Raw genomic sequence first — 72,089 nt, forward strand, 5'->3', positions numbered from 1 at the left:
AATCGCCCCCCACGATTTTACAAAGTAGTTTATCTCTTTAGTACAAAATTTTAAGCCAAAAAAGTTGTGTTTGAAATGTAATTCAGTCCGGTACTTCTTATGCACGCACTTTTGGGCTATGTTTAAAGTAGTTTACAGGGCTTTAGAAAATAATCTACAGCTATTTTCTTATAAGCCCAGTAAAGTATATGAAAAAACTTAATTATTAAAAATCCTTTAGTAACTTGTAATCAATCCTTTTTAAATATGAATTGTTTCAAAAATTATAAAACTTTTAGGTTAGTGGTGGACAACTTTTGTAGTCAGCAATTCATATTTACTAAAAAGTCTTTTCTAGTTTCAACTCGTTAAAAAATAAGATTGCGGGCTGCATAATTTAAAAAAATAACGTATAAGAAAATAAAAAAACTGGAGGGAAATTGTAATAAAATGTTTAGTATTATTGTGATCTAAGAAATACTATTGTGAACTGATACCCAAGTTGAAAGCGTATTTCAAATATATTAAGTATCAAAAAACTTATTTTATTTATTTTTTTCAGAAAATAGTTTTCAAGTTATTTAGCGGGTCAAAATTTGACTGAATCTGAACCGTATGCTACCCATCTAAAATCTTAACTGAAACCTGGCATTGTAATAGTCTCTCATAATGAATTTTGGACATTTAGTAGTTAATACTAAGTAACTTATTTAAGCCACACAAAATACTTAATTTTTTTTTATAAATAGGCATATTCTAAAATTACTATGCCAGAGATTAAAAAACTATAAAAGAATGAACAGTTTATTTTACACATAATGAAATAAATATTAAAACATAATTTCTGATCTAGTTTGAGGAAGTTTGACCGACTGATTGATTATCTCACATGAAAAGTAGTTTCATCAACAGCTTCAGTTAATGCAGTAAAATTATAAATTTCAATGCGAAGATATGTTATAAGCAAGTTAGCTGTAAAGTTAAAAATTTAATTTTAAACATTTTAAAATATATGTTGCGTAGTAGAATACCATGAAATAGTATTTGACTTGGAATAACCTTAAGGAAACTAAACCTTAATTCTAACAAATTTTTTTATCTTAATTTAAATTCAAAAAAAAATCAAATGTTTTACAGTTAATTCTGTGAACAGATAGTAATCAATTTAAAAAAAAACTGTTAAATAGGTTAAAATTTTGTTTTGTAACTGTAGCAGTCTTTTTGATGGCTTATTTAATTGTGATTTTTTTCTAGCTATTAACCTATAATAATTTTACCAGAGAAAAATAGTTAAAAACTAAAAGCTAGTGTTGAAATATTAAAATAAACAACACATTCTAATTGCTAAGATACTTTGAATTAAGATAAAACAAAAAACAGTTGTATTAATAGTTTGAAAATCCTCAATATATGAATTTCTTAACAATAATAAATCAAGTTAGAAAAAAAAAATGAGTTTAAGAATCTTTTTGATGAAAAATTTTAAGTCATCTCAAATAAAGACCTTAAGTCTATACTCTTTTAAAACCAATAAAATCTTTTTGACATAAAAACTTTAATGGTTATCAAGATTTTTTTATTTATTGAATTAACAGATTAAACAAGACTAAATAAATATTTTTCAAACAAATATTTTGATCACTATGCTTTAAAAACTTTTAGTGTAATGTAAAACGACAAATATAAACTACAAAATTAACCAGGTCAAAAAAAACTATTAACATTTTTAAAACATAAACCATCTAATAGTTTCAGTAGACTTCCGCTTAAGTTCGCATTTTGAACAAAATCGAAAAAGGCGAACTCAAAAATGCATTATCATTTATTTTTACAAAGTGACAAATTTCAATATGTTATATGCAATAATGTTATGAATAAACATGAAATCCACTAAAACATAAAACAAACATTCATTTAAAAAATAGATCTATATGAGCTATAAAATATTATATTTTTTTGTTTTATTGATACTTAGTTAGTAATAGACTTTTTTTTATCTTAAACTTAAGAAAATATAAATTTGCACTTTTTTTAGGTAAAAAGTGCGAACTCAAGAGAAAGTCTACCGTAATTAATATTTATTAGGCATTATGCAAACCTGTTATAGAATAAATAACTTAATAAATTTTTAATATAAAAAGACTACTTAAATACAATACAAACCAGGTTAAACAAGAAGTATTTTAAAAGATCAAATAAATAAAAAAAACTTTCATAAAATAATGTCTGCTACTGAATTCTAATACAATGCGAAGGATGAGGTTCATGAATTCTTGCAAGTTTTTTTAATCTGATTCTAAATCAGTAAAATAAAGCTTTAAGTCACCTCCTTTACAAATATCTAGATTAGATCTTCTGCTCAAAATGTTAATAACTGAACTGAAAGTTTTTTTAATACCATAGCTAGAAGGAAAATCTATAAAGAACAATCTAAATTTCTCTTAAATGATTGGAAGCTTTTGTCCTAGTTTTTGTTGAGTCTAAAAGCTTTAAGATCGTTCTTTGGAAAAATTTACTTTAAGTTCAAGGTCAGCTTGTAAGTCTGAGAACGTTTTCTGTAAGTCGTTTACTTCAAAGAGATCTGCCTCAAAGGGATCTATATTTTTATCTATATGATAGCTTTATTGTGACAAATCGAATTTTTACTTTTTGATAATTCAAAATTGTTAAACATTCCAGATTTTTCCAGGTTTTTTTTTGCCTAAATTGTCAAACTCCAGGTTTCTAGGTAAATTGGCAACCCTGTATAATTTTATTTCTTAGTCTAACGTAGTAAATTTTCAAAAAACAATTGGAAATATCATGAGGTGATACTTAATAATAGACACCATAGATTTTTATAAACCATTTATGATCACAAATAACATATATGTCAGGTTATAAAATGTCGAGATGGATTCCGATCGTCTATTCTATGATTTATGTTATTTTTAAGTAAAAAAATATATGAATGAAAATATGTAATTTACTTGAAAGTAGGAATCATAAGCAATTGGTTATTTTCTATAGTTTACATAAACAAAATAAACTTTTTTGTTTAAGTTTTACCTCAGGGTCAAATATTTAATAGCAAGCTAAAACTAGTAAAAAAGCAAGATAAAAAGTAAAAATTTTATAACTGCCCAAAATTTTAAAATCGCCCCCTTTTCGCCCCCTTACTAGTTATCGCCCACCCTTTCGCCCCCTAACTAATTATCGCCCCCCGACTTACTAAAATCGCCCCCAGGGGGGCGATATCGCCCACTTTGGGAAACCCTGCTTTAGACCTTTAAGACTAGTACGTGCATTTTTTTGGTATATACTTAATTTTTATATGATAAATAATCTTTTGTAAAAAAACTTTTATTAATTGGCGAATACTACACAAAATGTTGCAAGATTGTTTATTAAACAAAAAAAAAAACGCTCAAAACATTTAGTCTAAGTGCCTGGTGTAAGAAGGAATCATTTGGTTATTTATACGTACACCATTATAATACAGTTTTTCCTCATTGTCAAGGACTTTTTTAACGTGGGAGTCAAAACTCAAAACCCACGACTGTTGGATTAAGATTTCGATGCTGTACTGACTGAGCAAGCAGGGCACATATATATATATATATATACAAATATTATCATTAAACCATGTTACAATAATACTAAAGCTAATCAACTCTCTTTTGAAAAAAAAATCAATACAATATAAACGTAAATTAGTTGCAGAATACTATAAGAAAATATTAAAATTTTAATTTTCTTGTGAAGTAAAAGTATTAAAAAAATTGGAAAACTTAAAATTATTTAGTTGCAAGTATTAAAATGTGTTTTCAAGTAGTTGTTAATATTTTAATTAACAACTAGTTTTTAGACTTTTTAGAATGAAGAAATATTTATTTTTATTTTTATTAGCTTATTTCTCATTGTAACAGTTTGAATTTTGCCGTTTTAATATAAACTTGATTTTATAAAAGTTTTTAATTGTTATCAAAATGTATAAATGACATCATGTTTTTTTCGTAGTAAAGACACTAACATTTACAATTAGTAATAAAGTCTATTTACTTGACCCTGGTATTAAACTATTAATGAAACACCGAATATCAATACAAAAAAAAATTTAAATGAAATGCATGTGGACTTTTAACTTTTTTGGCTCTTCATTCAAAATTATAAAATATTAAGTGTAAGTTACTTTTTCTCAAAATTGTTCTTCATGCACACTAAAATAGATTTTGTGCACACTCAAATAAGTTTGTGCACACTCTAATAAGTTTTGTGCACACAAGTGTCCATCAGTGCACACTTTGATGACTCTTGTTCAGATATAAAGTAGTCTTGTTTAAGTTTAGATGTAGTTAATTTTTATTTTTAATGTATTTGACATCTTAAGTATTCACTGATTATTACAAATTTTATTACTTAATTAAAGTAGCTCAGAGTACTTTAAAATTATAAGTTTAACTTAAGTTGACAACTAATTTAAAGAGTTATTTAAACTCAAGAAGTTTTATACTGCTTCACCTGCTAGATTTTATTTTGTAGATATTATTATGTTATTCTTAACTTATACACAATTTAATTACTACATTTTATTGATGTTTTGTCAAGTTATTATAAATTAGATTTGTCATCAAGCTATGTATTTAACATCTCAGGGTTGCTACAAAACCCAGGGTTGCCTAAAATCTGGAATCCTGGAAAAACCTGGATTTGAAAATTTATGCTGAGGAAATCCTAGAATTTAAGCAGGGTTGCCACACACTCAGGTAACTCAGGGAGTTCAGGAAAACTCAGGGAATTTAAGTTATAGAAACTCTCAAGGAAACTCAGGGATTTTTAATTCTTTTATTTTAACTCAGGGAAACTCAGGGCAGTTTTGGTTTTTTCTAAAAATTTCATGGAAGTTTTAAGGTTTTATAAAAATCTTAAGGAAATTTTTTTCTAGATCTAGAATGAGATTTAGTTAATCAAGTTTTAATATTTTGTTCAGAAAAGTCAATATATTTTAGTGCTTAATTAAGATTTTTTTAGCCTTGTGGCTAGTACTTCAAAATACTAAGAATTAACATTTTAGTTTTTTAATAAATAATAAAAGTTTTAAGGATTTGATAAAAATCAGGGAAACTCAGGAAAGTTTCTGGTCACTCAGGGAAGATTTTTTGACTCAAAAACAGGCAACCCTGTTTAAGAAATTTTGAAAAAATATCTGGAAATTTGAACAAAAATCACTAAAAAACCTGGATTTTTAAACAGTTTTTATATAATAAGTAATTAAATATTAGTTTAGCCTGAAAAATCTATCATACAGATAAAATACTATGTCATCATCTAAAATTTCTTAAAAAAAAACACATTTTAAGTATCTATGTCTTTATACTACTAATACAGTTTTTGATTTTAAACATAGCTTTAAACCTAAAAGTGTGTACTTTTATAAACCTGCAAGAAATTCTGAAAACCTTGAAGAAATTTTTCAAAATAATTAGCAACTTTAAAATCCTTGAATCCTAGAAAAATTAGAAATTTGACAGTTTATACTAAAAAATCTGGAAAAACCCTTGTTTTAACAAATTTTATAAGGGTTAAAAAATCAGTTTTATTTTATTATCAATATAACATAGTTCTATATATAAATGTTTTGTTAAAATTGTAAGGTTTAATACAATTTTAACAGAAGATAAAAACTCAAAAATTTAGTTGAACTTAAAATTTTATCTTCTATAATGCCAAAGAAAATGTCTTAAAGTTTTAAAATTTTAATACTGATTGTAAAACTGGTAAATTATTTCAACTTGCTACAAAACCCAGGGTTGCTAAAAATCTGGATTCCTGAAAAAAACCTGGAATTTGACAATTTAAGCTGAGAAAACCTAGAAAATCCTAGAATTTTAGAAATTTTGAAAACCTATCTGGAATTTTGAAAAAAAATCACTAAAAAACCTGGATTTTTAAACATTTTTTCATGTTAGTAATTGAATATTAATTTGACCTGAAAAATCTATCATACAGATAAAATACTTTGTTATCATCAAAAATTTCTATTAAAAAACACATTTAAAGTATCTTTACAGTTTCTTTTATACATTATGTTTTTTATACTACTAACACAGTATTTAATTTTAAACATAACTTTAAACCTGCAAATAGACCTAAAAATGTGTACTTTTATGAACCCAGAAGAAATTCAGATAACTTGGAAGAAATTTTTCAAAAAAAATAGTAACCCTATAAACCTTAAGTCCTAGAAAAACCTTGAATTTGACAATTTATACTAAAAAATCTGGAAAAACCCTGATTTTGAGAAATTTTACAAGGGTTAAAAAAAAATTTTGTGTTATTATAAATATGAAATATTTAAATGTGTAAATGTTTTGTTAAAATTGTAAGGTTTAATAAAATTTTAACAGAAGATAAAAACTCAAAATTTTTTGTTGAACTTTAAAGTTTTATCTTTTATAATGCCAAAGAAAATTTCTTAAAGTTTTAAAATTTCAATACTTATTGTAAAACTGCTAAGTTATTTCAACTTGATATTTCTACAAGAAAAAGTCTCTAGAGCAGAGGTCAGCAAACTGAGGCAGTATAAATTTTATTTTCAACTACAGGGTTGCCACTTTACTTGTAAACCTGAAAAAACCTTGAAAAACCTGGAGTTTGACAATATAGGATAAAAAATTTGGTAAAACCTGGAATTTGAAAAATTTTGACTGGCTATATCTCAAAAATTATTTTGAATTTTTAAAATCTGTAAAAAGTATCTTGTAGGTTGGTAAAAACTATATAAAATACTATCAAATTTTGAAAAAAGTCTTTTACTTCCCCCTATGCCCTTAAAAGAGATACAAAAAGAAAAAAAGTTACTGACCAAAGGTAAGGGTTAAGGGTAACAGTGATAGTAAAAATAATAAAAAAATACCTAATAAAATTGTCATTAATAAAACAATTCACATGAATAACTAAAAATAAATTAATTAAAAAGATTAGAAAAAGCTACCAACCAAAGGTAAGGGTTAGGAGTAACAGTGGTAGTTAAAAAGAATTTAAAAAAAAATAAAGTTCAAACTGTTCAAAAATGTCTCTGTCCAAAACTGTCTGCTTTTGCGAAAGTATCTTGGTGTAAAAGTGACTATTTGTTCAGAAGAGTCTTTGTTTTTATGTTGCAGTTTTGTCCTCTTGTACATTTTTGTCAATTTCGTGCTCTTGAAAAAATGAGTGGCAACCCTGGATATTGTGAAGTGGATATTATAAAGAGCAAAAACAAAAGGTCTTTGATGTTTTTAATGGCAGTTTTTTGAGTAATTTTTTGAAGGCCATACCTTTTTAACTTTTAATTGGGGCTTTTTGATAAAACGTTTAGGAAACCCTGCATTACATTGTTATGTATTGATACTTGTTGGTTAGACATCTCTAGTACTGCTCACAGGCAGAATACCCATAATATTTAAATTTGTCTATTGAAAATATTTGTTCAATCATAAAGAAGTTCATGACTTTAAGTGAGTGTAGTTTCTGATATCATCCAGTTCCATCAAAAACACATTATTTTATATTTTTAATTATACCTTTAAAGATTTAGGATTTTTAATAATATAAATTTAATAATTTGTTGTTGTTTTGAGTTTTATTAGTTGGCTACTTAAATGTTTGTTAAGTCTAAAAATTAAGAATTTCATACAAGTATTAAATAACAACAAACTTTGATTTTTAGATTTTACTTTATCAACATGTATAAAATGTGGGAATGGGTCACTTTTGCACAAGCGGCAAACTACTGTTTTAATTTTGCTGATTATTTCATAAGTTGGGTTATTAGTTATTGAAGTCTTTTCAATTCACCTTGATGAGTAATATCATAGTATTAATTGTTTTTACTGACCAAAACAAATTTTGTGTCTCATCTTTTGCATATTACTTATCTTTAAACCTAAGGGCATAGGGTTCCACCTTGATTTTTACAAGTTGGAACCCCTATGCTCTTAATTAGCTTAAGGGAATAGGGGTGATCCAACATTTTTTTTTAACTAAAAATAACATTGGATCTTATAAGAAAGCTTGAATTACAAACTACAAGCCAGTTATTAAAGAACTAAAAAAATCTTATTTAACTTTTGAGATATTGTATTTTTTATAAAAAATTCCGGATACAAACAAATGAATCACAAATTTCTCCGGGTTAATTTTCTTGCACATTTAAAATATTGCTAATAATCTATCTTCTCTTTCATTTTATGAGCTAGAGACCTCAAACTTTCTGGAACATTCTTAATATAGTTTATGAGACTTCGAATGTTAGAATTTTGAAAGTATCAAAAAAAACTTTTAGATTAAAAAACAATAAAATAGTTAGTTTTTTTTTCTATCTTAAATTAATTTTTCTAAAATAAATAAAAAATCCTGCATTCAATCTTTTGAAAATTTAATAATACACTTTCTGTGAAAATTTGAAGAAGATTGCTTATAAAATGAAGGAGGAGATAGATTATTAGCGATATTTTAAATGTGCAAGAAATGGTCTTTTTTCATGTTTTTAGTTTGCGCTTTCCATTAGAAACCTATTGAGGCCACCAACTTTGATGGCTCATATCTCAAAATTACTTTGAATTTTTTCCAGAGGTTAAAAACATCTGATAGCTAAGAAAAAACTCCAAATTAAGATTAACTTGTAAAAATAAAGGTTGACCCCCCTATGCCCTTAATAAATTGCAAATCAGTACAAGGTACTGTTTTTTATGAGCAAGTGGCAACTCAATACAAGAATCTTTAATTGTTAAATAACTTGATATTTCTGTAATATTCAAATATTTAGTTTCTTAAATAGAGTCTCTTTGATAGTTAACAGTTTATACAATTCATCAGATTTCTCAAAGTGGGCCCCTTGGGAGCCATGACAAGAAATTTAAGGGGCAAAAGGGGGGCCATGATATCATAATTTGAAACTTGACTAGATATTCAGGGTTGCCACTTTACCTGGAAACCTGGAAAAACCTGGAATTTGAGAAATTTTGAAATAAATCTGGAAAAACCTGGAATTTTGATCAAAAAACCTCGAAAAACCTGGAATATTTATTAATTTTAAAATTTTCAGCACTAAAATTTCAATTAGACACAAAAAATCTATCACATAAATAAAATTTAATGTCATCATCAAAAATTTTTTTTATTGATAAACACATTTAAAGTAACTTTACACATCTTTTAAATGTGTTTGTACTATTTAACACAGTTTCTTTTAGAGAAATCAACAAAAAACTAAAAATAGACCCTAACTAAAATGTTTACTTTTATAAACCTGGAAGAAATTTGGAAAACCTGGAAAAAATTTTGAAAAAATGTGTGGCAACCCTGGATATTGTGAAGTGGATATTATAAAGTGCAAAAACAAAAGGTCCTTGATGTTTTTAATGGCAGTTTTTTGAGTAATTTTTCGAAGGCCATACCTTTTTAACTTTTAATCGGGGCTTTTTGATAAAACGTTTAAGAAACCCTGCATTACATTGTTATGTATTGATACTTGTTGGTTAGACATCTCTAGTACTGCTCACAGGCAGAATACCCATAATATTTAAATTTGTCTATTGAAAATATTTGTTCAATCATAAAGAAGTTCATGACTTTAAGTGAGTGTAGTTTCTGATATCATCCAGTTCCATCAAAAACACATTATTTTATGTTTTTAATTATACCTTTAAAGATTTAGGATTTTTAATAATATAAATTTAATACTTTGTTGTTGTTTTGAGTTTTATTAGTTGGCTACTTAAATGTTTGTTAAGTCTAAAAATTAAGAATTTCATACAAGTATTAAATAACAACAAACTTTGATTTTTAGATTTTACTTTATCAACATGTATAAAATGTGGGAATGGGTCACTTTTGCACGAGCGTCACTTTTGCACAAGCGTCACTTTTGCACGAGGGGACACTTTTGCACGAGGGTCACTTTTGCACGAAGGGTCACTTTTGCACGAAGGGTCACTTTTGCACAAGAGTCACTTTTGCACAAAGGGTCACTTTTGCACAAGGGGACACTTTTTCATGGCGACTCTTTTGCACGGCGACTCTTTTGCAAGAGCGTCACTTTAGCACAAGTGGCCACTTTTGCACGGCGACACTTTTGCACAAGCGTCACTTTTGCACAAGGGGACACTTTTGCACGGCAACACTTATGCACGGAGGGTCACTTTTGCACAGCAAAATTTTTTTTTAAATATTTTTTTTTTTACTTAAATAATATTTGCTTTAAACTTAAGTTGTTTTGAATACATAAAATGTGGTAGTTTTATATGAAAATTTAATGCAAAGACTTTGTTTGAAGTTTTACTTAGAACAATATAATAACGTACCACAGTTCATTAATTTATGTTTTTTAGCTTATATAAAAATATACTAGATGAATACACATTTTTAATTTTAAATAAAAACAGTTTTGAATACATTAAATGAAAATAATCCAAATTTTGTTACTTTTCAAACAGGAAAATAAACTTAATTTAGTAAGGCTTTAGAACGTTTGAGTATTATTTTTTACTTGTTTTCTCTTAATGTTGTAATTAGCATTATATAATTGTTGAACAAATATTTTAAATTTATTTTTATTTCAAACAATAGTTAAATTAAAAACAAAGATTTAATTAGTTTTTGAAGTTTGAAGGTATTTCAGATTTTACTTGTTGTTTATTTTTATTTTTTAATTTAGCGTGAGAATAAAAAAAGCAATAAAATAGCACATTTTTTATGGTTTAAACTTAGATTATTTCATAACAATAATGTTGCATGATCATGATAAGCCAATGAGAGAGTAACATTTGGAAGTTTGAACTTATGTTCATCAAAAATATCAAGAGATGCTTACACCAGCATTCCATGATCATGAAATAAGCCAATCAGAGCCTAACGTTAATGTCCTTGGAGCGTTAGGTTTTTATTTTTGTTGTTAGTCAATGCATTTAAATACTTGATGTTGATCGTTCTACATCAAATCGTAAATCAATATAAGTTTGTGGTTTAAATTTTGCTTTTTATGTTAACCTATAAATTTTATATCAAATAATGATTTTATATTTGTTATAAAAAATAAACCATATGTGTTATTTTATCTTTTATTTATGTGTCTTCCAGTTTAATTGGTCTAGGTTTTGATGCCTAGGTTCATCATATGAACATTAAACTTTTAACCGTATAGTAAAATATATAAAAAGGCATAGTTGTTTATTAATATATTAAAATTCAAAATAAACTAGAACAACTTACTTACATTTAAAGTATTTTTTATCCTAGTTTCTATATAAATTAACTTTATTGTCCCTGGTATGAATCTTTTATAAATAATCTTATTTTATCTTTTCGTTAGTTTGTTTCTAACAGTATTTTTTACTGTTTAAGATTTTAGACCTTTCATTTTTTGTCTTTAGTATAGGTATATTATAACATTTTAGTTTTCAGTTTCTTTTTTATGTTACAGACTTGGTAGTAGCTAAAAAAACTTTTAATCGGCCTGCATGCAAAATTGATTTTCCATGCAAAAAAGTCATCAAGCCAAAATGTTGCTGAGCAAAAATTTCATTGTAAAAATGTAAAATGTGAGGTTGTGCAACAATGCTGTTGTTAAAATTGTTATTGTGAAAAAATTTTGCTGTGCAAAAGTGTCGCCTCCTTCATAAGTGACCTTCCGTGCATAAGTGTCGCCGTGCAAAAGTGACCCTGCGTGCAAAAGTGACGCCGTGCAAAAGTGTCCCCTTGTGCTAAAGTGAAGCTTGTGTAAAAGAGTCGCCGTGCAAAAGTGTCCCCTTGTGCAAAAGTGACGCTCGTGCAAAAGTGACACCCACCCATAAAATCTATACTGATATTTTATTCCATTAGCTGTAATACATCATTTATTTTGCACATTAGTTGAGAAATATTTATACATTTGAAGTTCTAGAAAATCTCAGTATAACTTGGAATATTTTTAATTTTTTAAAATTCAGCATGACTCAAGGCATTTTTTTAAATCTCATTATAGTTTTAACATTACTTGTAAATCTCAGGAAAGATTAGATCTTGAACACAGTTTCTCAAACGTTTTTTCAAATGTCCTCATTTAAAGAAATTAAAAAGCTATGGCCCCCTTCAACAAAATTACTCAAAAAAAAGACCATTGAAAGCACTTAAGACCTTTTCTCTTTGTCAATAACTCCAGAATATCTAGTGTATGCTAAAACTTCCATTAAAAACACTTTAGACTTTTTTTGCTCTTCATCAACAACTCTAGAATATTTGATGTAAGTTTAAAATTATGACCTCGTAGACCCCCTTTGGCCCCTTTGCTGCTCATAGCCCACTGAGTATCTGTCATGGCCCACTTTAGGAAATCCTGATCTAAAATAAGATATAGTTGATCCAGTTTTAATTTTTTGTTATATTATATACCCAATTATGTTCAACAACATGATTTTATTGGAATTTGTCCGAAATGCACAAAGACACTTTAAGACGAGGGTAAAACAACTGATAAAATAACTAAAAGAAAAATTAATAAAAAAAAGTAACTTACCAAGTGTAAGGGTTAGGGGTAACAGTGATGGTAAATATACAAATCAGAGTTGCCACACACTCAGGGAACTCAGGGAATTCAGGGAAACTCAGAGAACTTTCAAGTTATAGACAATCTCAGGGAGACTCGGGGAAAATCAGGGAATTTTGATTATATTTTCTATACTTGAGGAAACTCAAGACAGTTTTGATTATTTCTAAAAATTTATGAAAACTTAAAGATTTTTCAAAAATCTCAGATATTTTTTTTATAGATCTAGAATGAGATCTAGTTAATCCTTTTTCAAAATTTTGTTCAAAACAGTTAATTTTATTTGTTCTTAAGTGCTTATTTGGAAATTTTTAAGCCTAATTTAATTGTGGCTAGTTGTTCAATATTTTTAGAATTAACATTGTAGTTTTTTAAATAAAACTTTTAAGGATTTGAAAAAACTCAAAGAAACTCAGTGAAGTTTAAGCTTACTCAGAGAAGTTTCTAGACACTCAGGGAAGATTATTTGACTCAAAGAGTGGCAACCCTGACAAATAAAAAAATAACTAATAAGAATTATTATTAAAAAACACATAAAATATAATATGTAAAGATAGATCAATCACAACAAAAAAAAAAGCTACCATGTAACAGTTATAGTAAAAAAAAGAAAAACAATTAATAAAAAAACAAAATAAAAAATAACAAGTTACCAACCAAGGGTAAGAGTTAGAGGTAACAGTGATAGTAAAAAAAAAACTAAAACTAAATTAAGAAAAATAACAATAAATAAAAAATTTAACCTGTGCAGAAATGTCTCTGTGCAAAAGTGTCTTCATGGAAAAGTATCTTTGTGTAATGTTTTCCCCCTGAGCAAATTTGAAACCCCACTCAAAGGCAATGTACGTTATCAACATGCTGATTGTCCTGTAGAGGTTACAGAAGACTCCAACGGTGTCAATGCTGATGAAACACCTGAGATTGACAGATGAGTTGAGTAAGCACATTTCTGCTCCTTCAGTTCCCGTAGAGAATAAGGTGTCACTTAACTTGCGCAAGTTAAAAGACTTCAATGCGCCAGGAAAGCTTGGAGTACTTTTAAGGAGGAAAGCTTAGTAAAATAAAAAAAGACCGCTTTAAAAAAATTGGAGGAGATGTAGCATAATTGAGATCATTTTACTATTTATTAGTGTGCATTTTATATATAAGTTTATGTTTGTACTTTATTGTTTCAGAGTTTTCATTCTCAATAAAGTATTTTAGCTCAAGGAGTTTTTCTTCAATAGCAACAAACTTTGATTTTTAGATTTAACAAAATTAACATGTATAAAATGCATAAGTATTTTTAGTTCTATTGGATGTAAATATTCCTTTTATTTTGTATATAAGTTAAGAAGCAATTAAAACAATATGAATTAATTGTTACACAAGGTTAACAATTTCATCCACTTTTTATTGACTTATATAATAGGTATTTAAAAAGCTATTTTCTTAAATACTCAAAATAAATAAATGAACCTTAGAACAATTTTAAAAAGCTAATGACTACACTGACATAGTAATCTATGTCGTATTTGATTTATATTTTTGGTATAAACTTTTTTGTTCTGTTTTAAAATTAAGTATTAGTTATAGTACTTAAAGTTCTTATTAAGTGGTTTAAGTGTTAAATAAGTTTTGAAATACCATATTAAAGAATTTCACAAGAATTGTAAACTCTTTGGTTTACAACAGGGTTTCCCAAACTTTTTTTCATAAATAACTCTTTGAAAAATTTTTAGAAACTAATGGCCGGTCCCTGCTCCAATAATATTTTTTCTTAAATCAACTGTGCACAGCATATTTTTTTGTTATATCTAGTGTAAGTTTCAAAACCACCCTTAAATATTTTAAAACTTTTTTTTATTTACCTTAAACTTGTGAAAACAAAAAAACTTTACTATAAGCTTTAAATTATGACCTTATGCCCCCTTGATTGGTCTTGACCCCTTTTACTATTTAAGCTTATGGTCTCCTAGCTGTTTAATATGGCTCCCAAGGGGGCTGTTTACACCATTTTGTGAAACCATGGTTTAAAGCTTCTCTAGCTAAATATCAAGCTTAACAGAATATAAAGTTTTGAGAGAACTTTTAATAAATGTTAACAAGGCTAATAGAATATTTTTTTGCTGTGTAGCTCATTTTTTTGCACTATGACAGTGTTAACACAGAAAATTTTATATAATTAGCTTGACTTTTCAAGATTTTGAACATTTTGCCAGTTAAATAAGCTTCTTAGGTTCATTTGAAAAAAGTTTCTCCGAGGAATTTATTGATATTATCAAAAAAACTTAAACATAACAAAAACAATAAAAACACCTCAATGAAAATTTTTTCTAATGGTCTGAAAATATGTAGAGTGTTTTTTTTTGATGAATGCTACATCTGAAAAACTTCAGCCAAAAATTGTAAGGTGAAAATTTTAAGATCTCATGCAATTAACATAGAGCTTGTTTTGAGAAAAATGTAAATAGCGTGAAGGTGGTATAAAGTAGGAGGATAATTTGTTTTGTGCTGTCTATTTATGCGATTTTCAGAATAAAAGTATGGATTAAGCAAAATTCTAATGTCTAGGCAACAGATGCAACCTAGTATGCACCTCCAGTTAAATACGTAAACTTTCTGTCAGGTTTATTTTTTATTTAGACTAGTAATTCTTAGCTACTAACGTTTTATTGAGTAGCTGCTGTGTTCAGAATGTGTACTTCAGCATAAGATACCTGTAATAATAAGTTATTAAAGTGTAATAATAAGTAATATAAACTTAATTACTAAAAATTTGCTCTGAACTATGTATAAAATTATAACTAGTCAAGCTAAATAAGTTTTTTATGAAAAGTTGGAAAAAATTAGGCTATGATAGTTTTTTGGGGTCAAAATGCGCTAAAGTCTTTTTTTTTAGGTTAAAATGACAAAATGTCAGAATTTATCAGCTCTAGTTTTCAAAATTCCTTAATTTTCAAAGCCTTAAAATGGTATATTAAATTAAAAAAGTCAGACTAAAATTGCAAAATTTTCCTAGAAACATGTTAAACTATTACCCTATTTGAAGTAGTAGTTGTTGTATGTTATATTTTTAGTATTGATGATCTGTGGCAAGGACACTTCCATAGTGAAAATTTGATATATAAACAAAATTGTATTTTGCAAAATTTTAGAATTCAACTTTTTTTGTTAAATTAACTTATTAAGATCTCTATAATTAAGCACTTAGTTTAGTACATTATGCAACAAGTTTATGGTGATGGTTTACCTCTTTATACAATTATTTGAGTTCTAAAATTAAGTAAAAGCAGATTAACTAATTAATGTATTTCAAAGTTTTCGTAACAAATAATAGGAAGAAGTATTTTATAAAACAGATCAGGGTTGCCACTTAACCTGGAATCCTGGAAAAACCTTGAAAAACCTGAAATTCGATAATTTAGGCAAAAATAACCTGTAAAAACCTGGAATTTGAGAAATTTTGAAATGAAACCTTGAAAAACCTGGAATTTTGATCAAAAAACCTGGAAAAACCTGGAGTTTTTAATAATTTTAACATTTTCAGTACTAAAATTTCAGTTTGACACAAAAAGTCTATCATATAAATAAGATTTTTTGTCACCATCAAAAGATTTTTTTTATTAAAAAACACATTTAAAGTAACCTTACAGCATTTTTTAAATGTTTTTGTACTCTAAATACAGTTTCTTTTATAGAAATTAACTTAAAACTAAAAATAGACCCAAAAATGTTTACTTTTAGAATACCTGGAAAAAATTTAGAAAAAAAGAGTGACAACCCTGAACAGATGAATGGTTTACTTTATTATAATTATTATTAAGTTTTTAAAGTAAGTAAGAGTACAAAAAAGTATATTTAATTTTTAGTTCAAGGGTTTTGTTTTATATTATATGAGTGTAATTATTTAATTTATTTAACAGAACATGATTAAATTTATTTATTTGTAATATTCGTAGAGTTACCTAGGTTTTGATAATAAATAAGAGTAGATTTCTTTGTAATAAATTTTAATAAGTTAAGTTTTTAAATTACAAGTTTAATACAATTTTTTGTTTTTCAAAATTGATTATGATTAAGTTAAAGTATTTTGAATTAAAATTCCCTGCCAGGAGCATATTGTGACTTTTTGAAGTTATTTGCAAAGAGGCGAGAAAAAAGTATACCTAGATCAGTGCAAAATTTTTATAACTAAGTTTGTATTATTTATTTTTACATTCCAGTATTTTATAATTACAGTTATCATTTGCTAAAATACACTTTTTTTTAATATTGGTTCTGAAATGTGTACTGAATAAGAAGTCAAAATATGGATACACAGAATGGGTAAGAGGAAGGTAAAAGGTGGTCAAAATCTTGAAAAGTCAGGCTAAATTTACAAAATTTTACGTGCAACCCTGTATACTTTTTTTCTTACTGCTTACCTCTTTGCAAATAATCTTTCAAAAGTAAACTACTGGCAAAAAATTCTAATTAAAATAATAAACCTAAATTATAATTAATTCTGCAAAACTAAAATTGGTAATAAGTTTTAACAATTGTAGTTTATTTCGTTAAAACATTAAAAGAAAAAAGTCAGATATGGAATTATATATAAATTTTTGTGTATATATCAAAGTTTCACTATGTAATTATCCTTGCAACAGAGCATCTATACTAAAAATATAACATACAATAATTATACTTTTTCAAATAGGGTAATAATTAAACATATTTCTAGGAAAGTTAAGCAATTTCAGTCTGGCTATATAAAGGACTTTTTATTTAGGTTTACTATTTGAGGCTTTGGAATTTATTCATTTTGTAAGTAAAATACTATAAAAATTATGCAATTTTAGGGCAGCTACCCTTTTTACAGGTTATTGCTTCCTAAATTTCCTAAAACTATATTAGAATATCTAGTTTAAGTTTTAAAATGACAATTAAAATTGCTTTTGACCTTGTTTGCTCTTCCTCATCAATTCCAGAATATCTAGTGTAAGTTTCAAACTATGACCTCCTGGCCCAATAGTGGCCCCTTTACTACTTAAGGACCTCTAAATCTATGTAAAGGCCCCAGGGGGGGCTTTTTGGTCTTTTTTGGGAAACCCTAGTTTATGGCCTATTAGGATCCTTTCTTTGTCTTTAAAAGTGTCAACCCTGAATATGAACCAAACTACTGTTTTAATTCTGTTAAATATTGGGTTATTAGTTATTGAAGTCTTTTCAATTTACCTTGATGAGTAATATCATAGTATTAATTGTTTTTACTGACAAAAACAAATCTTGTGTCTCATCTTTTGCATATTACTTATCTTTCAACCTAAAGGCATAGGGGGGTCAACCTTTATTTTTACAAGTTGATCTTATTTTATAGAGTTTTATCTGAGCCATCAGACATTTTTAACCTCTTGAAACAATTCAAAGTAATTTTTGAGATATGAGCGATCAAAGTTGGTGGTCTCAAAAGGTTCCTAATGGAAAGCGCAAACTAAAAACATGAAAAAAGACCATTTCACTAAAATTGTTTCTCCTCCTTCATTTTTTAAGCAATCTTCTTCAAATTTTCACAGAAAGTGTATTTTTAAATTTTCCAAAGATTTGACTGCAGGAATTTTTTTATTTTGAAATTAGTTACCTTTTTTTTGTTTTTTAATCTGAATATATATATTTTTTGATATTTTCAAAATTTCAATATTCAAAGTCTTATAAACTACATAAAGAAAGTTTCCAGAAAGTTTGAGGTCTCTAGCTCAAAAATGAAAGAGAAGATAGATTATAAGTGATATTTTAAATTTCCAAGAAAATTAAGGGCATAGGGGGAGGGGGTAAACACCTTTTTTTGGAATTTGATCTTATTTTAAATAGTTTTAACTAAGCTACAAGATGCTTTTTACAGATTTTAAAAACTCTAATTATTTTTTGAGATATAGCCGGTCAAAGTCGGAGGCAACAATAGGATCCTTATTGGAGGTGCAAACTAAAATGGCAAATAACTAGAAATCACTAAAAATCTTTATCCTCCTACTTTTTTTGAGATAACTACCTCAAATTTTCAGGAAATGTTCCTTGCAATATTTAGAAAATTATGTTTGAAAAAAATTAAAAAAAATGAAAACTAAAAATTTTGTAATAAAAAAAAAAATTTGTTTTAAAACTTTTATATAAATTTTTATCTTATAAATTCTATCCAACAGAATTTTCTAAATATATCAAGGAAAATTTCCTGAAAGTATTTATCCAAAAAACGTAGTAGAAGATAGAATTTTAGTGAAATCGTCTATTTTTGCTGTTTTAGTTTGCGCCTCCCATATGAACCTATTGTAGTCTTTGACTTTGATGCAATATATCTCAAAAATTCTTTTTATTTTTTAAATCTGTAAAAAGCATTTTGTAGCTTAGTAAAAACTATATAAAATAAGATTAAATTTCAAAAAAAAAAGTGTTTGATGTTTTTAATAGCAGATTTTTTAGTAATCTTTTTAAAGGAGGCCATACCTTTTTTAACTTGATTAATCGGCGCTTTTTGATAAAAAGTTTAGGAAAACTAGCATTACATTGTTATGTATTGATACTTGTAGGTTAGACATCTCTAGTACTGCTCACAGGCAGAATACCCATAATATTTCAATTTGTCTATTGAAAATATTTGTTCAATCATAAAGAAGTTCATTACTTTAAGTGAATGTAGTTTCTGATATCCTCCAGTTCCATCAATAACACATTATTTTATGTTTTTAATTATACCTTTAAAGATTTAGGATTTTTAATAATATAAATTTTATAGTTAATTGTTGTTTGAGTTTCATTAATTGGCTACTTTAATGTTTGTTAAGTCTACGAATTAAGAATTTCATACAAATTTTAAATAACAACAAACTTAGGTTTTTAGATTTTACTTCATTAACATGTATAAAATGTATACTGATTTTTTATTCCATTAGCTGTAAATACTTAATTTATTTTGCACAATAATTAAGAAACATATTTATCATTTGAAGTTCTTGAAAATCTCAGGATACTCAGAATATTTTTGCTTTTTAAATATTCAGGATGACTCAGGGCAGTTTTTTAAAATCTCATTATAGTTTTAACATTACTTGAAAATCATAGGGAAGATTTTTATATAGATCTCAAACACAGTCTCCCAATTTTTTTCTGAACTAGTTTTTTTTTTAGTAGGATTTCCCAAACTTTTTTCAAATGTCCTCCTTTAAAGAAATTGAAAATCTATGGTCCCTTTCAACTAAATTACTCAAAAACTACCATTGAGCGCACTTAAGACCTTTTCTCTTCATCAACAACTCTAGAATATATAGTGTATGCTAAAGCTACTATTAAAACACCTAAGACTTTTTTTTGCTCTTCATCAACAACTCCAGAAAATTTGATGTGAGTTTCAAAATATGACCTCGTAGACCCCCTTTTGCTGCTCATGGCCCACTGAGTATCTGTCATGGCCCACTTTAGGAAATCCTAATCTAGAATAAGATATAGTTGATCCAGTTTTAATTTTTTGTTACATATAAACCCACTTATGTTCAACAACATGATTTTTATTGGAATTTGTCCGAAATGCACAAAGACACTTTAAGACGAGGGTAAAACAACTGATAAAATAACTAAAAGATAAATTAAGAAAAAAAGTACTGACCAAGTGTAAGGGTTAGGGGTAACAGTGATGGTAAACTTACAAATCAGAGTTGCCACACACTCAGGGAATTCAAGGAAACTCAGAGAATTTTTTAGTTATAGACAATCTCGGGGAAAATCAGGGAATTTCGATTCTATTTTTTAAACTCAGGGAAACTCAAGGCAGTTTTCATTTTTTCTAAAAATTTCAGAGAAATTTTAAGAATTTTCAAAAATCTCAGGAAATTTTTTTTATAGATCTAGAATGAGATCTATTTAATCCTTTTTCAAAATTTTGTTCAAAACAGTTAATTTTATTTATTCTTAAGTGCTTATTTGGAAATTTTGAAGCCTTGTGGCTAGTTCTTCAATATTTTTAGAATTAACATTGTAGTTTTTTAAATAAATAATAAAATTTTTAAGGATTTGGAAAAAACTCAACAAAACTCATGTAATTTTAAGGTTACTCAGAGAGATTTCTAGTCACTTAAGGAAGTTTATTTGACTCAAAGAGTGGTAACCCTGACAAATAAAAAAATAACTAATAAAAATTAATATTAATAAACACAAGAAAAATGAATAGATAAAAGTAAATCAATCACAAAGTAAAATAGCTATCTGGTAAGTGGGGTAACAGTGATAGTATAAAAGAAATGAAAAACAAAACAAAAAATAATAAGTTACCGACCAAGGGTAACATGTAAGGTAACAGTGATAGTAAAAAAAAGAAAACTAAAATCAAATTCATTAAAAAGATAATAAAATAACAATAAATAAAAAGTTTAACCTGTGCAAAAATGTCTCTGTGCAAAAGTGTCTTCTTGGAAAAGTATCCTTATGTAATTTTGTCCCCTTGAGCAAATTTGACACCCCACCCAAAGGCAATGTACGTTATCAAAATGCTGTTGTCCTGTAGAGGTTACAGAAGACTCCAAAGGTTCCAATGCTGTTGAAACACCTGAGATTGACAGAGAGTTGAGTAAGCTCATTTCTGCTCCTTCAGACCCCATAGAGAATAAGGTGTCACTTGCCTTGCGCCGGTTAAAAGACTTAAATGCGCAAGGAAAGCTTGGAGTACTCCAAAATAAGAAAAGAGCACTTTAAATAAATTGGAGGGGATTTATCACAATTGAGATCATTTTACTATTTATTAGTGTGCATTTTATATATAAGTTTATATTTGTACTTATATTGTTTCAGATTTTTCAATCTTAATAAAGTATTTAAGCACAAGGAGTTTTTTTTTCAATAGCAACAAACTTAGATTTTTAGGTTTTATAAAATTAACATGTATAAAATGCATAAGTATTTTTAGTTCTATTGGCTGTAAATAATACTTTTATTTTGTATATAAGTTAAGAAGCATTTAAAACAATATGATTTTATTGTTACACAAGGCTTAACAATTTCATCCACTTTTTATTGACTTGATGAAATAATAGGTATTTAGAAAACTATTTCCCAAAATTTTTTCCATAACTAACCCTTTGAAAAGTTTTTAAAAACTAATTGCTGGCCCCTCCTCCAATAATATTTCTCAAAAATCTACTGTGCACCAAGTATTTTTTGTGATATCTAGTGTAAGTTTTGAAACCACCCTTTAATATGTTTTAAACTTTTTCTTATTTATCTTAAACTTGTGAAAACAAAAAAAAAAGTATAAGCTTTAAATTATGACCTTATGGCCCCTCTATTGGTTACGACCCCCTTTGACTATTTAAGCTTATGGCCTCCCAGCTGTTTAATATGGCTCCCAAGGGAGCTGATTACACCACTTTGTGAAACCATGGTTTAGAACAGGGTTTCCCAAACTTTTTTGCTAATGGCCCCCTTTAAAGAGTTTGAAAAAGTAATGGCCCCCTTCTACATATAGATCACTCATAAACTACGATAAAATACACATTAAAACTTTTGTTTTTGCTCTTCATCTGAAACTCAAGAATACTTAGTGTAAGTTTCTAAACTACCATAAAATACACATCAGACCTTTTTTTTTTTGCTCTTCATCTGCAACTCAAGAATATCTAGTGTAAGTTTCAAGTTATGGCCTCATGGCCCCCCTGTGGCTCCTTTACTGCTCATGGCCCCCCCTCTTCCCCCTTTGCTGCTCATGGCCCCTTGAGTATCTGTCATGGCCCCCTAGGGGGCCACTTGGCCCACTTTGGGAAACCCTGGTTTAGAACTTCTCTACCTAAATATCAAGCTTAACAGAATATTAGGTTTTGAGTGAACCTTAATAAAGGTTAATAAGTATTATAGAATATTTTTTTGCTGTGTAGCTCATTGTTTTGCACTATGACAGCATTAGCACAAAAAGTTTTGTAAATTTATTTTGACCTTCAAGATTTTGAACAAATTGCTTTTACCTTCTTCTTAGATTCATTTGAAAAAAGATTCTCAGAGGAATTTCTTGGTTTCTTCAAAAAAACTTAAGACAAACAAAAATGATAAAAAGTACAGAAAATCTAAAAATACCTCAATGAAAATTTTTTCAAATGTTTTTGAAAATGCATAAAGTGTATTTATTTGATGATTGCTACATCTGAAAAATTTCAGCCAAAATCTCTAAGGTCAAAATTTTAAGAAGGCTAAATCAGTTTTTTTATGAAAAATTGTTAAAATTTAGACTAAGATAGTTTTTTGGGGTTGAAATGCGCACAAGTCAGCTTTTTAGGTTGAAATAGCAAAATGTCAGAATATGTCAGTTCTAGTTAAACATTTCTTTAATTTTTAAACACTTAAAATAGTAAATTAAATTAAAAAAGTCAGGCTAAAATTGCAAAATTTTCCTAGAAACATGTTAAACTATTACCCTATTTGAACAATTAGTTGTTATATGTTATTATTTTAGTATTAATGAACTGTTGCAATGACACTTCCATAATTAAAATTTGATATATACACAAAATTCTATTTTGAAAAATTTTAGAAATTGACTTTTTTTATTTAAGTAAGTTATTAAGATATCTATAATTAAGCACTTAGTTTAGTATTTTATGCAAAAAGTTTATGGTGATGTTTTACCTCTTTATACAATTATTTCAGAGTTATTTAAATTTTAGAAATAAGTAAAATCATATTATGTGATTTATGTATTTTAAAGGTTACGTAACCAATAATAGGAAGAAGTGTTTTATTTAACAGATGAATAGTTTACTTTATTATACTTATTACTAAGTTTGTAAAGTAAGTAAGAGAACAAATAAACTTATTTTAATTTTAGTTTAAGGTATTTTATGTTATATGTGTGTAAGTATTTATTTTATTTAACAGAACTAGAGTTTACTTATTTGTAATATTTTATAGAATTAATCAAGTTTTTAAAATCAATAAGAGTGTATTTCTTTGTAACAAATTTTCAAAAAATAAGTTTTTAAATTACAAGTTTAATATAATTTTTTGTTTTGCAAAATTGATTATGATTTAGTTAGAATATTTTGATTAAAAATTCCCTGCCAGTAGTTTACTTCACATTTGTGACTTTTTCAAATTATTTGCAAAGAGGCGAGAAAAAAGTATACTTAGATCAGTGCAAATTTTTTATAACTAAGTTTGTAACATTTATTTTTACAATCCAATATTTTATAACTACAGTTGTCATTTGCTAAAATACACTTTTTTTATATTGGTTCTGAAATGTGTACTGAATAAGAAGTGCATACTTGTCAAAATATGGGTACACAAAAAGAGTATTTAACTGGAAGTGATTAGTTAATACGAACACTTAGAGGAAGGTAAAAGTTGGTCAAAATCTTGAAAAGTCAGGCTAAAATTACAAAATTTTACGTGCAACCCTGTATACTTTTTTCTTACTGCTTACCTCTTTGCAAATAATCTTTCAAATGTGAAGTAAACTACTGACAAAAAAATTCTAATTAAAATAATAAACCTAAATTATAACTAGTTCTTCAAAACTAAAATTGGTAATAAGTTTAAACATTTGTAGTTTACTTCCTTCAAACATTAAAAGAAAAAAGTCAGATATGGAATTATATATAAATTTTTGTGTATATATCAAAGTTTCACTATGTAAGTGTCCTTGCAACAGATCATCTATACTAAAAATATAACATACAATAATTATACTTTTTCAAATAGGGTAATAATTAAACATGTTTCTAGGAAAGTTAAGCAATTTCAGTCTGACTTTTTAAAGGACTTTTTATTTAGGTTTACTATTTGAGGCTTTGGAATTTATTTATTTTGTAAGTAAATTACTATAGAAATTATGCAATTTTAGTTTGACTTTATGAATTTTTAGATTATTTTTTACCATTTTTAGGTATTAAAAATTAAGTAATTTTGTAGATTACAACTGACAAATTCTAGAATTTTGCCATTTTGACCAATAGAAACTAATTTTTTTGTCATTTTTACCCCAGAAAAACTGCCTTAGCCTGATTTATTCCAAATAAAAAAAGAAAGATTTAGCCTGACCAGTAGCAGCCCTGCTATGGGTTGTTTTATATTTTAAAAATAAAAGCTTGATTACACATAAATCTATGTGATTTTCATCAAAAAACTGTTTTTATACATTTTCATTTACAAAAAAACTTAAGTTCTTTAAAATTCAATCCATCTCAATCCTTTGTTTAAAGCATATTTAAGAATTTAATCCTACAACAGAATATGGCTTTTTTAAATCCAATTTACTTTATCACCTTTATAATATACTTTAAAATAAACTCAATTAAACAAATATTTTCTCAAGTGAAAGAAACCAAAGCTAAAAGCTATAATTTTAACATTTTCCATTTATCACAGGTATCAAATTAAAGAAATAAAACATAATGGTCAAACAAAAAGATTTTGTTGTCAATGTTTTCAAAAACAAGGAGCGTAGGTTTACACGAGAGGCAGCCAACATTAATTTTCTTAAGCTTATGAACCAGAACAGAGAGTTTAAACAGCTGTGCCAAGCTGCTCTACAAACTTTTGAAGAAAAAATAGGTATACAAGAAGGCTGAATTGCAGAAGGTTGGGATACAGACTCACTAAAGGTGGAGGAAGAAAGAGGATTATTACAGAAGAAATACTTTAAAAGAAATGGAAAAAAGAAATTCAGAGGTTGGTTATAAAAAATTATGTATGTAAGAATAGTATTAGAGGTTTAAGTAGGGGTAGGGAGATCAGCATAATTTTTTGGACATATTGTAAAATTCACATTTTGATATATGATTCTAATGTGTTTTGGCTTCATTAAAAAGAATTAAAAAAGAATAACTTTCAAAAAATAAAATGCTGCACAAAAAACTAATTTCAATCCCAATAATCACATGTTTTTTGTTTTTTGATATGAATAGTAATAAAGTCACTAATACATGTCCTAACTTTTAATTCAAATCTTAAATGAAAGCTTATACATATAGACATACATTTAAAGACATTTCAACTGCTGTTATTTAGTATGTTTATTAGTTTAGTTGATGTGGTATGTATATTAGAGTCATGATTCTTTTAGGTATTAGTGTTTAAAAAAACCTTATCTAATTATTCAATTTATCACAACAAAATAATGAAATATTACAAAGTAAAAATTTTTTATGGGCAAGATAATGTTGCATGGCTTGAGATGAATAAATTAAGATTTATAGTCAATTTTTGAATGATTTGGTTTTTTTATGTGTTCAATATTGTTTTTTAACTCTTGCTTATTTTTTATCTTAAAGTGGCAAAAAAGTCTATTTGGTATTTTGAAAAACTTATTTAAGAAACAAATTGGTATACCTTAATAGTCGTAGATGCTGTCAATGTAATAAGATGTAAATGGAATAAATAAAATGTGTATAAGTTTAATAAAATGTAAAATTCTGTATTATATGTTTTAAAAATGCTTTGATTAAAGGTATAGTTGGCTTCTTTTTACTAAAAAATAGATTCTTAATTATTACTATTTTGCTTTGTAATACTTTATTTTTTTGGATTTAGTTTGTCAAATATAAAACTATATATTTACTATTTACTCGTTTTTTCTAAAAATTAGCTTCGAACTTTGTATATTCAACAATGTTTCATAATGAGAATAATTTTCTTTGATATAAATTTACACACCTTTTAGTGAAAATGTATAACTTATATTGTTTTTTTTAACTTGAATGCTGTATGCCAGAATTCTAAATTAAAGAGTTGTTAATACTGAATAAACGTTTGTTTGTTTAAACTAAAAATTTAATGCTTGAATGATTAAGTGGCAACTATGCTGTATGCATTAACTTTCTTTAAATTACCCAACTTAATTTAAAAGTCCCTGATAAAAAAGTCCATATTGGTTGTTTAATACAAAAGTGTCTTTTAGTCCAAAATAGTAGTTTTTAACTTATACTCTTAAATTTATTATCTAAGTAAATCATTTTAATAAAGATGATGAGTAGGCCTTTTAGTATAGAATAATTTTGTGTTTTTTTTTAGTTTTTAGACAGATTTAAATACTTAAAAAAGTTAAAAAAGTTTATTTAATAATGTATATCTTATAGAGGTATTTAACTTATTATTTCAAGTAAAAATGTATTAAATATTTGTCATTTCACTAAGCATTTTATTATACCTTAAGTACATAAAAATTAAGTATAGTATTTTAACTAGACTAACCAGTTATTATTTTACTAAAAATAAACTCAGGATTTTTTTGCTTAAAGTTTAAAATGAAACAGTATAAGCATTTTGTTAAGATTTTAATCTAGAAACAAGTTTATTTTTAGGAATATTTATATAATTTAAGTCACAATAAATGCCTTTGTTTTTTAAGAACTTTCATATAAATTTTGGCCACTTTAAGTTACATTATATAATTTTTTACTTGAAAGGATCTCTTGGGTGTGTGTCATAAAAGCTAACTTTTTTGTGTGAGATTTTAAAAGAAATAATTAAATGTGCTAACAGGAAACTACTAATTATTTTTTATTATATCAGTATAGTTTTCAGGGTTTCTACTCAAGCTGATTTAACCCTAAAAATTAACATGTAAAAACTAGGAATTTGAGAAATTTTAGAAAAAAATCTGGAAAAACCTGGAATTGTGAATAAAAATGAGTAAAAAACCTTAAAAGTTTTTTTTTAACTATTTTTGGATGTTAAATAGAAAATTTTGATTTGACACCAAAAATTTACCATGGAAATAAAAATTTTTGTCATCATTAATTTCTTCATATTAGAAACACATTTAAAGTAGCTTTACAATATATTTCTAATGTTTTTATACTATTTGACACAGTTTCTTACCTTAAACGTAACTTTAAATTAAATGTAGACCCAAAATACGTACTTTTAAAAACCTAGAAGAAATTTGAAAAACCTGGAAAAAATTTTTTAAAACTAGTGGCAACCCTGTTTATAACACAGTTTTTTACCTTAAACTTAAGTCTAAACTAAAAATAGACACAAAATCAAGTATTTTAAAAACCCTAGAAGAAATTTCAAAAACCTATAAAAATTTGCCAAAAGTCAGTGGCAACCCTGTGTTAAATTAAATGCTTGTGGTATTTTAATGATTTTTTGAGTAGTGAATATTAAAATAACTGCAAAATATAAAAGTTTAATCTCATTTCAATAAAATAATTTTTAGTTTATAGAGCTTGAAGCAACAATTCTGAAATAGGGTTGATTAAAAGTAAGATACTCAGTATAATTTAAAGTTTTTTATAAACTCAGTGTAACTGAGGCTACTTTTTTTGTTAACAGGATGATTCAAGCCACTATAGTGGTATTTAAAAAGAAATTGGTTAATTTAGGTATTATCAAAAATCTCTAGTACTTATTTAAATCTCTAAAATATGAATAAGATATTGTTGTTCAATATCTAATAGTAAGATATTTTATAGCTAAATTTGTTCAAAAACTTAATTTTTATTGTTATTAAAAAGTTTTTAGATTTAAATACGAATTATTTAAGAAGTATATAAAGGGTTAAAAAATTGAGGATAGATAAGTATTGTTTAATATTGTTTAAGGTCACTAAGGACAGATTTAATTGAGTTTGCCAAGCCCAAAAGATATCTCAGGATAAATTTAGTATGTGTGGGTAGTTTTTTGTATTTAATAAATGACAATCCTGTTAATTGTAAAACTAATTAAAGACTCTTATAAAGTATAGCTATTTAAAAACAAGTAGTTCTAAATAATGTTCACGTTTACCTAAAGTTTAGCTTGTTAGTTTTATTATTGATTACCTGAAGTCATTCTTAGAGTCTACCATTTAAAAAAAAAAAGAAATTAGAGTCACAAATATATTGTTTAACAAAAAACTACACCTATGTTAACAGGGTTGCCACTTTACCTGAAAAAGTCTGAAGTTTAAATATTTAGGCTATAAAAAATTTAAAAAAAACCTGTTTTTTTGAAATTTTGAAAAAAAAAACCTGGAATTTTGAACAAAAATCTTTTTAAAACCTGAATATGTTAACAATTTTTGCATGTTAAATAGAAAAATTTTGATTTGACACAAAAAATTTACCATGGAAATAAAAAAATTTTGTCATCATAAAGTTTTTTTATTAAAAAACACATTTAAAGTAGCTTTACAATATCTTTTTATTCTAGAAGAAATTTGAAAACCTGGAAAAAATTTGCCAAAAGTCAGTGGCAACCCTGTGTTAAATTAAATGCTTTTGGTATTTTAATGGTTTTTTGAATAGTGAATGGTAAAATAACCACAGTATATAAAAGTTTAATCTCATTTCAATAAAATCATTATTAGTTTATAGAGCTTGAAGCAACAATTCTGAAATAGGGTTGATTAAAAGTAAGATACTCAGGATAATTTAAGATTTTTATAAACTCAGTGTAACTGAGGCTAGTTTTTTTTTTGTTAACAGGATGATTCAAGCCACTATAGTGGTATTTAAAAAGAAATTGGTTAATATAAGTAAATTCAATTAAACTTTCATTGTTTTCAAGTTTCATTTATTTAAAGTTATTTATAAAAGTAACTTATATTTTTGAAATAGTGTTGTTATAACAGTGTTTTGTGGTTATTCTATATAATAGATACATTACTGTAACTGTCTTGTCTGGTTTTTATAAAGTAGCATCTTGTATTTCAATTATAGATAACAATTAAATAAGTTAGTATTTAATTATGACTAGTAGTCCCAACAAATTAAGATACCAACATCCATGCCTTAAAAGTTTGCAAAAATTTTAAAACATATTATACAATAAATAATAATACCATAATATAAATTGAAATTATTTCAGAGCTGCAAATTAAGAACTAAAGAAAGTAATATGTCGCAACAACAAAATTCAAAAACCTTCATGGTTTCCCAGGAACATTCCAAAAATTCACAGGAAAGTTCCCAAGTTACATCTGAAGTAACAATAGTAGGTTTTTATAATTTGGATTTTAATTTTCACATACACCTGCTTGACATATAATTAATTTATTGGTTAAATGAAATAAAAGTTTCTGGACATTACTCAAACCAGGAGGCCATGAGATTTATTATTGATTTTTTATTATAAGTTTTCATTGTGATCATTTTTATCAGAAAAAGACTTATCACAAGCTATTGAATTTAAAAGTTATGCTATCAAAACTAATTAACGTTTTAAATAATAATTCTTTTCTAAATTGAGGAACATGCTTACTTGATAAATAATAATAAAGTATAATTTTTGAAAATTTAGGTTGGTGGTTCCGACCCGTTGCCAAGTCCGACTTCCGTCAACTCAAAGAAGAGGAAAAAGACCACTGATGAAAAACTTCAGGTGAAAAAACCAAAGATGGACATTCTCTCTGTTGCCTGTGAACGCAGCGGCATCAAAATAGCTGTAAGTTGAAAGTATTTAATCAACATGTCATTGCTTTTCATTTTTTGCTTTTTAGTACGGTACCCATAACTCAAGCAAGTCACACTCTTTAAGTCTCGAGTCGAATAGTACATGATGTGAATAAATAATTGATAAGCAATTTTCAAATAGTAAATAAAATATTATAATCAGTCTAAGATAGACAATGTCTCTTTAATAATAATAATTGTCTTATTGGTACTTTTTTACTTTTTTTGCCTAAAATAGTAAAAACTAAGTATAAATAAGAAAGCAATTTATGCAACTTAAAATACAAAACAAATGTAACTCAGGTGGGTGGGGAAAGCAACGACAACCAGCAACTGAACCAGGACTTGGTTGACTTTTTAGTGCCAGGTGAAACTTTCCAACCCACACAAGATGATGTTGTATACCTGGAGAACGTCAACGACCCAACTTCTGTTGTGGTTCCTATTACTCGTGACATTTTTGACAGGATGTGGGACAGTGAGTTGAGGACCAAAAAGTCGCTCAAGATCGGATGGCTGGATGTGAGTTTTAAAATTATGATGACATTAAATTTGTTAAAAAAAAACTTGATGTTAATTGTTTTTACTAGATTAAGAACATAACTAGCAACAAACACTAAAAATTAAAGTAATGTCAATGCCTCTTAACAACTGAGCATTGAAAAAATAATTTTCCCTGGTAAAAAACGAATGCCATAATTTTTTCGACACAGATCTTCCGCGAACTGACGTGCGGAAAGATCAAGAACTGCGAGCTGACAGATACAGGCAATTCTTTCTACTTAAAGAAGAACAAAATCATCAAGCTCAAGATGAAGTGCTTTACCTGCAAAACATGCCCCGTAAAGTTAGTGGATTTTAATATATAAAGTTTCATTAGAACAATATTCTATTAATTATTTATTGATCACCTATAAATTAAAATTACAAAATTTAAACTAAAAGAAAAAAGATTTAATTAATAAACTAAAATTGATATCTTAGTTGTTTAAACGAGTAAATCATTGCTTTGTAATAAAATTTGAAAATATAAAGTGAAAATTTATATTCTGCAAATTAGTACCAAAAAGATTGAAATAGCTTTGGTCGTCAGTAATAAAATTTTTAATCACAATCAGTATAACTTGAAAAAAATTCTTTACTGTTTTACTATATTTTTCTTTTTACTATATTATGATTTTTCACCTCGTTTAGTTTTATAGAAATGCAAATATATTTTTTTTACAGATGGGAAGGCATAGTTAACCCTGAATGGTTGATCTTTCGCAGGATTGGGACGCCCAAACACAAAAAAGGAGAAATCAGGAAATTGAGACTGAAGCCTCACCAGACCAGTGAGTGTATGCATGACTTTAAATAACTGTCTTTAACTGAAATAGTTTGGCTACTTTTTTGTCTTATAATTGGTTTAATGTTTGTTGTATTTCGTACAAACTTGTTTTGGTGTTCAGTTCTTATTTTCTAATTTTCATCTGTTATCTTTTTTTCCACTTTTTAAATTTATTAATGTGATGCATATTGAAATGTTAATGTTTGTACTGTTTGTAAATTAAAAATAAAAAAACACAATATTAACCATTAGGTAAATACATCAGGCACAAATAATAACCACCCTTTTTTGTGAGACATTACCCATTTACTATTCAATATTACAACAATTCAAGTTTAAGATATATTTTATTTCTTTTTAATGTATGAAAAAGTGTTTTTTTTGTGCGTGTATTTCATTCAAGCAATAATTCAGTATTTTTAATCGTTTTTTACTCTAATTATACTTTCTGTATGAAGTATTAAAAGTTAAATTTAAAATACTTGTCACATAGAAAAGAAATTAAGAACATTATAAATAAGAAAATTTTACACTTACCAATTAGTAAGAAATTAACTTGTAAAGATAAGATGCTATAAAAATATTGAGCTAATAAATTCTTAAATTTTTTTGTAAAAATTTGTGATAATCTTTGAATTGGAAATTTCATTATCTCAATTTTTAATATATCTATAGTTTGCCAATTTAACAGCGTATAAGTTAGGATATGACAAACAAGTAACTAAATTAATTTAATATTTGATATTTTTATATTATTTAATATAAAAAATATAAAATAAATATAACTGTTTTATACTATTTAATACTAGATTTTTAAAGTCAGTATGTTAATTAATTGTTTAAAAGTCAGTATGATAGTATGAAAGTTAAAAATTGGGAAATTTAGAAAATACACTCTTTTCTTAAACTTATTTGTGCATGAATTTGTAATATTTATCGTGAACTTTTACATAAATAACTTATAAGCTTAATATTAAAGATACCAACTGTATATAAGATAATAACTAAAAAACTAGATGAAAGTTGAAATAAAATGCTTAGATTTTTTATATTTATGTTTTTCTAGTTAAGTAAATAAAATTACCCAAAATAACATTTTCGTGATCACCTTATCTGTGTTTTAGTTTTGTTTCTTGCTAATAAGTATCCCTAAACCACCTTGTTAATTTTTATTAATTTTCCTTCTTCATTTACTGTTAACCACTATAAACAAAAGTTATCATATTTGAGCAAGTTAAGACAGTCATTCTATAACTGAAGTCATTTTAAATTTTCTGGTAATCTTGTTTTCTTTTACCCTTTTGTGTTAGTTTTTTATTAACAATTCTTGGCTATAAAAATGTTTTTTTGATACTAATGTTGGAAAATTCATATAGTTATAATTTTCTAATGCTAATAAGGTAAAACACTTATACTAATTTAAATTTTTTCCAAATTCTGGCTTAGCTGGGATAATTTTAATTTTTAGGTTTTTCCAAAATCTCTCAATTTCTCTTCTGCGATATGTTTATTTGTGCTGATTTATATTTATTGTATTGTTGATAGTTATACTTAAACATGATATTTTTTATTTATAGTTGATTGCTGATAATATGATAAGTGGTATAAAAACGTTATTACTTAAGTTTTAAATTGTTAACTAATTATTTATATTTGTGACAGAAATGATCGGAGAAGCTCTAGAACATTCTAAAAGCTGGGAGGAAGTCAAGAAAAAGTTTTCACAAAATTTCGACCCTATGGCCTACAGAGCAGGTAACTATTATGATAAACAATTTTTTGTTAGTTTACTAAATTATTTGTTTTAATAAATAAGCATTATAAGTGAACAAAACCTGTCAAATTTGTAATTTCTGTACACTGAGTCTTATGCAATATTAAACACTGTTGATTCCTAATTTAAAATAGAAAACATGTATTTTTGAAAATAAATTATTACTTACCGAAATTTTTGTATATACTTTTAAGTATATAGTTATTTTATGCGACTTATACTTTATAAAATACATATAAGATATCCATACATATTCATATAATACTGATATGAGACCACGTACATTAGTAATTTCGCATTGTATTACAAACAACTTATTTTCGCAGGCAACTTGAAGGGAGTTATCACAGACAGTCTACTTTCGGGGGTAAAGCAGCGTTATACAGCTCAAAAATCTAAACAGAAGAAAAACAAATCGCGACAGCAACCAGAGGTTAGTAATTCTACAAATTTTACATAATTTATAACAAAAAGTACCAATTAAATGCATCACATTTATTTAATAAGTTAATAGTATATATAAAAATGTAAAGTTTGTTTAAGAAATAGCCGATTGCATTTTAAACATAACCATTTTTTAATTAAAATATCAACATATAAAAAATTTAAAAAATAGGTTGATATTTTTGACCCTGCAATGAGTTCAGACGAAAACAACCGAAAGAGAAAATATCTGGATAATCCAGCAACTCCCAACAAAAAGTTGCGTAAATTAACAGTGAACGGAAAGAAAACAAAACCAGTTGCCAAAAACGTGGTTGGTTTTTGAATGTTTTTCTAACCAAATAACATTTCTGAGTTTTTATTATGCAAAGCTTAATACGTGAACTCTGATAAAAATAATATTTTTTTTTAAACCTGTAGACCAGTATCGTTCCATTTAAGAAATGTAGACTTTAAAACTTCCTCTTTCAACCCAAGGTTCAAATGCATAGCTTTTTGCCTTTTTAAATATTTGTTTTGCGCTTACTACTTGCCAAAAACCTTGGAAATCTAGAAAAACCTGGGTTTGACAATTTAGGCTAAAAACCTGGAATTTTAAACAATTTGTACATGTTACATTTAAGTTACCTTAAACTTAACTTTGAACTAAAATTAGACCCAAAAATGTATACTTTTAAAAACCTGAAGGAAATTTTGTAAACTTAGAGAAAATTTGTCAAAAACATTTGGCAACCCTGTTACTACCAAAATCTAATGTGTAAATTAGATTTTAATAAATCTAAAGCAGTTATATAAAACTATCGAGCCTGTATACCGTAAAATTATTTTATTGTTTGTAAAACTCATTCAAATTTCTTAAGTGCTAAACTATTAAACATCGCAGGTTCAGATGCTGAGTTTTTCTCCGGCAGCTTTGCCATCGACCAATCCGAACGAACATTTACTGTCTTTGGCCAATAGCAGCCGAGGATCAACTCAAAGCAAACCTCCGCTGCTGGTGGAAGTTGTGTGTGACGATCCGAACAACCCGAGAGTTTTGAACGAGGTATTTATTATTACTTATTTAAATAATTTTTATTAATAAATATTTTAGAATACTAAAAATTACTTCAGTAGAATAATTCAAATTTTATAGAAATAAAAGTAAAATATAACAATTGAAAATGTTCACTTTAAATTAGTTGCATTAAGTATCATCTAGCTGTATACAATTAACTAAAGTGAAAATTTTCTTTAAAAGTAGTTGAACTTTTATGTAAAAACAAACTAAAAATGTGTATAAGATCATTTTCATGATGCAAGTTATTTTCTACTTATTATTAATCTACAAACTTGAAGCTAAGTAATAATTTGATAATTTAAAATGAATTACAGAACAGTAATGGTTGGAAAGAAAATTATTTTTCATCGAACAAAAGCGTAGACGAGACAACAAAATACCAGCAATTAATAAGGCAAGACAAAGAATCTAGCCATTTGATATCTGAAACTATAAAAGAAGCTGCTCAGGTTTTTTGTTGTAGTTGATCATTTTAATTGTTATTATAAGTTATTTTTAGAGCCATAAAAAAACATTTTTAAGATGTGATCAAGGAAAAAATAGTATTCTTTTAGTAAAAACCAATTTTTTAGCTGTAAGTAACTATGCATAGTATATTTTTTATTGTTAAAATTTTAAAGTATATTTGTGCCTTACAATACATACTACTTCACAGAATATCCGCAAGCTGGAAAAGAGAAAGATGAACAAGAAGAAACGAGATGAAGTGGAACAGTTGAAGAATGAACTGGAACGATGCCAGACCCGGTTCGGCACCATCAGCACCAACCAGCAGGTTGACATCGTTGGAGGACAGAACTTGTTGCAAACAGCGCCTCCAACCGGTCATTCGGGTGAGCTGGTGTACAACCCTCAATATTACAGCAACCTGATCAGCCAAACTGATCTAAACAACAAAATTGTGGCGACAAAATTGCTGAAGGAAATAAACCAGCAATTGATGAGGCGAGACAGAGAGTATAGGAATTTAATAGCTGATACTAGAGAAGTAGCGTTTCAGGTAAGAACTACGGTTAACTTGATTTCGTAAAAAAAATTGAAAAACTTTTTGAACACTTAGATTTTTTCATCTTTTACAACTATACAGTTATATACAATAGTTAGAACTTATGTAAAGATCAATAAAAATTAAATGTTAAAAAACTAATAGCTAACTTTTGAAAATTTTTCTGCTTTCCGTATCGTGTATTTTACTTAGTTTAATCCGTAAAAAAACTTTTTTTGTTGTAACTGATCATTTTATTTTTAATATCAGTTATTTTCATAGCCATTAAAAATCATTTTTAAGATGTCATCAAGGAAAAAAAAAAATGCCTTTAGGAAAAACCAATTTTCAGCTGTGAATAACTCTGCCTAGTACATTTTTTATTTTTAAAATTTTATAGTATACTGAATAGTTGTGCTTTACAATACATAACTACTTCACAGATCGTCTGTAAGCTGGAAGACAAGTACAAGAAGAAAAGGAAGACACAAAGAGAAGAGAAAAAGTTGAAGAAAAAGCTGGAACAACGCCAGGCACTGTTCGGCACAATCAGCAACAACAAGCAGGTTGTAATCGTTGGAGGACAAAACTTTTTGCAAACAGCGCCTCCAACCGGAAATTCGGGTGAGCTTGTGAACCAACCTCAATCCGACCGAAACAACCTGATCAGCCAACCTGAACAAAGCAACCTGATCAGCCAACCTGACCGAAACAACCTGATCAGCCAACCTGACCGAAACAACCTGATCAGCCAACCTGAACGAAGCAACCTGATCAGCCAACCTGAACGAAGCAACCTGATCAGCCAAACTGAACGCAGCAACCTGATCAGCGTAAACAACAATGAGGAGCAAAGTTTCGAAACATTCGACCTCTCTGAATTCGATCCTTTCAGTGATCCTCAGGAAACAGTTTGTTTACAAAACAATGATCCTCTAGCCCCGGTTTTTTTACGATCCTTGTACTGAAACGTGGTATAAATATTAGTAATGTTGTATCGTCAAATAGTAGTTGTGGTATTATAGTAGATTTCTGTAGGATTCTAAATAAATTTCATCCACTATAGAATAACCTTGTGTAGTTTGTGTACAAATTGGTAAAACAATATTGAAAATCAGCTGCATATTGCAAATTCAGCACTATAAAGCTTACACTTGATATTATTTAGAATAATACTATCGAAAATAAGTTTCATGCAGTAGAATAAATATAAATAATAAAAAAACCTATAAAACATTTAACTAACAGTCGCAGTAGCTAAGACTTCGAATTACCAATAATTGAATGAACTAAGTTTTTTCTAAACTAACTTTACTATACCTATTCAATCGTATCTAATGTAGTGTTTTAACTTATACTATATGTTATAAAATTATAAATCAAACTAAAAGTTTTACTACTTAAAAATGATACAACTAACAAAACTAACATTGCAAATTGGTACCGAATTTATATTAGTGTTTATTTCGGCTCGTTTTTTAATTTTTTGTTATACTTCTCCAAGTTTTATTGTTTTTTATACTTAGACGTTTACAAGTGCGGCATATCGAGTTCTATAGAATATTTTGCTTAATCATTTTCGCTTATTTAGTATAGTTTATAAGCTCCTCACAGTGTTTGTTAAATTCATATGTTACTTTTGTTTTTTTTATGTAATACATATTTCAATTATTTATTTAAAGAATTTTTTTTTTTTTAAACTACCAACAAAAACAGTACGTTAATTAAATATAATCGAAATATTAATATTGAAATAAGACTAATCTTACAGGGTTACAAAAAAACTGGAATAACCTGGAATTTGACAATTTAGGCTAAAAAACTGGAATTTGAGAAATTTTGAAAAAAAAATCCTAGAATTCTTAACAATTTTAACATTATGAGTAGTAAAATTCGAAATTGAAACAAAAATCTGTCGTATAAATAAAAAAAAAAGTTTTTATCATCAAAAATGTTTTATTGAAAAACAAATTTAAGGTAGCTTTACAGTATCTTTTCAATGTTTTTATAATTGGCACAGTTTTTTCATTTTAAGTTTACTATAAACTAAAAATTTACCTAAAATATGTACTTTTAAAAACCTAGAGAAAAGTTGCTAAAAACGTTTGGAAACCCTGGGTTATGATTAAATTTGAGACTTATAAATATAAATACTGTCATTTTTATTACAGCTACTTCTGAGTTTCTGTCTGAAAAAATGTGTTTTGGAAATATAATAAAAACACCTTGTGCAAAAATTTTAATGATTTGAAAAACCTTTCACCTTGGCTCCAACCAATTTTCTTCAAACCACTCCATTGCAAAATGCAATCCAAAAAATACGATTTTCAAATTTTTAGCTGAATTTTTTTTTTACATGTGGCCAATCATAACATGAACACAACATGAAAAATTTAAAACGGTTTAAAGAAAGTTTATTGGTGGCATTTCTTGTTTTAAGAAAAAAGAGCTATAAAGTTCAAGAAAACTAACAAAAAGTAAAAAAAAATACACAAAATCAAGAAATGCCACCATATTTTTTTTCAATCGCTTTAAATTGTTTACAATGCATTTGTGTGATAATTAACCACGTGTAAAAAAAATTCAGCTTAAAACTCAAGGTCGCATTTTTTGGATCACATATATTTTGCACTGGAGTGGTTTTTAGAAAATAGGTTCGTGCCAATGTGAAAGTTTCTTCAAAGCATTTAAAATTTTGCACAGGGTGTTTTTATGATATTTCCAAAGCATAATTTTTTTTCTAGAAAAATCAATGGTTGCTGTAATTATTAAGCCCCCTAAAGTACGGCAATATTATATATATTTAATTATTTATACTATAAAACACAGTTTTATACATATTTTTTTATATGATAAGATTCTATTTTATATAATTTTTAGAAAAACTTGGCTTAAATTGAAATGTCTTACAGAATTTTAGAACTTTACAAATGTTATATATTTTATGAGTGAATTCACTCCTTAAAATATACCAATTACAAAAGTTCACTCAAAAAAATTATAACATTTGTAAATTTAGCATTAATATAAACAGGGTTTCCATTCAACCTGGAAATACCTCAAATTTTAAACAATTTTTTCATGTAAGTAGTAAAATTTCGGTTTGTCACGAAAAATCTATTATAAATTTAAAACATTATCATCTTCTATCATCAAAAATTTGTTTTATAAAATAAACATTTAAATTAGCTTATAATATATCTCATTGCTTTTATGCTATTTAACACAGTTTCTTACCTTATACTAAACTTTAAACTTAAAATAGACCCAAAAATATAATAAAATAATATTAATTATAATAAGTTATAAAAAAATATAATCACAAGTTTAAGATTTTTATTAAACTATCAGTAAATTATGTTTATGTAAATTTGTTTTACTGGGGAGCAGGGTTGCCACTCGGTCAGGAAAAGACAGGAAAAATTAAAAAAAATGACAAATGTCAGGTAAAAATAGGGGGTTTTGAAAAAAAGTCAGGAAATTTTATAAACTTAAAAAACAATTCAGTTTTGTCAGTTTAAACTTACAAAATGTCCTTGTTTTTCAAAGCCTTTAAATGGTAAAAATTGATTAAAAGTCCTTTAAAGTCAGAAAAAAAATCCAAAATTTTCCTTGAAATTTAAATAAATATTTAATTTTATTTCTAATGCCTTCACCTGGTATAAATTAGTAAAATATCCTTTATAAAACTGCAAAAATTTTCTATTAACATATTGAACAAGTACCCTACTTGAACAAGCAGATTTTTTAAGCTTTTTAGTATTGATGATCTGTAGCAAGGACACTTCCATAGTGAAACTGTGATATATAAACAAAAGTTTATCTAGCATAATTTTAGAATCAAAGTGTTTTTTGTTTAAGTAAATAATTGAGTTTTTTATAACTAAGTAGTTGTAAAAGTTCCTTATATGGCATTTGTTTATCTAGATACATTTATGCTAGGAAATGCTAAAAAATTGTGTCTTTTTTCAGACAAGCTGTGTTTATAAGGTGATAATACAAGTATTTTGTAGATAGAGCTGTTTATTACAAACATGAATCATACACAGATGGTTTAAGTGATGTACTGGAAGTTTCATAGAATTCAGCAAAAAACTGTTGTTTTTAACATGTATTAAAAATAGATTGAAAGCTTTATATAGTTTTAAGATTTAGATAATGTATTTTAGAATAAGTTTAATTTAGGAGTATGATTTAGAAAAGTCAGGAAAATTTTGGTAAAAAGTCAGAAAAAAGTCAGGAAAAGTCAGGAAATTTTTCTCAGCTTGATCAGTGGCAACCATGGGGGAACGATTTGAAAAAAATTTAACATAGAATTTAGCTATATATAAAAAAAATCCTAATATTTTTCAGCATTTAAATTTGCAATACTTTAATTTAAGATGTATCTGTCAGTTTTATGTTTGGACTATTTGAATTTGATTTTACATAAATTGTAACGCATACCAATAGCCATATATCCACTTAGTATTTATACTGCTGTTTTAGACGATTACAGGGCTGTCTGTTACTCGCTCAGACTAGTTTAAAGATTTCAATGCAAAACTTAGACTAGTGTATACTTTATGTTTACATTTGTGTGTGTAATCTATAAAAAAACAAAACGAACTATATCTATTTTGAACGACTTTTTAATGTTGAACTGAATTCGTTTCTATGATAATTTATATAAATCCAATGGTTGAACTGGAAGATTCAAGATCAAAAATAGCTGTTAAGCAGGCAAAAACGTTGCTATGACTAACTGTTGATGCCTTCACATTGTTAAGTTTTTAAGTGTAATGCTGCAGTTGAAAAATAATCCAGATAGCGGTTACCGAGTATCCCCGGCCAAAATCATATATGGGCGTCAGCTACTAAATAGTTTAGAATTTCTGAACAAGCTAAGTAAGTTATCCAATCCAGCAGTTCAAACCATTAGAAAATATGGAAGATCAAAGAAGAGGCGCTTCAAACAAGATTTGTGTAAAATTTAGAAAAGCTCAACTAGAAAAATATTAATTTGTAGTCCCTTTATGTTGGTAATGAATTCCTACTGCAGAATCAGAGTAGTGCTCATACTCGAAAATATAAAAAGAGTGAAGTGATAATGGCGGTGCTACGACTCTATCAATTTATAATCAGATTTTTTCGGTTAACAGGTACTCACACAGAGAAACATAAAAAGGTTGTACAGTCTAATGTCAAACGGTACTGATTCAAAGGCGTTTCATGGTAGCCATAGAAGTCTACCAAGCCATAAAATTTGTATTACCTGAATGAAATTGATGATCTTTCCAATGTCGCCACTATCGGTAGACCTGTTGCAAATCAACCAAAAGAGCCTTCCTGTTATAATCATTCCAGCTGGAAATATCGAGTCACCTGCCTTACATCGATTGAGGGACCATAATGCGCCATGAAGACTTGAACAGATAATGGCAAAAGTAGCAGACGATGAGCATTTCTGATTGGATAGGATGAACTCAGAATGGAATTCTAAACAATTAATATTTTATTTGTGCTTTTTCACAGCCTTTTTATCAAGATAGTTTCTTTGGACTTTTTAAGCTCTACTTTGCTAAAATTATTTTTAATTTAATTATTATCAGCTCGTTTGTTAACATTCATTACATAAATAAACTAACTTAATAAAATAAGGTGTTATTTTTGAGTATTTGTACACTTTTATGTTTTTTGTAAAGTTTCATGATTGAAAGTAAGTTAAACCGGAGAATTAAATTTATTATAGAAAAAAATTCTTGTGTTTAAATACTTTATTAACAAAAAAAAAACCTGAAACGATAAAAAACATAGATATAAATAACATAAATAGATAAAATATATAATTCATTATATAAACACAGATATATACAGGGTTGCCACACACTCAGTGAATTTTCAAGTTATAGAAAATCTCAGGGAAACTCCAGACATTTTTGATTTTTTATAAAGAATTCGAGGAAGTTTAAAGACTGTTTTAAAAATCTCAGGAGTTTTCTTTCTCTATCTAGAACAAGATTTAGTTAATCTAGTTTCAATATTTTGTTCAAAAATTTTTATTTATTTATAAGTGGTAATTAAGAAATTTTTTCGCCTTGCGACTAGTTCCTCAAAATTCTTAGAATTAACATTGTAGTGTTTTTAAAGTTTTAAATTTATATTTATCATGACTGAAGTTAAACAAAAACAAACAGTTTAGAAAAATGAAAGTTGTGGTTAACTATGCATTGAAAAGTTCTTATAAATTTTTTATATTGAGTTACTTATTAAGTTTAATAAAATATATTTTGAACTATAAGTCCTTGTTTAAAAAAAAAAAAAAGTTATTTGTTACAATTACTTGTTTTCAGTAAAAAAATCAAAAATGAGCATAGGTTAGTGTTGTTTTACTTTTACATTAGAGGTTAATTTTTATTTATATTAATTACAAAATTATCTGTATGTAATGATAATTTATTTTTTAAAGTGAGTATTTTAGTATATTAAAATTTGTTAAAAAAATCAATCTTTTTTCTAATATATATAAATTTAACTAACAAGTTTACACAAAATTGTGCACAAATTTTCTTTTTTAGTCTCAATTGATTTAACCTTTTAACATTTAGTTTAAAAAAAAAAAATTCTTAAGTTTAGTAAGCATTTAATGTTGAAGCATACACATACAACCTTCCTTTTATTATTAAAGAAGATAAATGAGCATAAGGTATTAGTAATTTACGCCAGAAGCAAAATAAAAATAAGGATTTAGAAAAAAATCAAAAAAGTTTAAGTTTACTCAGGGAAGTTTCTGGTCACTCAAGGAAGATTTTTGACTCAAAGAGTGGCAACCCTGCTTAAATAAATGTTTTATATTCAGTATTTTATTAATGTGAATACATAAATTATTACTTTTAATTATTGTCTTACTTAAAAAAGCGCTATTAGTTTGTTTTTGTAAATAGGTGAAGAATAAATAATTGAATTAATCTAAACAGCCTAAGAAATATTAAGTTTAATAGTACATTAAGTTTTTTATTAATTAAATAGGTAAATATTTGAATTTATTAGTTGAATTTTATATATTGTTGCTAAATTTTAAATATTTTATTTAAAGCTTGGTTTCATGACAGTATTTAGAGTAGTCTTATATATTGAAATTTTATATTTTACGTTAAAAAAAGTTAGTACTATTTGATAAATATGTATTGTAGGTGTCTTGTATTTTTTAAAAACTAATATTGAATTTTAATTTTGTTTTTGAACTTAAGGTGAACAATACCAAATGCTATTTTATTTTTTAGTTTGGGTGAATAAATAAAATTTTAAAAATACAAACTATTAACTAAAATTCTACTTTAGAAAAGGTTTTAACAGCTTTTTTCTGGTGCATAACTTCATTAAAAAATATAACAAAAAAAATTTCAAGTTTTTTTTAATTTATTTGAGTACTTTCGGAGTAAGGATTATCAAAAATTGTATCTTACTAAGTAAAACTGAATAGAAATTGAAATAAAATCATACTGTAGGTTTAATTTATAAACTAAAACGACGTAATAATCGAATGTTAAAACTAACTAAATGGTTATACTTTGCTGTACTTATAAAACTCGTTGGATTAAAATCTAACTAAAATAAACGAGCGATAAAAATGAAACTACACTTTTAAAAAAAATTATAGAGAAACTAATTACTTTAAAAATAATTACTATAAAGATTTAAAAAGTCTAGTTTGGTATACGAACTTTTCTGCTTACATAAACTGGGCCTTAAAGAATGAATGCATAAGGCTTCTAGAATATGTGGCTGAAAAGAGTTCTTCACTCTCACTAATACTGAAAGGTTTTCCTTTTTATAATTTTTAGCAAACTCAGGATTGTCCAACAAATGTTGCCCAATCGCTGAGAAGTATTTTTTGTTGGTTTCTCCGATCGACCATCAAACCAGCTTTTCATACTGTAGTTAAAACTTTAAACTATGATATTATTTCAATTCAGTTCTACTTAGTATGATACAATTTAATAAGCCTTACTCCGATAGTACTCCAATAAATTTAAGAAAAAATGAAATGTTTTTTGTTATTTAAAAGAAAAAAAGTTTTGTAAAAATTTTTGTGATGCAGAAAACTTTTAAGATTAAATTTTAACATATTTTCAAATTCAGTGAGCAATTTTTATAGTTTTTCAATGTTTATCAACTTTTTTTTTTTTGCAGACCAGTTCCCATTCTCCAACAAAACAGAAGAAAAATTACAAATTTAAATTATCGCAATTGTTTGCTGAACAAGGAAGATTAACTGAAATATTTGTACATCTTTATTTTATTTATTTGTAAACATGTTCTTGAGGAAGCTATCAAACAGTTTTTCAATAAGTTAGTTCATGGTGTTTTGTTATTCTGAGACCGTAAAAATTTCTGTTTTAATAATTTAAAAAACTACAGTTCTTATAAACTTTATAATAAATATATAGTTTTTTAAAGCATTAGTAAAATACATAATTAATCTTCAGTTTTTTCTGAGTGTACAAAAAAACACACAAAATTTATCTTTTTTACAATAGTAAATTAAAAAGAGATATAAAAAAACAACTTTTTTTTTTTCAGAGTGTACAACAAAATATTGACATCTTTATAATAAAATGGTTAAAAAATGAGTAACAATACAGATACCTAAAAAGCATGTAAGTAATTTGAATAATGTACTCAAGTTTACATTGGTTTAAATTCATTTTTCTATTAGCAAAATTTTAAATTAAGTTTTTGTTATAAAAGGTGTTATCAACGTCAAATTTTTACAAGTTTATTCAGAGTTTTTGAATCTGAATGGTTTTTAAAACATTAAAAAACTAGCAGTATTGTTATTAATTGAATTAAAATTGATAAAAATATACTGTTTAACCTTATATACAAAATTGCTGTGATTGTTAATTTAAACAGGAATTGGAAGCAAAGCAGATTTCAGAAAGAAATACCCAACAAATCGAACCTGGGCAACAACCACAAGAAAATGAAAGAAAGGCGGAAGTATGTTTAAAAAATAATTTAGTATAAGTTCATAAGTATGTATTGAGATTTAATAAGTTTATGACGGTGTTAAAAATTAAAATTTTCATAAATTTTGAAATCATTTTATAAGCTTATCTATCTTCATCTATTACTTTATAAAATGTAGATCCTAAATTATTTGCGAATGTAAATAGTTTAAAAATGAAAAATTTGTTATAAATGTATATTTACTTTTTGAAATTATTTTCTATTTTTAGTAATAAAAAAATCATACAAATTTTGAAATGTTATTTAGTCTTTATCTCAATTAGTTTTCATCAAGTTAATAAATGTAATTTGCCCATCAGTAGTTCTTTACAATTTTAAAATTCTCAGTTTTTGATAATGTACACCTTAGGGTGGAAAAGTAAATGAATTTATTAGGTTATATTGTATGTTGATTTTCAAATAGTAATTAACTTTAAAAACTTTAATTTTTGTTCAGATTAATTTTTTTACTCAATAACCTAGTGTGCACTGACGCCTTTAGTTATCTATTTTGCATATTTTGAGATAGTTTTAAAGCCACTGAAATAATTTTGCTCTATGTATAAGGTTTAAACAATGCATTTTATTTATTAAAAAAAACTTGTCAGTTTTAATCTCATGTTCTTATTAGTTCACGTATTTTTCAAGTTTGACTTTGATATAAAGCATTATTTTTTATCATTTCCTAACTAAAATAATACATCCTCTTTTATTTTAGGGTTGCTCTATAACCTGGAATTTGATAATTTAGGCTAAAAATTCTCGGAAAAATCTGGAATTTAAAAACTTTGTAAAAAAAACTGTAATTTCAATAAAATCACTAAAAAACCTAGAATTTTTAACAGTTTTTATATGATCAGTAGTAAAATATCGATTTAAACAAAAAATCTATAATATTATTAAAAAAATTTACCATCATCAATTTTTATTATTATTAAAATACTCATTTAAAGTCGCTTATTTTTCCAATGCTATTGTACTACTTAACACAGTTTTTATCCTTAAACTATACTATATACCAGGGGCGTCGCGTGGGGTGTTGCACTGCCGCAACTGCACCACCTTGAAATTTTGTAAGAAAAAAAATAAGTATCTATAACGTTTTCGTTATTTTTTAAACGAAATCTCTTTTAAAACTCAAATTTTGAAAACGACCATTTTGCACACTTCACTGCCGCAAACTCTTAGCTGACTGCCGCAAATGAACTCAAAAAAGCAAAATTTCTTCAGGAATTACCGCAAAATCAAAATCTTGCGGTAACTAAGTTAAGTTGAAAATTCCCTAAAACAGGACTTGCTAAAGTATCATCTACAAGCTATTGCATTGTAAACATAAAGTAAAAACAAAGCTAAGCTACTGCAAAGTGCAAAGGAGTAAACTTAAGCTTATGTACCCACATGATTTTTTAAATTTGAGAGATCACTTCTATTAAAAAGAAACAACAAAAGAACAAAACTTGTCATAAATTGCATATTTTGAAAAAAAATAGATAAAAAACCTAAATCACCAAAGTCTTAAAAATTTGATTTTTTATTTTAATCTGCATACATAAACTTAACTATAACTGATTATTGTTACCATAAAGTTAATAAAATATATAATTAAATTAATTTTAAATGTAAAAATTGAGTTCTGAAAATAAATGTTAAGAATTTTATTATAAACTTCTAGTTTACTCTTACAGAAAAATAATTTAGATTTATATTAAATAAAAATTAGTATTATTGATACAGTCACATATTTAAATAAAGTAAATAGCCTTAACTTAGAAACTTTGATTACTTAGAGTAGTTTAACATTTTAATTTAGTCTACTTTATATGACTTTTGGTTTAATATTTTCATTAACAAAGAAAAAAATTCAGATAAAATTGTTGAAACATGGTTGCCTTGCCTCATAATCAGGATAACGTCGAAATTAAAAAAAAACTAAAGATGACCCAAGATAAATTAAAACAGACCAAATTAGAAAAATATTCAGCCTGACTAAAGCAGTTTTAGTTTTTTACTCTGAAAATAACAAGCTTATTTAAAATTAAAAAATAAAAGTTTTTACCCCTATGGCCACATGAAAACTAACTAACCAATTTTTTTACTGCTATAATGGTTACATATTTATAATTTAGTCAACAGCCTCACCAACTAAACTTAAAAAAGTTGAGCCCCTGAGAAAAATGCTGTCATCAAAATGAAAAACAAATTAAATTTAAATAAAGAAAAGATACCCTTAAAGAACTATTAAATTTTAAACCTCCAACAAAAAAACATTAAATTTAGAAAAAAAGTTGATAAAAATCTTAATGTTAGTAAAAAAAAATTGTGCAAAATTTTGAAGGGTAAGGGGGGGGAGGGGGTGTATAGGCTCTTTTTTCATGTTGTTCTTATTGAACGTTTTCAGAAAGCTAATAGTTACTTTTAATAAACTTGAAATTTCCAATTAAACTTTTAGATACAACCGGTCAAAGCCAGAGAGTACAATGATTTATTATACAAGGAGCAAACCAAAACACCAAAAAAATACAATTTTACTGAAAACCTATATTCTCCATAATTTTTAAAGCAATTTCTATCAAATTTTTTCATCCTACTTTTTAGAAAATTTTATACTTTTGTTGAAAAGAAGTTTTAAATTTTTAAGTATCAATATATATTTTTATATATACAAAAAAATAATTACTTTTATTATAATTTTTTTTTCTTAGTGTTTTAAATATCTATTTTAGCAAATTGTTTTGTTTTATAACAGAAAAATCTAAAGATTTTGAGGCCAACTTATAAAAAAAGATATTACTTTAGTGATTTGATTTATTTGTTGTTTGAGTTTATATTATAACAATAAGGATTCTTTTGTACCTCTGACTGTGAATTACCATATCTCAAAAACTAATATGAATTTTTTATATTGATAAAAGATGACTTGTAGTTAAATTCAAACTGTATAAAATAATTTCAGTAAAATACTTCTTAAGTAGATGTTAAGGGCTTAAAAGGGGGGATGGGTTAAAACACATTTTAAGTAAGGGACTTACTTAAAAACTGTACTAGTTTCAAGGAAGAAGTGATGGAGAAATTTATCAACTTAAAAGGAGAGAAGAATGAATTTTAGTTACAAAGGTGAAAAGTAAGAGTTTAAGTATTTATGTTTGCTAAGTTAGAACTTTAGATTTATTTTTTTAGGTAGATATTCAGTAGTAACCATTTCATAAAATTTTCTTTGTTTGTTGACTTTTATATTTACTTGCCTAGCTTCATTATGCATTCCTTTTTTTGTTTAGTTAAAAGTAAGTAAAAATATTATTTTTAGTTTGGTATTTAATCCAATACTTTTCAAGTAAAGTTGAAGCTAAATGAAATATTTTTATACTTGCTATGTTTTTTATTAAAATATAAGTTTGTTATATCTAAACTGTAAGCTACTTTAAGTTTTAACTTTAGAGCCTTTGTAAAACTTAATATTATTTAGTTTGCTTGTTTTACTTTTGAGTTTTTTACTTAGTCAATTTTTTTTTTTTTTCTTAATTGTATTTTAAAATTCTTTAAAATTTCTTAACTGAGTAATTTAAGTTATTCTTTAAAGAAATTTTAATTTGTAAACAACATTTTATTTTTTTGTAGAACTTTTAATTTACTTGCCAAGTGTAATTAGATTTTTTAATAATTAAATATTAGTAAAATAATTATAAACAGTTTGATGTTTAATTACTCAAATATTTTTTAACTAAAGTTGAGGCTAAAAGAAATATTATTGCATTTGCTGTATTTTCTTATTATAATATTAGTCTGTTTAATCTAAATTGTAAGTTAGAGACTTCGTAAAATTTGATATTTATGAGCTTGCTTATTTTACTTTTGTGTTTTCAACTTAGTAGTCAAGCTTTTTTTTTTTTTCAAACATCAAAAGTTTTAATTAGTTATAAGTTGATACTCGTTTATTTTTTCAATATTTAGCAGTAAATGAGCAATTATTATCTACTTAGTAAAATAAATTTTACTTAAAATAAACTTGCAGTTTGTAGAAAACCTTTTTTTTTTTTTGTAGACTTTTTAATTTTCTTGCCAAGTCTGATAAGACATTTATTATTTTGTTAAGGTAGATATTAGTAAAATAACCATTCTTAGCATGATGTTTAATCAAATATTTTCTAATTAAAGTTGAGGCAAAAAAAAGAACTAATAAAATTGCTGTATTTTTCAATATAATAAACATTTGTTTTGTCTAAATATTTTCTACTGTTAGTTTAAACTTAAAAGCCTTCTTAAAAATTAATACTCATAAACAAGCTAACATTTTTGTGTCTTTTAAATTACTTAATTTTTTTTTATATTCCTATATTTACTTTAATTTTCAAAGTATTTACCTTTTTTTTTATAATTATTTTCTTAAATATTTTTTTTTTGAAAAAGTAAATGTTTTATTTTTTAACAAAATTTCCTAAGTTACAATAGCAATTAAATGTAATTGTTATAGAAAAAAGTCTTTATTTAAGATAAAAAAGAGTTTTAAAGTAGGGGATTTTTTTTTAAATTCTGCACCACCTAAAAAAATACCACGCGACGCCACTGCTATATACTAAAACTAGACCCAAAAACGTTTAATTTAAAAACTGGAAGAAATTTTCTTAAATACCAATGGCAACCCTGTATTCGCAAAAACCTATTCTTTGTAAAAATTGTGGCCTAACCAGGGTGTAATAAGCTAGTCGATAACACAATATTTAACAAAATTATTTATAACCAGCTGCTGATATTAGTGTATAAACCACTACCTTCGTTTATAGACTACCGGTAACCGTTTTATAACATTAAATTTCTCAAATATTAGATATACTTTGTAGTACATTTTTGTCACATATTTTTATAAAAATTTAAAAAAAACATATGAGTAAATTTTTACTATTGACTCATAATATTTTTTGTTAGTATCTATAGTTCAGTCTTAAAAATTGTCTTAAATTGTCACTAATCAGTACATACATTAAATTAGTTTTTTTTCAGAGTTAGAGAGCAGAAGTGAATGATATGAAGAAAAAACTTCAACAAATGAAAAATTTTGAGAATAAATTTGAAAATAAGCGACTATCACATTTTTACTAAAATTACGATGAACTTAGATAATGCTTGTCAGTTTATAGAAAATATTTTGCTTTTTTTCACTTTACATAAGTTAAAGATGGTGTTTTAAAGTTTAAATTAAATTGATGGAATATTTTTTAAAGTAAAATTGTTCAAATTGCGATATTTTGAAGATCTAGGCTGTTTTTTTATTAATTTTATTCTTTTTAAATACATATCACGGTTTCGTAGAAAAATTAATTGTTTTAAAAGTTTTTATTACCTCAAAAGTTTTATGTACAGTTTGAAATATTTAATTTTATGTTAGTAAAAAAATCGCGTTCAAGTATTAATAGCTGTTAATTTGATACAATTTATATTTTTTGACTTGATAAATAATTAAGAAGATAGTTTTTTCTGTTATACTTCTTCATCTTTGTATTCTCTCATCGATTTGCAAATATTTACATAAAATTAGAAAAACTAGTTTTTGTGTTGGTAAATATTGAAAAAAAGCTGCTATATTTATCAAAATTGTTCAATAATTTTTTTATTAAGTACGTTCTGTAATAAGCTGATAAAAAATAATTATAAAGTGAGATTATTTAATCTTATACATGGAACTGTATTTAACATAAAAATACCTTGGTATATAAATATTTCAAAAATTTGTTTTTTACATTGATAGTTGATCCAATTAAACACTTGGTTGATAGTCCAATTGATTGTATTATATTACGTTATGCTAATAAATTATTGTAAAGTTTATGTGATGACAATCATCCTGAAGTAAGGTGAAGTTTGCGACATTTTTCTTAACTAAAATGTGTAACTTTTTTTTTTGTTCTTATGTTTATCTTATACCAAATTAAATAGCTAAATTATACTGCTAGAAAGAATTATAATTTTTTAAGTTAGTACTCGTTGGGTAACTACAAGTGGGAAATTTTTATTTAGCATTATTTCTCGAAAAAACTAAATAATTTCTTACAAGTTATTTTATTTCTGTCTTATGTAAAAATTATTTTATTCACTTTGTGCTTATATATTTATTTTATTAGAAACAGAGTGTTTTTTATCAATATACTAAATTTTTTATCGTGACATTTCAAATAGACATAGAGGGCTTTATTATAACGGATTACAAACGTTTTCAACTTATAAATTAAAAAAAAACATGTTAATATCAAAAAAAAATTTTTAAGAACATTTTAAAGATATTCAATTACAAAGCTATTTAAACAAATATTAATTCAATGCACCAAGATAGCCATTGCTAATCTTCAGTATTTTCTTCATCTTCAATACTTTCTTCACTGACGACATTGGTCAAATTATTATGGTCAGGTTCTCAACGCTGCAGAAGCAGGTCCTACGAAAATTTCAGCCAAGGATTGGTATTTCTTCAATATGATTGCTACTTTATCCAACTTTTCCGCTTCGTCCCTTAATTCCTTCTTGCGCTGAAATAATAGACTTGCGGTTATACTGAGCTTTATCGAATATTTCATAACAAGCCGGTCAAGCGTATTGCTTTTACAGTAAATTTACTGAACAAGAGTAAAAATGATGTTTTAGGAAACTAATTAACTTAAATTTACAGCTTAGTCTGTTACAGCTGCAGTAATTCATTTTACTTATATAATATTATTTGCGTACAGTTTATAACTCTGATAGTGTTTAATTTTTTTTTGAGAAATTAAACATAACTAATTTTAAATTGTTCCTACCTGAGCAGCTACTTTTCTAATTCCAGCAATTGATTGCTTAGACCAGTGATTCCCAACCTTTTTAATGCGCCGCACCCCTAAAATAATTTTATATGCTCTCGCATCCCTTGCGGTACATGAAATGATTTACTTAAGAACAATTTTATAGAAAACGATAAAGATTTGTTTGTCAATTTTTTTATAGTGGTCTATATTAACAAGAAAAGAATTTATGGAAATCAACAAGTACAACAAAGTGCATAATTTAATAACCACTGAAGTTTTTTTTTCTAAGGTAAAAAACAGCATAACTCAGACTCCTTCTGCAACGATAAACGTTTTCTGAAGATCAAGCAAGTGAGTTTTAAGCTCATCACTCGTTATTCTACCTGCTCTATCTTTAAATAAGTTTAAAAATAATTAACATTTAATTAAACGAAATAAATATGAATCTATTTTTAAACACAAACATTTATTCAACTAACAAAAATAAAAACAAAAAACTAATCCTATTTCTTCAATAAATTCTAATAACACGTCGTTTGGCAAATACTCACAACGTATTTAACGAAAAATTAAGTTTTTATTTATTTTAGATTTTCTTGAAATGATTTAGAATTCAACAAAAAATCCACTTTAAATTTAATGACCATTTTTTCCTATTTGTTATTAAATCATAAATAAATGTTATTCTTTATTATTAAATTATGTTGAATTTGAAAGCTTAGGTTAAAATTATTCAAATATACTGTGGCGTAATTATCTTTTTTTCTTCTAATAATTTGAATTGCTTGTTAGCTTTAAAAACCGATAGTTATGTTTAGTGAACGAAGCTTTAGCTTACAGTCATCAAAGTTAAAGAATTTTTTTTCCTTATCTATCAAACAAAATTTAAAAGCCATCTTGCACCCCCTTGAATGCTGCCTCGCTTCACCAAGGGGTGCGAGCATTCCTGGTTGGGAAACCCTGGCCTATACTCTCTTTCTTGCCTTTTCAATAACTGGTCTTTTTCATACAAAAACTTTTTCAACTCGTCACACCTTCGTTCAAGTCTTTTTCAGTCTTTGATTAAAATATAAAACTTTAATTCATAACTTATCAAATTAAATAGTTTATCATTTTATACGAAACAGTTTCACACATTTAAATATTTTACTTGATTATAATAACCTAAGCGTAACTTTTTTAAGATAAACATTCATCTATATTAAGCAAATTAGTACCTGAAATTGCGGTTCATCACTTTATTGAAACAAAGTTTGGCTTCACGTTTGAAATCGTGTTGGACACTTATGCAAATTTTGATAATTTAAAGAAATTAATGTTTTTTACTTGATATTATATTTTTCCTTTAAAAAACAACAAATAAATATAGCAAAACTAATTATTCCCAAAAAAACTATTTTTTTACAAACAAAATAAGTGTTAGTCTATAATTAGTGTGTTTCTGATTTCTTGATTAAACTGGAAATAACTTGTTAGCTAAGGGAAAATGAGAGAATCAAATGAGAGATCGCGTGATCTGCAGTCCAAAGTCCATCGGAAATTCTAGAAAAAGAATCGAAAATCTATAAATACGCTTATACAAAGCGTGAAGCAGGTCATTTACCTCGAAACAACCACGAATCAACACTCTGCTTCTCGCAAATTTAAGCGTAAGCCGCCATCTTGGTAAAGCTAGATGATCTCCGGAAAAATATTCTTATTCAACAACGTAGACGGGGCGTACAACTTGATTGGAGTTGTTAACGTGCCATACTCATCAGCCTACGCATACTGTAGCAGACAAGCTGTCTTTAAGCAACAATTTCAAGCTTGGATCAATTTGAACATTGAACTCCACGCATAAGCCCACGCATTCGGTGGCATAAACTTATTATTTTTATCTTTCATTTTCTTTATTTAAACATCGTAACTTTTTATCTCGCGCGCTCTACATCCGGTGTTAACGAGGAACCAGCAAACTGTACGAGCAACCATTTGTTACAGCACAACTAGAATTGTGAACTGCAAGAAGCCTTCTCAAGTAGTAAACTTTTCTTATTGTTATTTAATTTTGTTGTATAATAAAGCATATAGATATTTGTCAGTCTATATTTAAACTTAAATTAAAAGTAAAACGAATAGTGATTTAGCTCTTAAACCCTCTCACACTCGGTCGCAGACCGAGGTAGCAACTAAATATAAAGGTGGCCCCGAAGCTACTGCTAATCCGACTCCAGTTGAAACTGTCAAACCTGTTACAGAGGTGGTTTCACATAAAGTTAGAGACCCGAGTAGTTCGGAGTATATCAATGGTGTCCTCTTCAGCACTTTCACACCAACCATTGAAGACAACTTTAAAAGAATAAACGAGCAAACCAAAGAAGTAAAAAATAAATTTGAGAGATTTTTAAAAGCAATTTCTTTACAGAACAATCAACCAATCAACACCCATGCAAGAAGTGTGGTGAGTTCAGTTAATTGCTTTAATTCACAAATAAACTTGACAGACTCGCCCTCAGCCAGTAAATATATGATGACCATAATAACGGCTGCCAACAATCCTACGTTCCTTCAAGACTCCCTAAGCACAAGAACATCACAAATATCCAGTTACCTAATAACAGCTGTGACACAAACACTCCCTACTACATCCATGAGTCCAATAAATACATTGATAGACAGTTTTTCACGACCATATTCCCATCAAAAAAACCTAAATTCTAACTCAAAATTTGATCAATCAAATGAAAAAAATTCAAGTCTTTTTTACGGCAGTAATTTAAATGTCGAGAAGCTTAAACGACAGATCGACATTCTACAAAATAAGGTGAACAAAATTCCCAATTGTTTTACAGATTCGAACCAGACTAATGGCAATCATATCTCTTTTAATCAAAAATCTTCGCCCGAGAATCAAAACTTCCACAAAACAACAAATTCTAGGCGTTTTCCAGAGATAATGTTTAGGAAAATTAAAGGAAAAAATCCGAGAGAGGAGTTCAAATTGTTTGAGCTTTAGTGTAAAAGCCAGGGCATTTTCGATGATACAACTCAGTTTGAAATCATAATCAGAATATGGCCAATTAATTACATACTTTACTATGTAAAATTTGGTAAACCATTTAGCTATGTCTGTTTCAAACAAGAAATCTTAAGCATGACACCATGCTTACCAGATATATACAAACTTCCACCTATTTGGAGTTATACCCTAACTTTTAAAGACATTCATCAGTTGGTATCGAAAAGTCTTACTTGCTCGCCAGATGACCTCTACAAACATCTTACTATTAATTATAGTCCCAAATGGGCGAGTAAAATTCTAAAAAAAGACCTTGAACTTCCTATCATGAAGTTTAAGAACCGCCTTACGTGTATTCTTGAACAAGGTGATTTGAAAATAAGTTATAATAGTAAAAAAAGACAAAAAACCAATATAAGTTGAATAATAAATTTAAAAGGACATTTCACCAAAACCGAAATTAAAATTATTCGCAACCTAATCAAAACATAAACAACTACTCAAAAGACTATAGACAACATCAAAGTAACTTTAGTAATAAAAACCTTAACAGATGTCGCTATCATGTTCTTTTTGGTGAGAAAGCTAAAAATTGTGAAGGCCCTCAATGTAAAATTTACAAAAAAATTGTATAAAATAAAATAAAATATTTTAAGCAAAATCCAGCAATGGTAAAAAAAAAGAACTATTTCTAGAAGAAATGTTGGAAAAAGGAAAATTGGAGTGCACATGTGAAAATAAATCAATAAGAATCGAAGAAGCAAATTCGGGCTCAACCTATAAAACACTTAACGAAAAACTTAAACAAAAGTCAACTGAACCAAAAAGAAAATATAGCAAATTTCGAGAAAATAAAGTACTCTGTGACACAAAGTCAAATATAAGTAAGTACCAAACTACTAGTTATTACTGATAAAAATAATTAAATACCTTATTTGTTTGATACCAATGCACAACATTCGATTATTTCTAAGGGATGAATTAGTTCATATGAAGAAGATGAATTAGTACCTGAAATTCGGAAGGTCTGGGGAATTAATATGAAAGCTCTAGGATATACAACTCTAAACGTCAATATTGGTTTATAACAAAGTTTACCTCACAAGTTTTATGTAATAGAATCAAACAACTCTTTTGCTATTCTCGGCTCAGATTTTATGATAAAGAGTAATTTAACAATTAATGCAAAGGAAAAAACGATAAAACAAGCAGAAACAGGAGTTAAACTTAAACTCGAACTGTCAGATCCTTCATTTAAAAAAACCTTTAGAAAGAAAGTGAAAAAATTTTTAGAAACTTTTCCCGTAATCGCAAAAGAATCAAGTAACAGAGAAAAACCTCAACATAACCATGTTCTTGATATAAAACTCAAAAACGAAGTCTTGCCTCGTCATAAAAAAGCTATAAAACCGAATGCAATAATATCAATAACATCTTAAACAAGTTGTCAAAAGGAAGCACTCCAAAAACAATTAATAAAGATAAAAACAACCTCCCAATATCATTTTTACCAACCGCCAAAAATTGTGCAAACAAAACAATTAAATTAACTAAAGCTGTGATTTTGTTTTCTAAAAAGTGGAACAGTATTCAGAAAGTAATTTCGTTACATAGTAATTCATCTTTTAGTTGTTTAATAGAAACAGAGAAAAATACAAGACACAACTTTTATCTCCAACAAAAAAATTACCTTAAACACTACACGCATCTAGTCACTTAAGGACAATAAGACAACGTAAGTTCTATCAACTGAAATAAGTTCTTAATCCTGTCACTTTTATGTTCATTTTTTTAAGTTTTTTTTAACAGTGAATAACGAGCTATAAGTTTTAAACTCAGTTACATTACTCTTATTCTTTTTATATATGTATATATGTGTATATACTCATCTCATTCTCTCTATAACAGACTTAAAAACTAAACGCTTTCCAAATGATAAAGAGGCGCAAACAGAAATGAAAAAAACAGAAACTATAAAATACCGTACAATTACACAAGCGAAAATAAAAAATAAAAAAACTTTGTGAAAACCTCGTTACAAAAAAAATTTTTTAAAACAATGAACTGAAAAATAATAAATGGAACTTTCACGAATTCGTGCTAAATAATAAGTTTAACATCTGAATTCAGTCCACAACCTTTCAAAACTTTAACTTTATATTTAAAAAAAAAACCAAACCTTTACCAAACACGCCCTTTTCCCAACCCATATTATTCGCAATCTTTTAACGAACAACAAACTTCAATACGCTATAGTAGCACCGAATCTACCACAAAAATATATAACACACAAACAACGTCATCAGTAGAAGAACTTTAGGAAAACTGTTATCGAGAAACTTAATGTAACGTACGTTCGATTAAATTTGTATCTAATCATATACTTATCTCGATGTTCTTCGAGGCTGTAGATCAGGGTTTCCCGCACTCTTTTTGCAAAAAGCCCTTTTTAAAGAAACTAAAAAAGATATGGACATTTTACCCTAGAATATATAGTGTAAGTTTCAAAACTACCATTAAAAATACCTAAGACATTTTTTGCTCTTCATCAACAAATCGAGAATATCTAGTGTAAGTTTTAAATTATGACTACCTGGCCCTTGGTCACTTGGCCTACTTGGGAAACCTTGCTGTAGACCGTAAAATTCCTTTATTGTTTGTATAACTCATTCAAATTTTTTAAGTGCTAAACTATTAAACACCTCAGGTTCAGATGCCGAGCTTTTCTCCGCCAGCTTATCTATCGACCAACCAGATAGAATATTTACTGTCTGTACTGACCATTAGCAGCCGAGGATCGACTCACAGGTGATGATTGAGTGTAACGATCCGAACAAGGGGAGAATTTTGAACGAGGTACTTATTATACTTATTTAATGTAATAACAAACTAAAAACTTGTGAAGATCATTTTAATGGTGCTGTAATTGTTTTTACTTAATTTTGATACAACAAAAATTAAATTAGATTCGTAAAACTTGTTTTTAAGTCCAAAATGTAAATATAACATATCAACATGTAATTCTATTCAAATTTCATATTAAAGTATCTAAATATTTTTTTAGTTTAGTTATATATTAATGAAAAATCTTTTTAATTATACAAAGGGCAACTCAGGTTGTTATTTATTTAAACTATTGTTCGGCAAACTGCGGTCCGCAGTGCACTTTTTAGCTATAGAATATAAACTTTAATTACAAAAAAAAATATTTTGTGGCTTAAATTATCAGTTTTGGCTCGTGAATCAATAATAAATGTTTATTAGTAATTTATTTTAGCCTGTTAATAGAATTTTTGTTTAAAATGTTATATTTATTATTATTTATTATTACAAGTGTCTTTTATAACTTCAGCCCGCAGAAGATTTGTTTGTTAAGTGTGCGGACCGCGAGTAAATATTTTTTAGGAAAACATACTTGCCACTTATAAAAGGCTGCCGACACGAGATTTAAGTTTTACTAAAAAAATGAATTGTTGAGATCATTATTAATAAAATTAATATTTAAAATCTTCTAACGTAACGCCTTTTTATATTGTAACTTGTTTTTTATCAAACAATTGAAATATCTCGACTTGAATGTCTTTAATGAAAAATTTATCTACATTTATTTTAACAGTTTATTACTTACAGAAAAATGTTTCACTCCTATGTATATAGGAGATCCTCAGCGGTTGTAAACAAATCTGAAAAAAAGATTTGATTCTTAAAAGTGCAGCCCAAGATTAATTATTTTTTAGGAAAATATGCTTGCCACTTATAAAAGGCTGCTGACACGAGATAAAAGTTTTACCAAAAAACTGAATTGTTGAGATCATTATTAATAAATTTAATGTTTATAATCTACTAACATAATGCATTTTAATATCATAACTTGTTTTTTATCAAACAATTGATAGTTCTCGACTTAGATGTCTTTAATAACATTTTTATCTAGATTTATTTAAATAGTTTATTACTAACAAAACAATGTTTCACTTCTATGTATATAGGAGATCCTCAGTTGTTGTAAACAAATCTGAAAAAAAAAATCAGATTTGTTTACAACAACTGAGGATCTCCTATATACATAGAAGTGAAACATTGCTTGTTAGCAATAAACTATTTAAGAAAATATATATAATGCATTTTTTCAAAATAATAATGTTTTTTGTAAATATTTTTTAATTATTAAAAATAAGGTTGAATTTCGCTGAGTATATAATTCAGTGTTTATCAAATGAATACGGTACTAATAATAGCAACCTACTTAAAATAGACTGAAAATTTAAAAATATCAAATGACAAAAGAAAGTGTTTTGGAAAAAAAAACTAAAGTTAATAAATTTACCTTAATGTTACTTTTTGATAAAATTAAATATTAAGCTGTGCAACTAAGTTAAATATTTGAGAGTAAATTGTAGAAAAAATGTACGCAAACGATGGAACTTTATTTATATAACTAAATCTCTGTTTAAAGTTTTTAAGCTTAAAAACTTTAAAACTTTAATTTGAAAAAAAATTGATATTTATATACAATAGTTACTTTATACAATACTCTGTTTAACAAATAATCTTTGCTTTTAAGCTATTAAAATGCATTTTAACAAACATAGATAACTTCCTAAAGTTTGTATCACGCTAAAAGTCAGTTTTAAAATTTACCGTAATATAACTTGTATCTAGCTGTTTAATCTTAAACTTAATATTTTTATGAAAAAAAAAAACTTAAAATATTTAATAGGGACAAAAGTAAAAAAAAAGCTATTTTAATTAAAAACTTCGTTACCAAAAATGCAAAGCAGTTTTAATAATTTAAATCTTTTATTAAAATTATTGTTCTTAGTTTAACAAATTTAATAATCCTGAAGTATTTGTTTGTGAATTAAAAATGCAATTAACATATAAGTTTTTTTATTGCATCAACAAATTTTAATGACCTCTTTTTTATAAAACATAGCATTAAAGATTTCTATAAACAAAATATTTTGACAAGTAAAATTTAAAAATAGTGTTAATAAAGAATATAAAACTTTGTATTTTTTTACAAACATATTTGAAATAATTTAGTTTTGTTTTATTTGATTATAAGTTGCGCAAAAATAAAGTTTCAGTTTATTTTCGAATTATTTTGATGTTTAATAAAATTCTTTGTAAATTTTCCATCATATAGTTTAAACATCTAATTCGTAAACGTTTTAAACTTTTATAAATTCATGTTATAATTTTTATAAAAACGATAAAGATTTCAAACTATCAAACTATATCTTTTAACAAATTACGTATAAGCTTTTGAAATTTTTAAATAAATAGCTAAAGTAGATTGCTAAATTTATATAAACTGGCAATTATCACCTTAGTTTACACAACTTAATTGCTGTTATAAGCTTTTAACACTTAAATAATTAACAAAAAAAGTCTCAAATAAACAAAAAAGTTTAAGTTTAATGCATTAAATTAAGGAAACAAGCAACAAACTTGTCACATTAAGAATTGTATTACCTTAATAAAAAATAAAATTATTAAACGTAAATCAATAAGCAATTTTCAGCTTTAAGATTTTTGTATGTAAAAACAGTTTGCATTAAGTATAAATAAATAACCAATATATTTCTTATTTTGTAAAACTTATAATATTTTTATTTACTGAAACTGATTAATCCAAAGCAATCCTCATTTACAAATTTTTGTTATCATAAATAACTTATTGGCCATAAATATGAGTTGTATCAATTGTTTTTACTTTAATTCTTATTTAAAACATAAAGCGAAATATTTAATTAAAGTTTTATATTTAAATAACTAATGACTCAAACCATATATTTTTAGCTATTATCGGTGAACTTGATATCAAACAATCATAATTAGCACTAAATTAAACCGCACGACTATCAACAAAAATTCATACAAAATTCTGTAAAGCTGTACCACGACAGTGCTTTGTTATTTATATTTTTAAAAGATACGCAAATGTGGTTAAACTAGTATAACAAGTCAAGAACGCTTTGAAACTCTTCTAAACTAATTGTTGAATAAACTATTACTATTTTGTTATATAAGTTAATACCATTTTTTAAGGTTAAAAAAATAAATTTGTTTTAAGTTTGAGGAGTCAGCAAAGTCAGGCGGTGAGTTGTTATATCATCTTCTGCTGCAATTGTTGTCCGACAAGGTTGCATATTTAGCAGATCTTACTCGCGTCACCGATGTTGTTGTTGGCGTGGTAGACGATGCTCCATTCCATTTCTGGTTTGGTACCATACCTGTTAAAGTGTTGCCGAATAAAAAATTGACAATATGTGCTGTTCTTTTTACATCCTATTTATAGTTTTTTTTATCTTTATTACTTTTATTATTTTCATTGCCATAGTTATATTAAAAAAAAGCACAGCGATGACAATTAAAAACGATAAAACTTATATCGGTCCGACAGGAGGTCATTTCTACAGGAGGTAAACTGGACATAAGTTTACTTTTAAGCCCAAACATTAAGTTCTAAAAGTTTATACACAATTTTTAAGTATTTCAAGTTTTCGGAAATTGTCTTACAATAATTCAAAACAAAAGCCTTTTTAGTAATAATATCGACAATGATTTTAAAGCAAACTTACATTAATTTTTTTTGAATAAGTTGAATATAAAAAGGTTGTTTTAGTTTTTTTCAGAAAGTATTTAGAAATCCGAAAGTCAACACAATTTACCTTCTAAAATGAATTTTTAATTATTTTTAGTTTTATTTATCTTATTTTCCTTAGTATGATTCCTATCTAATAAATTATAAAAAAATCTTAATAGTTGAAAGTATTTGAAATGAAAGATAGTAAGTTGCTTTAAAGAACATTCAATGTTTTGATTTGTATTTTTTGTGTTAAAGTTAACAAACTTGAATTGTTTTCATAAACAAAAAAACAAAGCACATATTAAAAGTATAATGAAATTAATAGTTAAAAAACTTGACGTTGTTTATTTACATGTTATGGTTGTTATTACAACGAAACAATAAAAGCATAAGTATATTTTCAGATACATTCCGAGCTTTATAACAACTTCTATTAAATATATACTTATAAATTACTTTTTTTAATGGTTAGGTATACTTTTCGTTCTTGAAAACTTATAATAAATAAATTTTTTCGATTTAAATAATACTTCAGAAAACTTGTACACGTAAAATTAAGCAACTTAAACTTTCCTGTAAAAACATTACATTCACTACAAGTGATGTTTTTTTTTGTAACAAGACATTTGTTTAATTTATTTCAACTTTCAAAGTATTTTATAAACTGACACTATTTTAATCACTCTTATAATTATAACATACGTGATTTTTGAAAATTATAGCGTTTATTTTAGTGACTTTAAAGCTAAACAAATATTTTATTTCTATACTTATATTGATATGTTGAATAAATGTTTTACTTGAACAATTAATAAGCCCATGTTTCAAAATACTTTTTTCTGTTTTTAAACTACAACACTTTTAAAGTACTACTCATAGAACAAAGTTGTTTTGCTTTATTTTTCAAAAAATTTTGTATTTATCTATGACTAATTGTTATAGTTTATTAAACAACAAAAATACACTCAAAATTTTGGTCGATGGACTTGGTGCACAAAAAACCTTTCTGTTATCGAGTCGTATACCACGGATACCTTTTAACGTCTTGTCCAGGACAAACTGCTTAAATGTTATAACAATTTTAAGAGTTTTTTTTCTAATTTAAATTCATAATAAAGTTTTTACAACCTCGAGTTCTAAAAGAAAGGTTGCAAAAAATGATTGAACACATTTGGTTTTATATTTATATTTTAGAATCTTGTTAAAAACACAGTTAATATGTTCACAAAATATCCTCGAAATTATACTGGTTTAAAAAATGATTAAAACTAAGTTATACATTTTATAATTAAGTGTTTATCTTACTGAACTGTTATGATACGTATTTTTTATAATTGTTATATAGTTGGGGAAATTTTTATTATAATTTACTGTTGTAGAATTACAGTATACTACCGCTTAAGTACGCACTTTTTTTGGTACGCATCACGCCTTAAGTACGCACTTATCCAGAAAGACAAAGTAAAGGATGTTATACTAGAACTTCAAGAAATTCCAGTTTTTTTGCTTAAATTTTCAATCATCAAGTTTTTCCAGATTATTTTATGTTTCCAGGTAGAATGGCCAACCTGCTGAGTTAGCCTGATACTTTCACAACTTTTAAACTAGGGTGAGTAATCCTGAGTAGGCCAAGTGGCCTGAGATTGAGACAGTCCTGTTATCAAATGTTAACAAACTAAATACTTATGTAGTGGTTGCAGAAAAGTAAAAAGAATAATGATATTTGAGCTGTAATGCTATAAAATAAATAAATCTAGATGACAAAGTTAAAAAAACCTACATATACAAAATAGTTAAGTCATAATTTAATTTAAATGCACATACATTGATGTTTTGATAATGTTTGGTAAACACAAAGTAGTTTGGTACTTTCCCTCTAACAAAACAAAATGTAGCTTAAATTTTTTTTAAATCATTGACTGACATTGACTTTCTATAAAAAATGTATGTATTAATTATGTAGAAGCTTTTTATAGAAAAAATAAATCATATTAAAATCTATTAAAAAAATTTGCCAATTATAATTATGTTTTAAATGTTATTTAAAATAAATGACTTGTTATTTGGCTTAATTATTTGGTGGCTAGTTGTAAGAAAGAAAACAAACAACTAAATTTCATATTATACTATATCGTCAAAAAGTACGCACTACCCGTGCTAAGTACGCACTTTTTGGTCGGGTTCAATTTGCGTACTTAAGCGGTAGTGTACTGTACTTTATTAATAAATATATTTAAACGTTGATGCTTTTGTTGAAAACTTGTACAATTCAAACAATAGCTAATAATTATTAAATAATATAAAGTATTAACTGTTTGTAGTTATTTGTTAGTTATAAATTAGTAATAAGTTAAGTTAAAACATTAGACAACAAGAAAAAAGCTAGCATACTTTGTTTATTAAAATTTTAAAAACTTTAACTTTTTAAAATTTTTGTGAAGAAAAATAAGTTTTTTGAACTATTTAATAAGCAACAAAGAAATTCAACATCTTATACTATAAGAGGCATAAAACTTGGAAAAAAGTACTGTTTGTAAATATAACTAGAAAAACTTAGTGGTTTAAAAAATTAAAATTTTCAATTAAAAGTTAAAGACTTAATAAGCCATATTATGTTCTGAGATTTAAAAAATCGTGTTTTATAAATTCTGACCGTGTTTGAAAGAATAACAAGTTCGGATCAATAAAAGTTAGTATTCACAAATAAAGTAAAATGAGTGTTCATAGTGGTTCCAAATAGTATTGTCATATATGTTATTGTTTAAATCTCAGTACAAAAAATCAAAGCCTTCGTTGCTACGAGGAAACGCATTGACAGGATCGCCGTCAGAATACCAACCCTCTAAACTGACCTTAACACCATCGCTACTTCTTCTCCAGATGGTTTTGTTCTTCTCATCTCTTTTGATTCCCAAGTGGTAGGTAGAGTACGGCATTCCTAATTCTTTAGAAATCTGTCTGAAATTTTAAATTTAATTATTGTCACAAAAATAATTTATATGTATATAATATATATATATATATATATATATATATATATTAAAGAGTTGGGTTGTACAGGGACGATGATAATATATATATATATATATATATATAATTTATTCAAATGGCGATTTTAAAAATTCTGGAACATATGTTTCACAAAGCTTTAATTTTTCATAAAGCTTTGATCATCAGCCAGTTAAATTCAAAATACAAAGCACTGTACTAAACAAAGATACAAAAGTTATGCAAAAGTATATTGTTCAATCAAGCTGTTGTATGTTTGATAAATATACTACTCATACTTGAAACCTTTATAGTTTGCTTGCTTTAAACTTGAATAAAAATAATGATACTTTTGAACTTCCTATATATTAGAACATAATACCTTGTATAGTAAAACAATGAAACTAATTAACTATTTTAATTACGCTTACAAAGTTAAATACTTCTATTTTATTTGTACAATATCAAACATAATAAACACAGTATTCTGTCGCTACACCAATCTTTATAACCATTAGTATAAATTTATTTTTTTTAATTATAAAAAACTTCAAGTTGCACAAAATTCAATTAACTCTAGATGTTAAATAACGAACATTCTTCCACTTTTTGTCAACACTCTTGGGTCGTGTTGTATCAAGTTTCCTCCTCTCTGCTGACAATACCTTTTGGCTTCATACCAAAACTTTCTTGGCTCGGCTAATTCGAGCCTATAACTGTTGATTATTTATTATTTGGATAACATTTCATATATCCTTTTTTTGATTATTACAAGAGATAAAAATGCAAAACACTAGTTTAAAACATTTTTTGAATAAACAGCTAACTATAAAGTATTTTTTAAATTAGTTAAATTTAATGTAATAAGGCTTTTTTTTTAAACCCTGTTTCAGTATTTAAAAATGCTTAACCACTTTACACAATAGTAAGTTGCTGTATTTATCTTAAGTTGTATATTAAATAAAGAATTAATTTTTAGTTAGTTTTAATGAATTTTCAGATTAAACATTTAAAGACGTGAGAAAATTTTTTGTTTTTCACTTGAAAACCTGCTTAAAGTAAATAACAATTATGACAAAAGTTAAATTGTTAAAAAGTTTATTACTAAATTTTATTCTTTCAGTTTGTGAGAGTTTAAAACATTTCGAAATTGTAACTTTGAATTAATTTCAATTTTTGACATTCTTTAATTTTTCTGAGGATAGGTTAAGGGTAAAACATTAAGTTTGAAATGTTTGATAAATAGTATCTATTTTGTTTTATATATATATAAATATATATGTTTTTAAAGCTGTTAAATTAGAAATTTTAAAAGTATATATTTTACCACAAAACGTTTTTAAAGTAGTAAAAGACAAATTTAGTAGTTTTTATGGAAAAATAGTTTCAAGTATACTAACAATCAAGTAACCTTATAAATATTTAGTTAAAAAGAACAAGTAGAAGCAAAAACTAGTTTAATGATTTATTAATTTTCTTTTGTTTATAAAAGTTACTTACTATATAAATATTATTAATGAATTTTCACGAAGAAATAAATTAATCGCAAACGACACGAAAACTTATATTAAATACTAAACTAAAGCTTTTATCTGTGATAGGAACAAAACTTTTTGGTTAATCTCGTAACTAATATATAAAATATATATTTTTCTATATAAACATGTTTAAAATTTTGAAACTATCGTGAACTGTTTGTACTTTTAATATTAATTTTCTCGTTTTACCTTGCTTAAACAATTTTTTGTTCTTCTTAATCCAAAAGTTTAAGTTTTTCTAGTTAAAGTTAGTTAATAAAAAGCTTAAACTTTGCTGTGTTTAGTATAAAATGCGTTTTTTTAGAAAACGTTTGCCTTGATAGACATTTTTGACTACTAAATCAGTTTTTAAAGCAACTTAATATTCAATATTTAATTCTTACTATAAAAACGTTATGTATAATCATCACAATCAAGTTTTCTTAATTAAAAGTTTAAAAAATTCTTAGAAACACAGATTATGAGAAAACTTGAGTAATTAAACCAAACTATTTATTATAAATATGACTTCATTATAAACATTAATAATAGATACAAAACAATACCTTTTTTGCTGCATGTTATGTTTGACGCGTCAATTTTGCCAGGTAAAATGCTTCCGCAAACCACTGACTGGGTAGTTGTAGGAACAAATCCTATCTCACAGGTGTAATCGACTCGTGTCCCATGAGCTACTTCAGTGACGGGTGCTGATCCGTTAACAGTGGTTTTCGAATTGTTTACAGAAGGAACTGTGGTACATTCTGTAAAACAAAAACATTATAAATTGAATTTGTTCGTAAATCACCAGCTTAAAGTTTTAGTTTTTAAAAGTAAAATTATAATAATTACTTAAAACAAATATCTATTATCATACTAATTGAAATAAGGTACCTTGTTTAGATTATGCATTATTTGTTTTAATATTTATCAGTATAGTTTTAAAGTAGTTACTAATTAAAACATAAATGAATAAAAGTTAGATGATTTAAGTTAGAGTTTCCCAAACTTTTTTGCAAATGGTTCTATTTGAAGAAATTAGAAATGTCATGGCCTCCTTCAAAATATTTCTTAAAAACACTTAAGACTCATTTTTTGTTCTTCATCTGCAACTCGTGAATATCTAGTGTAAGTTTAAGAAATTATGACCTCATGGCCCCCACTTACCCATTTGCATCTCGTGGCTCCTTCGTATCTGTCATTTATCCGAAGGGGGCCATTTGGCCCTATTTGGGAAACCCTGATTTAATATTAAAATAAAGTGTTAAAGCAATCTTGGTTTGAATTAGGAATTTACCAAAAATGTTAGAGAACTCGTTTAAGAACAGCATTTTAAAAATAGAATTAATTTATATTCAAATAAAATTATAATTGAAAAATATTTTCAATAAATAAATGTTACACTTGTAAAAAATTATGTAGAAAAAAATCATGCAATTACTATTTTATATCATTATATAATACGTAAAACTGTTTAAGTATTTTATACACTAGCAAATTATTAAATTAAAGTACTTAGAACTTTTTTTTTTAGAAATAAAATGTCTTAATTTTTTGGAAAGTTTATTAAGCTGAGACTTAAGATAAAATTACCAAATATCACTCATTTAAAATAAAACATGATTATAATCATAGGAACCCTAATTTTTTCATTGCACTGTTTTCAAGTGTAATGTATCATGTAATGTTTATATATTTAAAATCTCGTTTAATCAAAATCAAGCTAAGAAATGACTTGATCAATTTTTTAAATGAATACAACTTAAACTCTTAACTTTTATTTAACACATACTATTTTCTAATACTAATTAAACTCCAGTGAATATATCAACATCAAATTAACACTACTTTTAGATTAACTTTATTTTTTTGTTATTTTTATACTTCTTTTCTAATTAAATAATTGTAAATAACTTTTTATTATATATTTACAAATTATAATGATTAGTCGTCTAATAATGTACATAAAGTTAACTTATCTTATTCTTAGAATAGAAAGAAACTTGAAATGGATCATAAATAAAGCTACATTAAACAAAAAAGCACATAAATGTTAATAATAAAAACGCAATTTACCTTTAGGCTCAGTTGGGACGTCATACTTTTCGACATTGATAGTTGCGTTGAAACCCCGGTGGTGTCGGCTGCACTTGGTCGTCGAAAGAGTAATCAGCACACTATTCGACCTTACACTGACTGTCGTTGTACTGGTAACTTTCGCAGCTAATGTTTTCAATGTTTTACTTTTTACACTCTGTTCCTTCAAACTGTAGACTCGAATTTGGTCGACATTGTTTTCTATGTCGACAAAATTAAAACTAATATTCAAATAGTACCCTGACACCGTGCGGACAAGCCATCGATGCTTGGAAATTTTAGGATAAGTGCCGTGACCAAAGTTGGCTGAGCTAATATGGACGTTGAGGTCTTCCGGGGTACGACTGAAGAAGTCTAGAACTGTTAGGAACTGGTTGGTTAAATTAGAACGTATGGTTCTTGCAAACGAGTCTGCGTTATAATTAAATGCAAGATTTAACTCCCTACCGCTCCTCAAAATCAGTTTTTTAGAAGCTGCTTGCAGCTCGTTTACTTCTGCTAAATCATCGCCTATAATTTTTTGTCATTTTTACTTAGAATATTTTATCAACATAAACCATAACAACACTTTATTTAAAATACAGTTGTGCAATATTCTTTCTTAATGTTTAACATGGTGCTTAATCTGTTAAATTTTTATTACCGGTGAGGGAGGCAAGATGTTGGAGCATCTTTATTGAAGGCTTTTGAGATATTTTCGTTCGCCTACCGGTTATTTTCGAGTCTATTCCCAAAATTTCAACATGATCTGGAAAGAATATTTTCATCAAGACGTATTCGGCCGACTTGCCTTTGTTCAAGACTTTTATAGCGACTGAATCGCCAAGATAGTCTATTGTTTCGTTGTACTTATTCTGCAATTAGGTTACAATAAAATTCATGCTAAATATACAATTGATATTAATTATTTTGCCTTATTAGAAAATACAAACTGCAAAAGCAGTTGGTAATGTAAAGAAAATATGAATTATTAAAAAAATTTTGAAAGTATGTGTATTTATAATTTTTTCATCTAAAATGTTGTTCTTTATTAAAAACTGTCATAAACAAAATTGACAAATTGATTCAGTTCTTAATTTTAAACTTTTAACCATATCTTCTAACTGCGATTTGAGAGCCACATCAACAACTCGGCATTCAACCGAAACGAGATAAGTGATTACCATAATAATATGAATATTCATCTTTAAATTTTGAATTAGTAATTAACTGAAAAACATCATTCTACTAAGCAGCTAATAAATTTAACTCAATGCATCTTTTTGTTTTAACTTTTTTTCTGTATCTTAATTTATAGCTTAAAAATTTAGATTGTAAAAAAATTACTTTATGAAGAATTCAGTTTAACAATTTAAGTTGAAAAAAAAATTTTTTTTAGCACTGCACCAACCAAATAAATCTTAAACGAAGCACTAGCAACAATGTTTTAATTGATTTAATCTACTACTGAGCGAACAGCTAACACAAGCTATACTAAACTAACTGTGTTCTAGGGTGTACATAAGCTGTAGATGGGTGATTCATAACCAACACGTACACGGAAGTTAAACACGAAAGAAAAAAAGCGTTGTAAACACGGAATAGTTTCAAAATGTGCTGAAATTTTATCTCTCATCTTTTTTTTTGTATATCTTGGTAACTGAAGCTGACCAAATGAAACTTCATTTCATTTAGCTTTGAATTACACGCATTTTAGTTTAAAGCAGTATGAATGAAAGACTTAAAATAAATATTTTGGAAAGAATACACTTATAAATACATATACTCATTCACATACTGATGCTTTTCCTTAGACAAAATTAGAAGTTACAATAAAATAGGAGCCAATTTTATGCAAAAGATATTAGTTTAACAAAAAATGCAATAACTTGTTAAAACGTATGTAACTATGCAACTTTCAATGAAACAATTAATGTAATAGGGGGTGCTTTCGTTTAAAAAAACCTAAAGTTTTGGTAAGGCAAGTTAGGGGTAAGAGCTAGTATGAGAACTAGTACTATATTTTCAACTTTAAACTCAGTTACAAATTCTATCGAGAGTGAAAAACAAATCAAAACTTTGAGTTTTATAACAACAATGCATTACTATTGCAGGTATACAACTAAATAAAACAGCGTTTAGCCAGCTTAACAATCCTAAAAAGTTTCAATAGTTACGTCATAAAAAATCAATTCGTGAAGTAATTGCCTTATTAAAAACGATGTAAGTTTATCTGTGCTAACCTAGTAACACAGCTCGACGGAGATTTTATTGAAACTTTCCAAATAATTAGTAGCTATATGGAAAGCATCATAAAGAACTCCGTAGAACTGTGTTTAATATTTTTACATGCTGTTATTCTTGTTATATTCCAACGAACTTGTTTCTTTCGGACCTTTTTAAAATAGCAAACTAAATGTATAACACTTTTGAACACTTGTCGTAAATATTCTTATTTTGGTTAAAAATTTTAAAGTTTTAAAAAAATTTAACTTTGTCAACCTTAAATTGTTTCTGAAGATAGTTTGATAGTAAAACATTGAAGTTAGTTGATTTCTAAACAGTGTTTATTTTCTTTAAATAAATGTACATGTTAGAAAAATTTTTCGAATATAATGTCAAAGTATGTTATTTTACAATTATTTACTTTCAATATCTTAAAAGACAATCAAGTTATTTTTTATGACAAAAAGTTTTGAAAATTAATAAAATAAGCAATAAATTTATAAGCTAAACAGAGCAAGTATAAGTAAAAAACAAGTAAATGAATCATTGACTTCCTTTTGTTAAAAAATACTTACCTAACACTTCGATCATTGTTTTGTTTCAAATGTTTGTGTAGTTTCACTAAATAAAACTTTTTAACAACGCAAATGACACTCTGATAGCTTTTAAGACTTGACACGTAATCATTTACTTTTAATAAATACTAAAATTTTTGTTTAAACATCAATTTGATTTTGCAACATTATTTTAATTTCTGTAGTTTTTTATGTGATAGATATTAAAACTAAAACGTATTATGTAATTATATTATCTTATTTTAACTTTGTTAAATCAGTTAATTTGTAACTAATGTTTATGAAAAACATTCAAAGTTTTCAAAAATATGTTGTTAATAAAATATTAAAACTTTACTGTTTTGACTCTAAAATATGTTTTTTTTAAGAAATTTTGTTTTGATAAACATTCTTGACTGCTGAATTAATCATAGATAAGATATAAAATTCAATCATTTAGTTTAATTTACAAAAATAAATCATAAGAAACTCAATACCAACAACTCAAGCTTATATATAAATAAAGTTTTTTTTTCACTAAAACCTTTTATAATTTGTCGTCTAGTTTTATTTTTTTTTTTATTTTAGACTCCGTTACAAACTTTATATATAGTACAAAATAAATCGAAGCTTTGAGTTTAAAAATTTAAATATAATATTTATTACTTACTTAAAGTTTAAAAGAAATTTATTTAATACGGAGTCGTAAAATACTTTTCGTTTAAAGGTTTTAATTTTTATAATAAAAAAAAAGAAGTATAAATTATAACAATGTTACTTAAAGCCTGGTAATAAAAAAAAAACATATAAATGATATATAAACAATAATAAATTGTAAGCAAAACAAAATTAAAATAAATTGTTTACAACTGATTAGCAACATTGTGTAAAGTCTTGAATAGTGTAAAGCGTTTTGCTAGCTTAACTAGACGTAACACATTTCAATCGTTACGTCATAAAAAACAAATTCGTTATTAATTGCCTTATAAAAAACGATGTAAGTTTATCTGTACTAACCTAGTAACACAGCTCGACGGAGATTTTATTGAAACTTTCCAAATAATTAGTAGCTATATGGAAAGCATCATAAAGAACTCCGTAGAACTGTGTTTAATATTTTTACATGCTGTTATTCTTGTTATATTCCAACGAACTTGTTTCTTTCGGACCTTTTTAAAATAGCAAACTAAATGTATAACACTTTTGAACACTTGTCGTAAATATTCTTATTTTGGTTAAAAATTTTAAAGTTTTAAAAAAATTTAACTTTGTCAACCTTAAATTGTTTCTGAAGATAGTTTGATAGTAAAACATTGAAGTTAGTTGATTTCTAAACAGTGTTTATTTTCTTTAAATAAATGTACATGTTAGAAAAATTTTTCGAATATAATGTCAAAGTATGTTATTTTACAATTATTTACTTTCAATATCTTAAAAGACAATCAAGTTATTTTTTATGACAAAAAGTTTTGAAATTTAATAAAATAAGCAATAAATTTATAAGCTAAACAGAGCAAGTATAAGTAAAAAACAAGTAAATGAATCATTGACTTCCTTTTGTTAAAAAATACTTACCTAACACTTCGATCATTGTTTTGTTTCAAATGTTTGTGTAGTTTCACTAAACAAAACTTTTTAACAACGCAAATGACGCTCTGATAGCTTTTAAGACTTGACACGTAATCATTTACTTTTAATAAATACTAAAATTTTTGTTTAAACATCAATTTGATTTTGCAACATTTTTTTAATTTCTGTAGTTTTTTATGTGATAGATATTAAAACTAAAACGTATTATGTAATTATATTATCTTATTTTAACTTTGTTAAATCAGTTAATTTGTAACTAATGTTTATGAAAAACATTCAAAGTTTTCAAAAATATGTTGTTA

At 26.4% G+C, this 72,089-nt stretch overlaps 1 protein-coding gene across 1 annotated transcript; it reads left to right on the forward strand.

The window, feature by feature from the left end:
* Nucleotides 1-29,759: 29,759 nt before the first annotated feature.
* On the forward strand, nucleotides 29,760-57,053 carry LOC145829064 (uncharacterized). Its single transcript, XM_082936802.1, has 14 exons — nucleotides 29,760-29,881; nucleotides 30,193-30,411; nucleotides 30,603-30,736; nucleotides 31,117-31,223; nucleotides 32,882-32,974; nucleotides 33,320-33,426; nucleotides 33,610-33,750; nucleotides 34,321-34,482; nucleotides 34,812-34,946; nucleotides 35,153-35,497; nucleotides 35,926-36,426; nucleotides 44,378-44,464; nucleotides 53,399-53,683; nucleotides 56,949-57,053. The coding sequence occupies exons 1-14, from the start codon at nucleotides 29,834-29,836 to the stop codon at nucleotides 57,051-57,053; spliced, it is 2,469 nt and encodes an 822-aa protein (XP_082792928.1). The 5' UTR covers nucleotides 29,760-29,833.
* Nucleotides 57,054-72,089: the final 15,036 nt, after the last annotated feature.

The sequence above is a fragment of the Thalia democratica genome, chromosome 2 (assembly GCF_965202585.1).
Source record: "Thalia democratica chromosome 2, ktThaDemo2.hap1.1, whole genome shotgun sequence".
NCBI classification, from domain to species: Eukaryota; Metazoa; Chordata; class Thaliacea; order Salpida; family Salpidae; genus Thalia; species Thalia democratica.

Coding starts and splice junctions, on each gene's coding strand:
- LOC145829064 (XM_082936802.1), top strand. CDS start 29,834: ATGGACATTCTCTCTGTTGCCTGTGAACGCAGCGGCATCAAAATAGCT. Junction 31,224..32,881: donor ACTGAAGCCTCACCAGACCA/GTGAGTGTATGC, acceptor TATTTGTGACAG/AAATGATCGGAGAAGCTCTA. Junction 33,427..33,609: donor AATCGCGACAGCAACCAGAG/GTTAGTAATTCT, acceptor TTTAAAAAATAG/GTTGATATTTTTGACCCTGC.